We start from the raw sequence: 61,348 nt of genomic DNA, 5'->3' as shown, positions 1-61,348 counted from the left end.
CCTCTCCCCAGCCACTTCGTCCAGCTCTTCCTGTGGGACCCCGAGGCGTTCCCAGGCCAGCCGGGAGACATAGTCTTCCCAACGTGTCCTGGGTCTTCCCCGCGGCCTCCTACCGGTCGGACGTGCCCTAAACACCTCCCTAGGGAGGCGTTCGGGTGGCATCCTGACCAGATGCCCGAACCACCTCATCTGGCTCCTCTCGATGTGGAGGAGCAGTGGCTTTACTTTGAACTCCTCCCGGATGGCAGAGCTTCTCACCCTATCTCTAAGGGAGAGCCCCGCCATTCGGCGGAGGAAACTCATTTCGGCCGCTTGTACCCGTGATCTTGTCCTTTCGGTCATAACCCAAAGCTCATGACCATAGGTGAGGATGGGAACGTAGATCGACCGGTAAATTGAGAGCTTTGCCTTCCGGCTCAGCTCCTTCTTCACCACAACGGATCGATACAGCGTCCGCATTACTGAAGACGCCGCACCGATCCGCCTGTCGATCTCACCATCCACTCTTCCCTCACTCGTGAACAAGACTCCGAGGTACTTGAACTCCTCCACTTGGGGCAAAATCTCCTCTCCAACCCGAGTTAATAAACTGATTAAGAGCGCTGACTCCGTCCTAGGCTGCCCACTAGACAGCATTGAGGAGGTGGCTGACAAAAGAAAGCTGACATCCACAATGTCCAATCCCTCTCACCCTCCGGCACTGTGGAGGCCCTGAGTAACTCCTTCAGCATTAGACTGTCTGTTACAGTGCAAGAAGGAGCGCCATCGCAGCCATAAGACTTTACAACGCACTTATGTGATTACTGTGATGTTTTTTTTCATGGTGTGCAATAACAATGTTAATGTTTTTTTTGTTGTATTTGATCTTCTATCGATAGATTTTAGTTGTTCCAATGTTATGTTTGCTCAATATCAGGACCTAATTCAACAAGTTCTCAACGTTGCTTTAATCTCTTGTGCCTGCTGGGTATGTGTTGTCATCCCTCTTTTACTTATATCATTTTAACCTTAAAAAGTCATACCACTTTCTTTGATATGTTTATATGTGCTGTTTGAGCCAAATGGCCTTTAAGTCCCTGAGTCCTTGAATGTAGTAGTAACATTGACATCATTACTGCCTATTTCTGGAATCAGTCATGCTCTTTCACTATGACAGTTTGACCAAAACATGACAAAAACAGACTTCCATAATTTGTTTTCTATTTGGTTGAGTGCATTATAACACTGAACGCCTTATTCATACCCTTTCCCACGCAATCACAGCTCTAAACATGTTCTCAAATCCAAACAGGTATAACCGGTCATATCACAGTTTCACTCTCTGATCTTTTTTAATCCCTCACATTTTTTTAAAATCTCCTAACCCATTTGTATCATATCCAGTACAAATTATCTAGCCTAGCCAGGTAATGTTTAGGAATCTATAAGTCTAAATCATTGATTACATAAATATACTACCAGAATGTGCATGTTCCAAGCCCTGGAGCCCTTCTCAGCTGCATTCAGGCGGAAGGCGGCGTACACCCTGGACAAGTCACCACCTCATCGCAGGGCCAACACAGATAGACAGACAACATTCACTCTCACATTCACACACTAGGGCCAATTCAGTGTTGCCAATCAATTTATCCCCAGGTGCATGTCTTTGGAGGTGGGAGAAAGCCGAAGTACACGGAGGGAACCCACACATTGATTGATTGATTGAGACTTTTATTAGTAGGTTGCACAGTGAAGTACATATTCCGTACAATTGACCACTAAATGGTAACACCCAAATCATTTTTTCAACTTGTTTAAGTCGGGGTCCACTGATTCATGATTCAGATATATACTATATCTATACGCAGTCAACATGCAAACTCCACACAGAAAGATACCGAGCCCAGGATCGAACTCAGGACCTTTGTATTGTGAGGCACGCGCACTGACCCCTGTGCCATCGTGCTTCTACTGAAAATAATTGGAATGTCTTGCTGTTTGTTGTTTATCATTTCATCCAATGTAATTACATTTTGTCAATTTTGTACAACCCGGTTTAGAAAAAGAAAAACATCAGGTAAAATTACGAATTTTAGCAAAAATAATGTATTTTGATACGTATCCATCCATCCATTTTTCTACCACTTGTCCCTTTCAGGGTTTACGGGTGGTGCTGGAGCCTATCGCAGCTGCATTCAGGCAGAAGGCGGGGTACCCCCTGGATAAGTAGACAGACAACATTACCATACAGCCCTCTTTTCTAGTTTATACAATTATATACTGCTCAATGGCAGGGGCGCCGAAAAGGGGGGGTAAAGGAGACGGATTCTAGGGGCCCATGATGGAGGGGGGCCCAGAGAGGCCTCTAATGATGATGAAATTATAATACAGAAAAAATAATGACACTGTGTTGGGGGCCCTGTAAAGATTATTTTCATGGGGCCCAAAATCCCTAGCGGCGCCCCTGCTCAATGGGACCAACATGGCATAACAATAGTCAGGTGAAATAAAGCAATGTTCCATTGATGGTTATCAATGCTAGTGTGCCTTGATACAAACATTTTATTCAAGATGTCCCATTGGTGTGACCAATTTGATATCAGTATTTCTTTTATTGAATTATTTGACTTCCAACTGTCACTCTTGCTTTATGTTCTGATGCTTTGCCATGTTTCCTGTCACATTCGCTGTAAACGTCGCTATTAAAGAATGTCTCCTTGATAGTAAAAAAAACTTCTAAATATTTGTCAAAAAAAAGTAATAAAAGTGTCCAAAAAAGATTTTAAAAAATGAAATAAAATGAATAAAATAAAATAGAAAAAACATTACTATTTAAGCTTTATGAAGCCAGTTGATCGAAAGCGTCCTCGTGCTTCAACGAACACCATTGGCTCAAAGAGCGTCACGTGATCAACAGCCGATGACGTCACCTACACGTCACTGCTATTGCTGCGACTCCTCCCAATGATCGTCTCATAACTGTCGACAAGGAGGAACAGCTGAAGGGCTAGCAACCCGAGTAGCACATCTGCGACGTCGTGCATATTTGGTATGTCGGTCTAAACCTCTCACATATTCATTATTTAGTCATATATAAAGGTAGTTCAAAGCAACATTACCGTATGTGTCTCTAAACATTCGGTAAGTACCATTTTTCGGGAGTAGCGCGTGGCTATAGCTAGCTAGTCTTTTAGCTTCGTATGTGCGAGCAAAACAGGTACTGGCTTTAAACCTTTATTGCTACCGCATTAGCATGCATGTAAACCCCGCACTTGATGGAAATGGTGTGCGTTTTTTTCACGAACACGTAAAAGATATGAGCTATGTTTTGGTGCCGTATGAATGGTTGTAGGCCCCAGGGCCCGAATTGAGTAAGTGGTCGCCATTGATTGACTGAACCAAGCCTCTTGCTTAAAGTTGTCGATAAATATACTTACGAAATCTGCAATAGAGTTTACTATTTAAAATGACAACATTGCTGTACTCGTTGTAATATATGCTTATTTATAACGAGCCTAGGACATACCTCGGTTTCTCTTACAGTGGTGGTTCGTCCTGTGCCAATTCGATTACATTCTGAACGTTAGGGGCTCACATGTTTGATCTAGATTTGACCAATCTAAGTCTATGAGCACGAACAGACATGTTTGATCTAGATTTGACCAATCTAAGTCTATGAGCACGAACAGGTGGAGGCGAAACGTCTTTTAAGACAAACCAAACAGTCCAGTTGCATCGATTGGATGCCCTGAGATGACACTGACCTGAATGAATGAGAACATTCATTGACATTAACGTTAAGGCGTTTTAGACATTCATGTTTATTCATTTTGAGTTTGGTTTTAAATAAGGTTAAGGGCTGCACGATTTTGTGAGGAAAATGTTGTGCTACAATTTGACATATATATTATATATATATGTTTTATTTTATTTCAGATTGTATCCATTTAAAAGCTAAACATCTAACCTGCTCAGTGGCCTTGTGGTTAGTGTCCGCCCTGACATCGGTAGGTCGTGAGTTTAAAACCCTGGCCGAGTCATACCAAAGACTATAAAAATGGTGCGTGACACTCAGCATCAAGGGTTTTAATTGGGGGTTAAATCACCAAAATGATTCCTTGGTGTGCCCACCGTTGCTGCTCACTGCTCCCCTCACCTCCCAGGGGGTGAATAAGGGGATGGGTCAAATGCAGAGGTTAATTTCACCACACCTAGTGTGTGTGTGTTTGTGTGTGTGAGACAATCATTGGTACTTTAACTTTTTAAACTGATGAGTGAATAGTCATCTTACTTTGACTGCCTAGCAACATATTTTTAGGAGAGCATAATATAGACTTTATTCATCCTAGGATGGGGAAATTATGTGGTTGCAGTGCAGTAACAAAAAGTCTACAAAATTATGTATAAACCACAAGGAAACGTCAAATACGTAATGTTTTTTTTGTTGCTAGCTCCAGCGTACGGTTTGCCCCCAGGAGCTGACAACCCCCCCTACCCCACCCCCCTATTTTATTTAGCAACACACCGAGCAAAACATGGCTAATGCTAGCGAGAGCAAGGTGTTTACTCCAAAGAAAAGTCATCATTAGTTTGGTTTTGTAGCAACAGGCGTGGAACAAACGACTGCACGCTGCAAAGTTTAACAGGCAGCAGCACAACAAACGTATGCCCACTTATGAAACCAAGGCCTCCAGTTGAGTGCAGGAAATGCAATAATAATCTCAATGTAGGTGAATATTATTTATTTGCATGCAATGTACAATGCTACATTTTTGTTAACAGAAGTACTGTATGTTATTGAAGACATAAGTGTTGTTTCCCAAAGAAAGCGCCTAATTTAGTTATTTGAAAATGATTCCATAAAAAGTACATTGAAAACATTATTCATATTAGAATTTTGCTCAGAGCAGGGTTTCCCCTGCGTTGCAAAGATACCTGTGGTGGTGGCTTGTCATATCATTGTTTGCTATGATGCATATATTTTCTTTAAAAAGGCAAAAAAAAAAGTATACATGCATTTAAAAGAAATATGTTATTTATAGTATTAACATATTTTTTCTTACATATCGTTTTGCTCTATTTTTTAATCGTTGCTGCTTATTGTACAATGTACATTGTTGAGGTTTTTTTTCTAGAAATTTCCCCAATCCTTTGTCAATCTTTCTTTATTAAAAACGACTGGCATCAAATCTAGCATCTATTTCTGGTGTCAGTAGACTGTACTCGTGTTTAGAGACTCTTTACTAATGTCGCTCCATGCCTGCAACGAAAAACGAGCTGCAGATCAATTTAACTACTTGCTGGTGTTAATGTGTATGTTAGTGTTTTATGATAATTTTTCCTATGGTCTGTAAACATACTATCAGCGGAGAATGAGGAAGTGTTGTCTGTCTTGGAGGTAAGCACGGAGACGGACGTGTGTGCAAAGAGGAAATATTTGTTGGAATTGGGCCCGTTGTTAGTTTAAGATTAGCAATAAAAGCTAAAGAGTGTCGGACTGTGTGGTTTTTTTTTCTGGACACTACAATACATTATTTTGTTTTCACGTAAAAAAAACCCCATCATTTTTAAGGTGTGGGGGCTACTATATTGCCGTGGCGCACCGCCACAATCAAATACATTAAGGTGAAACCCTTTCCACTGTGGCTGTTTTCAGATTAGGTGTTGAAAGCTTTTGTTTTCTATTTTCAGAGCCAAACTGCAGGTGTTATTTTTGGTTAACATCGGGCTCCAAAGTAGGCCTGGGCCAATAACAAATTTGTATAATGACCTACAAATTATTGCAGATAAACAATGTTGCCTTTTTTGAGACCAAATTAACCACTGATGTAATGATAATTCATGATAATAGTGCAAGTATACCCTTTCACATGCAATAATCTTGTATTTCTCCTATATGTTAACATTGTAATTAAGATGTCAACTTTTAAATGCCAAGTTAAATAAAACAGACATCAATTATACTGTCCGTAAGCAACATTTTTCACTTGAATAAAAATCACAACCAAAACCAATAGGTTATGTCTCTGCCGATGAGGTGGTGGGGCACCCTTAAATATACACAACCAAAACAATAAATAAAATGGCCAAATAAAGTTAGTGTGGCCAAAATGATCACAGATATCCTTATTAGTGCGGTATTGTTAATGTGCTCAAAAAGTAATTATACACACGCCAAAATCTTTCAACCAACTTGTATAACATCAAATTTAGTTCTGGCTTCATAAAAGCCATACTTTTTATTTTTATTTTTGTTTAAATGTTTATCTTCCATTTCAATTTGTTGACATTTTAGAATGTGTTTAATTAATGTAAATTGGGTGATCACTTGTTTCACTTCGGTTTATTTGACTTCACGTGAGTTCACTTTGTGTTGAACAGAGACCGTGTAATCTGTTTTAACTTGACACACCCAAAACAACACATACACATGACGATTTTTGAGGATGGCAAACTTACCGACTTCATTTTCATTCATCCTCAGGTTAATTGACTTATCAAATATCGGCCCAGTTCTACCAAAGGCAGATTGCGAACCATTTATATGGTGAAGTAAGAAAAGGCTTTAACTCAAGTACATTCCAACATGACTTGTTTTTTGTTGTAAATTGTTTGAGTTTCATTGGATACTAGTTTGACCTAGGTTTGATGTTTTTTTTTATTAGTACAGTTCTAATTTGGTGTACATTTTACTTTATTGTAATAGGTAGGTAAATCTGACACAACAAAAGATGGTGCGACCACATTTTGGACCTCCACGCATAAAGCCCAGGTAATGTCTATTGCACAGTTTAAACTGGAAGCAGATGCTTTGGTGTTTATATACTTGAGATTAAGAACTTGTTTGGTTTTAATTCCCCTTGTCCTTTTTCAGACCTTATGGAGATGGCCATGGCAGTGGACCCAGAGAAGGTAATTATTCCCCAAGCACAAAGACCAGAAGAGACCACCATGGCGGCCCAGGAAAGTCCCCTGTACACTGGAGAGAATCAAGGGGTGGAGGACGACCCCCATCTGACAGAAGAGGTCCGCCTATGGGAGAACAAAGAGAGCCACGTTTTAATAACTGGAGGTCCCACAATCAGGATTCCCATCAGTCATATGCTCCTAAAATGGAACCACACCACAGCCAGAGGAGGCCACCTTCATCCAGACTGAATCGCCCTCCTCAGGCCCAGCATCAGTCATCATCTCGCAGTCCACAGTCCCGAGGGTCCCCAGGTCAAAGGGGCCCTCCACCCCATGGCCACTCCTCAGGTCACAGGTCACCCTCACCAAGACATTTTCGTGGCCACCCAGCTGACAAAAGGCCAGGCTCTGCACCAGCCTATCAGGGTTCCTTCAGGGGTCCCAAAAGACAGCCAGATTTCCCTCACCAGGAGCAAAGACTCCGAGGCCCCCGTGGGGACTTCAGCCCAAGAGGAAGGCCCTTTGCGGACTCTGGTCATGGTATGAAGCGATGGAACAACAACAACAACGGAGCATTCGCTCATCCACACAATGGTGAACATGGGCCCTCCGGCTCTCAGAGGAGCCCAAGAGAGATGCAGGGAAGAGGCTCGTTTTCAGAGAGGTACAGGATGGAAGTTCCAGCTGGTTGAAATGATTAAAGAGAAGGCTGAAGCTGGTGCAGACCTCAGTCACATGGGTCATAATGAGTCCTATACCCAGCTCCACATTAAATAATTAGTGGGGTGTAGGGGTTTCACCTATACCATTGAGGAGTGTCTGTAATTGTTTAATTGGCACATTGAAAATAATTTTTACTCCTTCGAGTTTCATTCTATCATAGCTTTGAGATGTAAAACTCTCCGCCACCCACTTAACATGGCAGGACGATCTGTTATTGTAACAATTTCTCTATTGTCTGATGGATATGCAGGTGGTCATCACAGCAAGACTCCAGGAGGCAGCGTGGTCCAATGGAGAGGCAGGGCGGAAGACCCCACAGCTTTGAGAGCATAAAAGATGTCCCTCGCCTGCCCCTGCTCAGACCTCCGCCTTGGAAAGGAGGCCCCCCACCATCATCATCTTTCCAACGCAACCCCCAGGACAGGCAACTGACAGCCCCCCGTAAGCGGAGACTGTCAGACATCAGCTTGTCCTCATCAAGCCCTGCACAGGATCACAGTGGCCCTAAGTACCCCAGGAGAGAGAGAATTCCACTCCTCAGTATTCCCAGACCCTTTGGTGTTAAACCCTTATCACTTAGGGATAAAAGTTTCCTATTTAAAGGCAGACAAATGAGATTTGAGCCCTCCATGAGGCTTAGAATGCCTCCACCCTTCAGACCCAGGCCTCGCTTCGGAGATGCTCCCTACAGGGGACCTCCCAGCTCTATTCTTGCTATTAGGAAGAAGCGCTTCCAGTCGAATCCGGTTCCCTTGAAAAAGCTGGAACCGAGGGACACAAGACATCAACAGTCTCCTGACAGAGATGAAGGTGCAGCAAGCAGGTCCCCACGAGACTCTGATACCAGAAAAGAACAGGTGGAGTCTCGCCGGCCCTTGAATACACACAGGTACGGTATCTTCCTTCTTGCACTGTTCGCAGGGGCTTGATGATGATTGGGAGGTCAAGAAAGAATGTTTTGATGAGACAACGTTTGAAAAATGGAGACGAGATGAAGCACTAAATTGTGAGATTCCTCCTTCCCCAATGCCTCCCTTTCTGCAGTCTGCATATGAATCACAATGCCACAAAGAGAAGATATGTTTGTGCTCTCCCATCGTAAAAGCAAGCGCCCTACAAAGTCTGGCACTCGATGTATATCAGTGCTGTTGAAACTTGCCCTCCGTTCTATTGGTTGTCTATGTTGTAAATACTACAACCTCTTGCCTCACCTCAACCATTGGAAGAGACCTATGGAATGTGGCTTGTTGAAGGAGTATTCCAAAACTAAGCTAGTTCTACCATTTGGTGCTTTGTTTTACACTGAGATGGAAGACCTAATTGCCAGTCAAGAGGAGTTTATGACTAATGGACCGTTAATGCTGCCATCCAAGTATTGCTGGATTCCTGTTTACTCATCAGTTCATTGAGGCTTGACTCATAGTGGCTAAAGAATGCCTATGCAATTGATAAACAACACTCAAGCCAATTTTCACACGAGAGCAAAGGTTTCCAACATCTCCCTACATTGAGAAAATGCATTCGTAGCCAATTTGGACATACTAGGCCTTGTCACGCACAAAGGAAGAGGAAGAGTTTGTCAAAAGAATCAATTGATCCCAGAAGAGGACACTTCATATGGGAAGAAGGGGACAATGTTTAGGCACTGAACACAGCAACAAGCACTTAACCTTCACAAATGGTTTGTACATCAGATCTAAACCATATCCATGCTGGGGGAAAAATGTCTCAATTGTTTCTACACAGAAGGTGGCCATGTAAACATTCAGCAACCAAAGTTGTTACCTTATAGCACACAACTCTGCTTTAATTGCCAGTAATTCTGCAGCGACGTCCTACTTGCAGTCGTGCCGATGATACCCTAACCACACAATCGGTCACTTGACCTGACAGCAAGACTGAATTAATTTACCCTAATAAAAGCTCAAGATCAAGACTGACCAAGACTTGTTGCTGCATTGGAAGAGAATGTATGCAGTTTCATTATAGCACCTTGCTCTATTCTTGCCACTTAAATGCACTGTGGCTGATAAGCCGTGCAGTTCACGAGCACCCAACATATTAAAAAGGCTTTTAATGTACTTAAATTAGCCCTTAATGTTCTTGCCTGTGCATAAAGCCTGGACAGCCAAAGAGAAGATGCTATGCAAAGAAGAGGAGTCTGCTAGCCCCTTTTGTTCTTCTCACACCCTCTGATTTCTGTGACGAGCTGAGGTGTCTTGTAATGGTGGTCGCATACTCATGGAAAACCTGGACTCTGAAGTTGGATGCCCTTCCCCAAACTTCACAAGCATTTACCGTAGAAGACAATAGACGCCCCTCGGAAACCCTCACCCTAAACCTCTTGAAGGAGCAGCATGACGATAGAATGTGGATCAAAGGTTGATTGAAGATTTGTTGATGCGATATTTTAACATGCCCACCACAACGGCCGCTTTGCGTAAATGAAGAGAGCTCAGATTGATTCAGTGCAAAATAGGAGTAAAGAAGCATGGACATTCCATGGTTCTGTAAGTACCAACGTGTGATTTGTGGCTTTACATCTTCCATTTTCTTCCTTCATAGCTATGCTGTTCATTGACGATTTATGCTGGCACCTTTACCTTTTTTTGTGTGTTACTTAACTTAACCACTGGTCACTTCTGTTTAGAGCTTCTTCTCCGGTTGAGAAACGCGACCTTGTTGTCGTGTCCCACTGGGCAGCTGGGCAGAGCACTTCCAAGGAAGACTCTCCTGCCAAAGATAGTAGTCCAAAAATAAAGACTGGTAACTTTCTTTCTTCATCCTACATAATCTTGACCGTACATTAAAATAAGTCTTCAAATGACACGTTTGGTCATTTCTCTTTAGAACGTAATCCTGGCATGTCAAAAATACAATCAAGGTTGCCATCCCCTGATGACAGAAAACGGGGTTATTTGGACAAGAGAATATTCAGGTAAACATCTTAATAGTTGTAATGCTGCATAAAATGTTAAGACATGTCCTGTTTCTGAGGTTCCCATACTTATTTTTCAGGCATGGTGACTTAATGTCAGATTCGCGGCCCTACAGACGACCTGGACCCATGCAGGTGAGTAAGGAAATGCCATAAAGCAGGCCTATTCAACTGGGGGTCTGGGAATGACACCATCCCGGCCCCTGAGTTTAGGTAAAAACTTGGGGAGACAAACATTTTTGCAGCAAATTCCTAAAAACACAAGTGCTCCTGTTGTGTGAAATAACTTGGACTACTGTAAACGCATTTTAACCTTGCTAGCAAACAGAGAACATTGGGGTCGAAACTTGTTTTGCAGTGGATACGGAAAGCATTCAGACACCTTAAACTGTTTCATTCTTTCTTTGCAGCCATCTGCTAAAATCAAAAAAGTATATTTTATTTTTCCTTAATGTACTCCCAGTACTTAACAGAAATGTATATTTTTTTGCAAATGTATTAAAAATAAACTCAAATCACATGTACATATGTCTTCAGATCCTTTGCTCAATTGATGCACGTTTGGCAGCAATTACAGCCTCAAGTATTTTTAATATGATACCACAAGCTTGGCACACCTATCGTTGGGCTGTTTTACCCATTCCTCTTTGTAGCACTTCTCAAATTCCTTCAGATTGGATGGTGGGTTTTCATCCAGGACGAGAGAGATTCTGGATGAAAACCAAAGCTTCCCATTCAACCTGATTGAGCTTGAGAGGTGCTGCAAAGAGGAATAGACGAAACTGCCCAAAGATAGGTGTGCTGAGCTTGTGGCATCGTATTCAAAAATACCTGAGGCTGTAATTGCTGCCAAACGTGCATCAATTGAGCAAAGGATCTGAAGACATATGTAGATGTGATTTGAGTGTATTTTTAATACATTTGCAAAAAATTATATATTTCTGTTTTGTGTCCAGATGGGGTGCTGAGTGTACATTGAGAAATAAAATGAACGTTTTTGGTTTTAGCAAACGGCTGCAATAAAACAGAGTGAAAAATCTAAAGGGGTCTGAATACTTTCTGTACTCACTGTATATAACTGAGCCGTTCCATTAGGCACCCCTTTAAGTTCTCTCCTTCTTGGCTGATATTTTTTCTGAATGTGATTTATGTAACTAAGGTGTTGCTGTAGCTTCTTCTTCAGATGCAGTCAGTAGTCATTCGTTCAATTTCTGAAGTTACACTAGTGTTCAAGGTTTTATTTTAATTCCCCTCTTGTTATTTGGGCTATTCAACTGGTGGTGGCCTTGGAGTTTAGTTAAAACTTACGTGATACTCACATTTTTGCAGCAGATTCTTATAAACACTAGAGTGCTGTCATAGAGATGATCTGTGACCAGCTTTTTTGCAGAAGATCTTTAAAACAGCAGAGCACTTGTGAAACGTTGACAAAATTAATGGAGCAGAATCAAAAATCTACTCTAGAGTCCTGCTGGTCTATGATTTATACATAACCAAACTAATAGTGAAGGCAGAAGTCCGGCCCCTAGGTTCTTAGCTTTCTGAAGATGTCCCCTAAAACAATTTAGTTGAATATAAAGTGTCATAAAGTAAACAAGCTGTGCTGTTCTTTCATAGTTTTCATCCACACAGCGGTGAAAATTTATAGTGTATTGTCTTTACTGTGATGTTTGACAGCGACGGTTTTTTGGTCCAAGGAGGCCTGGCCCTGAACCATCTGGACATTTTAGGAGACCACTCATGGTATGCAAAATCTCACAGCTCCAAGCCTTCTTCTGGCGAACTCCCTATGCTAACTGATAGCATTCTTTTTTTTCTATCAAGGAGAGTCTAGTGCCACGCCCCTCTGCAAACCACAATCCCGTATTCCGAAAAAGTTACAGCATCATGTCCAAATACCGCAACATGAGAGTGATTCGACAACGTGCTCCTTACAACCGAGGACCCAACCAACAACGCTGGTGACCACTTCAGGTGTGCAGAGCTTTCTTTAACTACTCTCTCAACATTGTTGTTGATCACAAATGTGGTTCCTTGGACAAATCTTTTTTTTCTTTTTCTTTTTTTTTGCAGGGTCTATTATTGGAGACCTAGGAAAGGACAGCTAATATGATACATATTGTACATTATGTGTTTCTTACATTTGGTTTAAGCATTGAAACCCAACTTTAACAAAACCTTGTAGATTATGGTGCTGTTGAGTGGTATGTTTTGGGACTTCCTACACAAGACAAGGCTTTAATTCAAAGATTGGAATTGGATTTGCAACTTTTTTGTTTTTCATTACCTATTTCAGAAATGGCACCTTTTTTGTTGGATGCTACCTGTCAAGACACTCTGTTCCCTATTGTACATTTCGCTTGGTCTGTGTAAAGTCATCTTTTTGAGGTTTTAAATAAAATCTGGCGAAACTATCAGATTTGCAATCTTTATTCCACCAAAGTCATTTTATTGGCTTTCACACTCAGCAAAACCTGACATTTTTCGAATAATACCTGTTAGAAAATGAAGAGGTCAGTCATCAAGAAAGCTCCTTGAATCATACTTTTTTGTAACCCACTACTGGTGCGTGCCTAAAGCATAGCACTTGCCCTTCAATTGGAGACGCCCTTCACTCTGGCCTGGTGATATTTGTGAGCGGAGTGGCGCTCCTGTGCTAAACATAGCCCTCAGTGTTACACCCCTCATCAAAACAGCGCAGACCACGGCGATCTACAATGGCCGGTGTTGAGTTACATCCGATGCTGTTGTATCTCATTGGGGAGGCTCATTGAACACGGTAAGATGCCTTGTATATTACGTACAGTAACTAACAACTTGGAGTAGTGTGTCATGTAATGAGTGACATCTGTCTAATGTATGTGGACTTTGGAGTGCTGTGAAAAACTGAAGAGCAGATGCTTTCATCTTGTTCGAGACTAGTGTGCTCCTCTGACCTGTTCCAATGTTTCATTTTTATGATGTATTGGTGACAGAATAGGCTACAGGAAAGTGTCTGACGCTACGTCTTGTAATGTGTACCACGCAGTACAATAATACAAACTATACTATGTCAGGGAGGCATGATGGTTTGATTGACACTGTTAGACAGTGTCAATCAAAGCTGCACATCATGACTACCGTTTGTATGTAAAGGGACCATTGTTACCTCTTCTAATGGAAATCATTAGATGGTGTACTTAATAAAGTGGCCATGTCTGGTGAGTTTGCTGTACGCCGTAAAGCAGATGTCTTAAGAATGTCAGCTGTTTTTGTCCGTGGGATAAATTTAACCAACATGTAATGCAGGCAACCCTGTCTACTAGGAATCTTATCAATGTCTTAATTTGTAATATACATTTTAGCATATCATACTGAGCCAAATATATGCAGATTTTTCCATACAAAACAGCTAAAAAAGAATCATCTTACTGTTCTGGGTCTACAGATTTATGAATGCAAACAACTAGGTGGCGCCAAAAGATTTGTCAAGCAAACCAGAGCTTTTCTTCTTGTCACACACACTCACACAACAGTAACCTTTACTGATATTGGAAACAATTCATTTAGTCTTTTTTTGACCTAAGTAATTTTTTTTAAGCGGGCTTGTCTTATATCTGGCTGAATACATTACTTGTGACATAAGAAAACAAAGGTTTAAAAAAAAAAAGTTTTTTTAAAGGAAAAACTATTGTTAAATATTTTTCAAAGTTTCCTGCTTATTTCAGCAAGACAATGCCAAGCCACATTCTGCACGTGTTACATCGAGGCTTCGTAGTAAAAGAGTGCGGGTACTAGACTAGCCTGCCTGTAGTCCAGACCTGTCTCCCATTGAAAATGTGTGGCACATTATGAAGCGTGAAATATGACAACATAGACCCCAGACTGTTGAACAACTTAAGCTGTACATCAAGGAAGAATGGTAAAGAATTCCACATGAAAAGCTTAAAAAATTGGTGTCCTCAGTTCCCAAACGTTTACTGAGTGTTGTTAAAAGGAAAGGCCATGTAACACAGTGGTAAAAATGCCCCTGTGCCAACTTTTTTGCAATGTGTTGCTGCCATTAAATTCTAAGGTAATGATTATTTGCAAAAAAAAATAAGTTTCTCAGTTTGAACATTAAATATTTTGTCTTTGCAGTATATTCAATTGAATATAAGTTGAAAAGGATTTGCAAATCATTGTATTCTGTTTTTATTTACGATTTACACAACGTGCCAACTTCACTGGTTTTGGGTTTTGTATTTGTAATTTTATATCTATATTTCTATCTTTAATATATGTATATATTTTCATTCCATATGTATTATTTGATTAAAACATTTTTGTAAAATAAAAATAAATATGTGCCTCACAATACGAAGGTCCTGAGCAGGGGCGCCAAAAAGGGGGGGTAAAGGAGACGGATTCCAGGGGCCCATGATGGAGGGGGGCCCAGAGAGGCCCCTAATGATGATGAAATTATAATACAGAAAAAATAATGACACTGTGTTGGGGGCCCTGTAAAGATTCTTTTCATGGGGCCCAAAATCCCTAGCGGCGCCCCTGGTCCTGAGTAGTCCTGGGTTCAATCAGGATCTTTCTGTGTGGAGTTTGCATGTTCTCCCCGTGACTGCGTGGGTTCCCTCCAGGTACTCCGGCTTCCTCCCACCTCCAAAGACATGCACCTGGGGATAGGTTGATTGGCAACACTAAATTGGCCCTAGTGTGTGAATGTGAGTGTGAATGTTGTCTGTCTATCTGTGTTGGCCCTGTGATGAGATGGCGACTCGTCCATGGTGTACCCCGCCTTCCGCCCGAATGCAGCTGAGATAGGCTCCAGCACCCCCCGCGACCGCAAAAGGGACAAGCGGTAGAAAATGGATGGATGGATGAATAAAATATACATAAATATTTTATTTTATAATTGATATAATTTTAAAGCGTTGTTTGCACATTTTTTTGTATTGTATATTTTGATACGTGTGAATAATTTTTTTTATGTGTTATCGGAATTGCAGTCTCATGTTTTGGACATTCGGGTGAAGAAAGGGGCAGAGCTTTCAACCGGTCACCACCTGGTGGTGAGTCGGCTACGATGGTGGGGAAAGATGCCGGACAGACCTGGCAGGCCCAAACACATTGTAGGGGTCTGCTGGCAACGTCTGGCACAGTCTCCTGTCAAGAGAGAGTTTCAATTCCCACCTCCAGAAGAACTTCGAACATGTTACGAGGGAGGTGCTGGACAATTGGTCCGAGTGTACCATGTTCTATGCCTCTATTTTTTTGAGGCAGCCGATTGGAGCTGTGGCCGCAAGGTGGTTGGTGCCTGTCGTGGTGGTTATCCGAGAACCCGGGAGGCCGTCAAGCTGAAGGAGTCCTTTCGGGTCGTTTTGGCTCATGAAACTCCGGAGCCACCATCCTCCGCCTCAGGAGGATGGTACCTCAGTGCACTGTCAACACCGTGCAGCTGACCTCAACTTTTGTTGTGATCGGTGGAATGACTACTTCAAAGACCTCTTCAATCCCATTTACACGTCTTCCAATGAGGAAGCAGTGCCTGGGGACTGTGTGGTAGGCTCTCCTATTTCTGGGACCGAGGTCTCCGAGGTAGTTAAGAAGCTCCTGGGTGGCAGGGCCCTGAGGGTAAATAAGACCCGCCCAGAGTCTCTTAAGGCTCTGGATGCTGTTGGTTGACAAGACTCTGGATTGGCGGACTGGGGTGGTGATTCCTCTATTTAAGAAGGGGAACCAGAGGGTGTGTTCCAACTCTCATGGGATCACACTCCTCAGCCTTCCCGATAAGGTCTATTGGGGTGTACTGGAGAGGAGGCTATGCCGTAAAGTCGAACCTCGGATGCAGAAGGAGCAGTGTGGCTTTCGTCCTTATCGTGTAACTGTGGACCAGCTCTATACTCTCAGCAAGGTCCTTGAAGGTGCATGGGAGTTTGCCCAAACAGTCGACATGTGTTTTGTGGACTTGGAAAAGGCATTCGTACGTGTGCCTCGGGAAGTCCAGTAGGGAGTGTTCAGAGAGTATGGGGTATTGGACTGCCTGATTGTGGCGGTCAGCCCTGTGTACGATCAGTGTCAGAGCTTGGTCCACATTGCCGGCAGTAAATGGGACCTGTTTCTATTGTGGGTTGGACTCTGCCAAGGCTGCCATTTTCCCCCAATTCTGTTTTTAATTTTTATGGACAGAATTTCTAGGCGCAGTCAGGCATTTTGCGGATTGTCTGGTTCTGCTTGCTTTATCTGGCCAGGATCTCCAGCTCTAACTGGATCGGTCCGCAGCTGAGTGTGAAGTGACTGGGATGAAAATCAGCACTTCCAAGTCCGAGACTATGGTTCTTGCCCGGAAAAGGGTGGAGTGCCAACTCTGGTTGGGGACGAGTTCCTGCCCCAGGTGGAGGAGTTCAAGTACACGTGTGATGGAAGAGTGGATCGTGTGTGATCGACAGGCGGATCGGTGTGGCGTCTGGAGTCATGCGCACCCTGTATCGATCCCTCGCGGTGAAGAGGGAGCAGAGTCAGAAGGCAAAGCTCTCACTTTAGCGGTCGATCTACGTCCCTATCCTCACCTATGGTCATGAGCTTTGAGTTGTGACCGAAAGGACAAGATCACGGGTACTAGCGGCCGAAATGAGTTTCCTCCGGCGAGTGGTGGGGGTCCGCCTTAGAAATAGGGTGAGAAGCTCTGTCATTCGGGAGGAGCTCAGACTAAAGTTGTTGTTCCTCCACATCGAGAAGAGCCAGATCAGGTGGTTCAGGCATCTGGTCAGGATGCCTCCCTGGGGAGGTGCTTAGGCCATGTCTGACCAGTAAGAGACCACGGGGATAACCCAGGACATTGTTGGAGAGACTACGTCTCCCAGCTAGCCTGGGAACGCCTCAAAATTCCTCGGGAAGAGCAGGACGAAGTAGCTGGGGAGAGGGAAGTCTGGGCTTCTCTGCTTCGGCTGCTGCCCCCGTACCCCGACCTCAGATGAGGGGAAGAAAATGATTGGATGGATGGATAAACATTTTTAACAACGAACTATAAAGTACACAACTGAGACTGATTTTATCCCCCAAACATGCATTTAAAACAACAGTTTTAAGCAGTGAAATATAAAAAAGTATGTGTTTCAAATCAAGCAGGGCCTACGGAGTGTGTATACTTTGATGGAAAGAAAAGCGAACCAGAGCGAAGAGTTAAATTCTTCAGTGCCGCAAGAAAACTCTGATGAAAAAAGTCGCAATGGAGCTGTAAGTATATTAAAAAAACAGATTATATGACATGTAACACATACAAGAAAATTTGTACAAATGTTTTTTTTTCTCCAAAATGTTCTTTTGCTCCTCACAGGCAGATGAACCCAGAAATGTTCTCCCAAACTCTCCTCCTTCACTCTCCCCTCTGCTTCCCAAAGCCCTGTCGGCTGTTCTTCACGCTAGACAAACTTCTCCCGGCATGGAACCAGAACCTTCACCTAGAAGAAGAAGTCCACCAGAACACATGTCAGCACCCAAACTGGAGCGGCTGCAGTCTGAGCTGAGAGAGCTGAGGGAGCAGTTTGAACAGATGAAGAGTCAGCACAAGTAAGTAATACCTCTGCACGATATGAATACACATATTGCTCAACTCATAATCTTGTTTCCCAGTAAGGAAATCCAACTGCTGATGAACGAGCTAGATGAGGAGAAGAGAATTCGTCTGACTTTGCAGGTGCAAAGCATTTGTTTGTGGGATTTATTCATAGTTGTTCATGGGATGTTGTCCTTCTTTTCTGTGCTTTAGATGGAGATACAACGTATGAAGAAGCACATGTCCAAATGACAAAATCACCCTGATAAGGACAATCATTTCATTACTTCTATTCATTTTATTATGGTTGTAGTTTGCAATTGGTCCTCATACTGAAAGCTGATTTTAATCTTTTGTCGCTCCGATTGACAAAAACACGATACAGCTCAAGACTTTTTCCAGCCTTATTTTGGTCTTCATGGTGTTGGATTTCATAAGTTACTAAACAATGTAACCCTCCCAGGCTCCAAATGTTACCAGTTATTGAAAATATGAACTGCTCTCAGATAGCCGTTTGTTACAGTGAATGTATTGTATAAGAATTATGATGCATAATCGCCTCGCTATTTTACTACACAATTCCCTTTAGATTTGATTATTCCATTTTTTTCTTGTACAAATTGATGGATAACATACTTGCTTTTGAAATCATAAGTCAGGGGCACAAGTTGTTTGGAATACATGTTAATAATACACGGGCTGTCACAATTTTTTTCAAACAAAGTCAAAAGTATGCGGGCGCCATTTGGATATACATTTATGATGTCAAATAATGCTTTAAAAAAGACATTACATACTTTATTTTTAAAAGACAAAACCTAGGGTCAGCTTTGTGTTGTAGGTGAAAACATGTACTATTATTAATTATTAGAGGGTTAAAAAACAGTAAAAGTATATGATAAATTATATATATATATATATATATATATATATATATATATATATATATATTTATATATATATATATATATATATATATATATATATATATATATATACAGGTAAAAGCCAGTAAATTAGAATATTTTGAAAAACTTGATTTATTTCAGTAATTGCATTCAAAAGGTGTAACTTGTACATTATATTTATTCATTGCACACAGACTGATGCATTCAAATGTTTATTTCATTTAATTTTGATGATTTGAAGTGGCAACAAATGAAAATCCAAAATTCCGTGTGTCACAAAATTAGAATATTACTTAAGGCTAATACAAAAAAGGGATTTTTAGAAATGTTGGCCAACTGAAAAGTATGAAAATGAAAAATATGAGCATGTACAAAACTCAATACTTGGTTGGAGCTCCTTTTGCCTCAATTACTGCGTTAATGCAGCGTGGCATGGAGTCGATGAGTTTCTGGCACTGCTCAGGTGTTATGAGAGCCCAGGTTGCTCTGATAGTGGCCTTCAACTCTTCTGCGTTTTTGGGTCTGGCATTCTGCATCTTCCTTTTCACAATACCCCACAGATTTTCTATGGGGCTAAGGTCAGGGGAGTTGGCGGGCCAATTTAGAACAGAAATACCATGGTCCGTAAACCAGGCACGGGTAGATTTTGCGCTGTGTGCAGGCGCCAAGTCCTGTTGGAACTTGAAATCTCCATCTCCATAGAGCAGGTCAGCAGCAGGAAGCATGAAGTGCTCTAAAACTTGCTGGTAGACGGCTGCGTTGACCCTGGATCTCAGGAAACAGAGTGGACCGACACCAGCAGATGACATGGCACCCCAAACCATCACTGATGGTGGAAACTTTACACTAGACTTCAGGCAATGTGGATCCTGTGCCTCTCCTGTCTTCCTCCAGACTCTGGGACCTCGATTTCCAAAGGAAATGCAAAATTTGCATGGTTGGGTGATGGTTTGGGGTGCCATGTCATCTGCTGGTGTCGGTCCACTCTGTTTCCTGAGATCCAGGGTCAACGCAGCCGTCTACCAGCAAGTTTTAGAGCACTTCATGCTTCCTGCTGCTGACCTGCTCTATGGAGATGGAGATTTCAAGTTCCAACAGGACTTGGCGCCTGCACACAGCGCAAAATCTACCCGTGCCTGGTTTACGGACCATGGTATTTCTGTTCTAAATTGGCCCGCCAACTCCCCTGACCTTAGCCCCATAGAAAATCTGTGGGGTATTGTGAAAAGGAAGATGCAGAATGCCAGACCCAAAAACGCAGAAGAGTTGAAGGCCACTATCAGAGCAACCTGGGCTCTCATAACACCTGAGCAGTGCCAGAAACTCATCGACTCCATGCCACGCCGCAATAACGCAGTAATTGAGGCAAAAGGAGCTCCAACCAAGTATTGAGTATTGTGCATGCTCATGTTTTTCATTTTCATACTTTTCAGTTGGCCAACATTTCTAAAAATCCCTTTTTTGTATTAGCCTTAAGTAATATTCTAATTTTGTGACACACGGAATTTTGGATTTTCATTTGTTGCCACTTCAAATCATCAAAATTAAATGAAATAAACATTTGAATGCATCAGTCTGTGTGCAATGAATAAATATAATGTACAAGTTACACCTTTTGAATGCAATTACTGAAATAAATCAAGTTTTTCAAAATATTCAAATTTACTGGCTTTTACTGTATATATTTATATACAGGTAAAAGCCAGTAAATTCAAAATATATAAAAATATTCTAATTTACTGGCTTTTACCTGTGTGTGTATATATATATATATATACAGGTAAAAGCCAGTAAATTAGAATATTTTGAAAAACTTGATTTATTTCAGTAATTGCATTCAAAAGGTGTAACTTGTACATTATATTTATTCATTGCACACAGACTGATGCATTCAAATGTTTATTTCATTTAATTTTGATGATTTGAAGTGGCAACAAATGAAAATCCAAAATTCCGTGTGTCACAAAATTAGAATATTACTTAAGGCTAATACAAAAAAGGGATTTTTAGAAATGTTGGCCAACTGAAAAGTATGAAAATGAAAAATATGAGCATGTACAAAACTCAATACTTGGTTGGAGCTCCTTTTGCCTCAATTACTGCGTTAATGCGGCGTGGCATGGAGTCGATGAGTTTCTGGCACTGCTCAGGTGTTATGAGAGCCCAGGTTGCTCTGATAGTGGCCTTCAACTCTTCTGCGTTTTTGGGTCTGGCATTCTGCATCTTCCTTTTCACAATACCCCACAGATTTTCTATGGGGCTAAGGTCAGGGGAGTTGGCGGGCCAATTTAGAACAGAAATACCATGGTCCGTAAACCAGGCACGGGTAGATTTTGCGCTGACACCAGCAGATGACATGGCACCCCAAACCATCACCCAACCATGCAAATTTTGCATTTCCTTTGGAAATCGAGGTCCCAGAGTCTGGAGGAAGACAGGAGAGGCACAGGATCCACGTTGCCTGAAGTCTAGTGTAAAGTTTCCACCATCAGTGATGGTTTGGGGTGCCATGTCATCTGCTGGTGTCGGTCCACTCTGTTTCCTGAGATCCAGGGTCAACGCAGCCGTCTACCAGCAAGTTTTAGAGCACTTCATGCTTCCTGCTGCTGACCTGCTCTATGGAGATGGAGATTTCAAGTTCCAACAGGACTTGGCGCCTGCACACAGCGCAAAATCTACCCGTGCCTGGTTTACGGACCATGGTATTTCTGTTCTAAATTGGCCCGCCAACTCCCCTGACCTTAGCCCCATAGAAAATCTGTGGGGTATTGTGAAAAGGAAGATGCAGAATGCCAGACCCAAAAACGCAGAAGAGTTGAAGGCCACTATCAGAGCAACCTGGGCTCTCATAACACCTGAGCAGTGCCAGAAACTCATCGACTCCATGCCACGCCGCATTAACGCAGTAATTGAGGCAAAAGGAGCTCCAACCAAGTATTGAGTATTGTACATGCTCATATTTTTCATTTTCATACTTTTCAGTTGGCCAACATTTCTAAAAATCCCTTTTTTGTATTAGCCTTAAGTAATATTCTAATTTTGTGACACACGGAATTTTGGATTTTCATTTGTTGCCACTTCAAATCATCAAAATTAAATGAAATAAACATTTGAATGCATCAGTCTGTGTGCAATGAATAAATATAATGTACAAGTTACACCTTTTGAATGCAATTACTGAAATAAATCAAGTTTTTCAAAATATTCTAATTTACTGGCTTTTACCTGTGTGTGTGTGTGTGTGTATATATATATATATATATATATATATATATATATATATATATATATATATATATACCAATTGTGTTAGATGTAAATATAAACGGAATACAATGATTTGCAAATCCTTTTCAACCCATATTCAATTGAATGCAGTTCAAAGACAAGATATTTGATGTTTAAACTCATAAACTTAATTTTTTTTTTGCAAATAATAATGAACTTAGAATTTCATGGCTGCAACACGTGCCAAAGTAGTTGGGAAAGGGCATGTTCACCACTGTGTTACATGGTCTTTCCTTTTAACAACACTAAGTAAACGTTTGGGAACTGAGGAGACACATTTTTTAAGCTTCTCAGGTGGAATTCTTTCCCATTCTTGCTTGATGTACAGCTTAAGTTGTTCAACAGTCCGGGGGTCTCCGTTGTGGTATTTTAGGCTTCATAATGCGCCACACATTTTCAATGGTAACGTTGCTTGGATGGCAACATATGTTGCTCCAAAACCTGTATGTACCTTTCAGCATTAATGGCGCCTTCACAGATGTGTAAGTTACCCATGTCTTGGGCACTAATACACCCCCATACCATCACAGATGCTGGCTTTTACACTTTGCGCCTATAACAATCCGGATGGTTCTTTTCCTCTTTGGTCCGGAGGACACGACGTCCACAGTTTCCAAAAACAATTTGAAATGTGGACTCGTCAGACCAGAGAACACTTTTCCACTATGTATCTGTCCATCTTAGATGAGCTCAGGCCCAGCAAAGCCGACGGCGTTTCTGGGTGTTGTTGATAAACGGTTTTCGCCTTGCATAGGAGAGTTTTAACTTGCACTTACAGATGTAGCGACCAACTGTAGTTACTGACAGTGGGTTTCTGAAGTGTTCCTGAGCGCATGTGGTGATATCCTTTACACACTGATATCGCTTGTTGATGCAGTACAGCCTGAGGGATCGAAGGTCACGGGCTTAGCTGCTTACGTGCAGTGATTTCTCCAGATTCTCGGAACCCTTTGATGATATTACGGACCGTAGATGGTGAAATCCCTAAATTCCTTGCAATAGCTGCTTGAGAAAGGTTTTTCTTAAACTGTTCAACAATTTTGCTCACGCATTTGTTGACAAAGTGGTGACCCTCGCCCCATCCTTGTTTGTGAATGACTGAGCATTTCATGGAATCTACTTTTATACCCAATCATGGCACCCACCTGTCCCCAATTTGCCTGTTCACCTGTGGGATGTTCCAAATAAGTGTTTGATGAGCATTCCTCAACTTTATCAGTATTTATTGCCACCTTTCCCAACTTCTTTGTCACGTGTTGCTGGCATCAAATTCTAAAGTTAATGATTATTTGAAAAAAAAATGTTTTTTATCAGTTTGAACATCAAATGTGTTGTCTTTGTAGCATATTCAACTGAATATGGGTTGAAAATGATTTGCAAATCATTGTATTCCGATTATATTTACATCTAACACAATTTCCCAACTCATATGGAAACAGGGTTTGTATTATACACTATATATATATTATAGGAAGACAAAGCTGAAATTTTGATATTAATAACTAATAATAATAATACACTGTCGCTTATAACACAGAGCTGACTCTAAGTTGTGTCTTTAAATACTGTATATACTATTATGTCTCTTTTTATCTTTTTATTTAATTTTTTTAACAAAATAAAAAAACAATCAAAATGGCCCTTGAAAAGTTTGACTTTTCAGTATGTGACCTTGGGAGGTCTGCAAGAAGTTTGGACACACCTGAGTTATTAGTACAGTAGGTGTGTACACCGTATTTTTACCTCATTCCTGTGAGAATCCTGCATGTGACTGAAGCATTAGAGAGTGGGACTATCCAGGACTTGCAGCAGTGTGCTCAAACAACCACCAGGTACCAACTGTGAGCATGGCCAATGAATGTATGCAAAAAAAGTACATGAATTGTAGTTTAGTATTCTGATTTTTCTGATATTATCTAGTGAAACGGAAGACCAAGAAAAGCATTGTATCCCCTGGTGTTTGTGTGTGTGTGTATGTGTACTGTACATATTTGACAGGAAAAAATAGAAATCTGTGAAACGAAATCTGTGAAAACGTTTTTCTTTTTTATTAATAATCAATCACAAATCCATTCACACAAATAAATAAACACATTGATTATTTGTAGAACATAAGTGCAATGGAAGATATATGTAGATCTGCATTTACAGTCTATTTACATTCACTTAATGAACACAGGCAATACTGTCATGTTATTTTCTTAAAGTTTTTTGTCATGGAGAACAGAATGAGGTTTGTGAAAAATGATAAAGATGAAAAAAAAGACAGTACGTTGGATATTTGACGTTGATTGTATGCTGCAGCATGAACTTATTTTGCCTCAAAAGTTGGACTCTTGGCAGGGAAGAGGAGAGAAGGTGACCTCTTTGTCCTCTGCTAGGATGAGGTCATAGCGACATAGCGGCCTATAGGACACAGGTAAACAAAGGTATAATAATTGGAAAAAAATGTGGCTAAATATTTGAATAGTGTACCTGTCGTTACGTTCCAGATGTGTGAGGCGAACCCGGAGAACACGCAGTTTGTATTTGGGCTGGAAAACGTTCCCGGTGGAGAACATGAGAGACATCTTTTTGACTGACAGGAGGTCTGTGTCAAACGTGGCAAACAACGCAGTCTCGTTGTATTTCTTAAATTCGGATGCTTTGCTGAAAAAACAAAAAACAGACACACTCATGAAAGGAAAATGACAGATGAATTTATTATTAATATGACTTACTGGTCGATCTTTGCCACAGCATCTGTGCCATTGCCATGTAGTTTAACGGTAATGTATCCCCAGTGTACTTCCTCGTTCCATATTACCACATCCAGCCTGTAGTTTGTCACTGAGAGAAAAAAATATATAATTTTACACTCAATGACACTTCCTGGTTTTTCACCAACTAATTAAGGAGAACAAATAATTAAATGAATCAATATTTTCAATGTGGACTCCTGGCTTTCATTCATTCATTTGTCCACCAGATGGCAGGTCCTTTTCCCTTTCAAAGCATGCAGCAACATTTCAAACCCCCAACTGAGTTGTTTTTTCAAATTGTATTTTTCTTTTTCAATAACAGCTGTAAAGGTCTGTAAACATACATTGCAAATTATATGCCACTAGCCAAGATTTTTTTTCTAGACTTTTCAATATTTTTAAGAGCTATTTACTTATTCTTCGTCATTGACTAATCTTAATTTTAACATGCATAATTATATTTTTCTGTTCTTGTTTAAAAATGTTTAAATTGAGTAAGTAACTATTCAAATAAGATATTTTGGTTTTCCCCACATAGAAATGTTTAAAGATTACGCAACATCTCGAGGATGCTTAATTTAGGAAATTCCAAGTTTAATAATGCTTGTTTTCAGAATAAAATACTTATTTCTATCTTAAAAGCTATGCTAATTTCTAGATACACAAATCTAATTTAGGATGTCTTATCAAGTAAAATTATATGTCCATGCAGCTAGTTAATTTCACCAGTTTTGAGTATTTTTTCCTAAAATCTGGTTGATTTTTAAATATTTTGGCAGCTCTTTTTTTGCAGTGTGGGGTTAAAATTGCGACATATTAATAGTACTGCATTTAATATGTATATTTCAGGTTGAAGTAAAAATTGACCAGTTTAAAGTGGAACAGCATATAATTGATATTTTTACAAATACATATTATTTGTATATACTATTACAAACAGCTGCACACCACGACCTCCTCAGACTAGACTAAAGGGAAGACCTTCAACACAAAACAGGAAACAGAACAAAATACGCGCAAAGAACCCTAACTAATGGAAAACAACACAAAAAGTAAACCCTATCATGACAGATAGAAGCTGTGAGTGTCAGCACTTTAATAAAGAAGGTGAGACGCTCAAAGCTACAATTTCTTTCTTCAATTCAATAGTGTTTCTCACCTTATTCATCAAAGTGCTGATACTTTTGTTATATTTAAGAATGCTTGGACAATGACTATGTGCTCACAAAATGTATAATAAGATGTATAATTCATATTTTTACAGCAGTTTTTGGGACAATGACTATGTGCTCACACAATGTATAATAAGATGTATAATTTATATTTTTACGGCAGTTTTGGGGACTCTGACATTTTATGTAATTACTACCTTTAGTGGTGTTGTTGTTTTTTAATCTGGCACTGTAGAAAAACGAAGGCAATATTACTAACAATTATTGACTCATCCCAGAGCCAATAATAATAGTGTATTTTATAGAATTTATTTTTCAATAAAAAACTGTACACATATGTAAATAATTAAAATCCCCCGAAATATATTTGATAAGAATATTTAAAGTTGATGTAGTCTCAAATGTTTGAATGGCTTAAAGTGGAAAACATATTAACATATACCGTAACAGTGTGTTTATAACAATGTTTGTGCTGTTTAAAAAAAGCATTATCTGACATTGTTGAAACACTACTGCAAAGTTGTTGTCAATTGTTAACCTATCCAATCCAGTCCCCTTTATTTATATAGTACTATTAACAAGAGAACTGTTTCCAGAGTGTTGTACATAAAAAAAAAACATGAAAAGTAATTAAATTACAAGCATTTAAAATAAAACAAGTAAAAAAAACTAAGCAATACAATTAAATAAACCAATAAAAGACAAATCAATAAAATACAATAAATCATTAAAAGACACAGAGGACCACAAGACTCACGCCGATTTAAAAGCCAGAGAATAAAAGTGGAGTTTAAGACAATATTTAAAACGATCAACTATGGGGGCCATTCCTACGTTTAGGGCCAACAACAGAGAAGGCCGTGTCTCCCCTAGTCTTAAACCTCGTTTTAGGCCCCAGCAGTTGAAACTGGCCCTTAGAGCATACATTTGGTTGAGGTCTATGATGTACTTTGGGGCCAGTCCATTCAAAGCTTTAAAAACAAAGAGTAACAATTTTAATTCAATTCTAAAACAAACAGGAAGCCACTGCTCACTGTACATATCCTACGAAGTCAGACCTACACTGTTTTAATGTCTATTTCTCAGATGATATTGTTGTTGATGACTGAAGTATGCTGATATCAACCAAACCTAACTCCCCTGCCCCAACACCCTCCACATCCCATCCCCCGGATTGTAAATAATGTAAATAATTCAATGCATATACTCTGATGATGATTAACTTGTGTGATGACTGTATTATACTGATAGTATATATTTATACCATGAATTGATTAACGTGGACCCCGACTTAAACAAGTTGAAAAACTTATTCGGGTGTTACCATTTAGTGGTCAATTGTACGGAATATGTACTGTACTGTGCAATCTACTAATAAAAGTCTCAATCAATCAATCAAAAGCGGCAGAGAAGTGAGAATCAGGGTGATGTGCTCCTTTTTTTGGTTCCCAGTAAAAGTTGTGCCGCAGAGTTCTGGACTAACTGTAAGCATGAAAGTGCATTTTGATTTATTCCAGTCTAAAGTGCATTACAGTAGTCAAGACGTGATGAAATAAAAGCGTGCAATGATAGTTATTACAATAATAAGCATATGTATACACTATAAATAATAGTAATTTTGCAGAGTACTGACTTTTAAGTGTTAAAAGCATTGAGAATACAAGTAATATTTGGTATATACTGTATATATGTTATGTTGAATAAGTGGGATATTTCTACAGCAATCTATTTTTTGTGATTGGGTACAAATAAATGAGGATATTCAGAACCCAAGAGAATGTACACAATGTATTTTTGTTCCATACCTTTTATGTTTCTTAACTATATGATGAGATATTAACATCTTACTTACTGCAGAATGGAGACTTTCTATTGGTGAAGAAGAATGTTTTTGTTTGGCCCATCCTCACCAAGACATCTTTCCATTTGTCAATGTCATAACCTGGATTGGGATGAAACCACAGATTATATCAATAGTGTGTTTCAAAATATGAGAAACAGCTCTCAGTATGATGCAGTGCTGCTGTAAAATATTCTTCAATTAAATGTGAGTGTGAATGTTGTCTGTGTTGGCCCTGCAATGAGGTGGCGACTTGTCCAGGGTGTACCCCGCCTTCAGCCTGGATGCAGCTGGGATAGGCACCCCTGCAACCCCGAGAGGTACAAGCGGTAGAAAATGGATGGATAAATACCTCTTTGACAGAGGCAGCTTTTTAAAGATGTGGGGGCCATTAAGTGCATGTGTTGCTTATTCTAACAATCGTGATATCACAGTACCAAAAACAGGGCATCCGGCGTCGCCAAAGCGGTCACAGCTCATGCAGTTGCCGTCCAGGAAGTCCCTGTAGGAGGCGCATGGGAAGGCTCTGCTGCTGCAAGTGTGTTTCAAGGACTCAAAGAAAAGGTACACTGATCTCTGGTGGTCACATTTAAAGTAGGCACTTCCTACACAAAGATTTAAACTGTACGTTATTAAAAAGACAGCAAATCAGCAATTTTTATTTTGACGTAATTTAATACCTGAAAGGATGGTTTTGGGGCAGCCAGGCTGATCTGTTCCTCCATTGGCGTAAAAATCAATGTGACCTACAGCTTCTCTGTAGCCCAGAGCTGGAACAAAACATCACCAGGTTTAAGCAATATTGCATGATATCATTATTGTAATTTATTTTACCGTCTATGTCTGTGTGCAGAGCATCCACAAACAGGGCGTCTGTGGGGTCCAAGCGGTCCTCTGGGGGGGCTCCAGTGAACTGAGGTCCAGCCGGATCCAAAGCTGTGAATAAGCAGTAAGTGTCATAAAATGTGGCTCGTTGGTCGAGGCAGGGTTATGATTCTCTCTTAGGGTGTGAGAGGTCCCAGGTTCACATGCCGGACGAGCCCCCAATTAGAAGAGGGTCATCATTTACTCCAGTGTTTCTTGGGCCGCGAGCACCACAAAGAGGGCCGCCAAAAAATATTCTCAGATGTGGTCCGTACAGGCCGCAGCGGCGCTCACTTGTAGTACACTTTTCCACCATTTGTGGCAGTAATGACAATATCAAACAAACAGAATAAGTTTGGCCCTAAAGTAGAGAAGTTTCTTCAGCGCAAAAATGATGACTAAATTGGTTAAGCTGTATTTTCATTTGCACTTTAATTTAACTGACAGTTTATTTAAGAATCATATATCATGATTAGTATTAATGTTTACTATTATTTAGTTAGAATTTATTTATTTTAGCACAACATAGTTTGTAAATTGTAATAAATAGTTTAAACAAATTTTAATAAATATGTACGTTTATTTTTCATCAGTTTTTACGAGTCTATATGATGACGTTTATTTGAGAGACTTAGAAAAGCGCTATACAAGTATGACCCATTTATTTATTTATTTATTATATATATATATATATATATATATATATATACATATATATATATATATATATATATTAATATTTATCATTAATTTAGTTGTAATTTATTCATTTTAGCACTGCGTAATTGTATATAAATGTATTTTTCATCAGTTTGTATAGATCCTTTCTTTTGCAGTATTTTTGATTATTTGGTGTGAATGAATGATGGATTCTACATGTAAAGCGACTTTGGGTACTTAGAAAAGCGCTATATAAATCCCAGTTATTATTATTATTTATTTATTATTATTATATTTATTTTGTAATCAGCCTGACCTAAGCCCTAACATTAATATTTGTGATTAATACAGTGGCTTCATATCATTCGACAAGGTTGTAAACTGTGAAGTAGGTTAGATATAATTATTGAATATGATTAAAATCAAGAGTTGGATTAATAATTCAGTGTTAATATTTGAATGGGCTCTGGGTTCAACGTGTGGCAACCTAGGAAGGCACACAGTCAACAACACGTGATCTGATTGGCTATCGCAACTGTCTATCAACTGTATGTGCCCAATTTGCCTACACTGCACAGACCACCGCGTTGTTGATTCGGAAGGCCTGAGGCAGAATTACACACAGCGTTGGCAAAAAGCTAGCTGAATTCTGATTGGGTAAAAGCTGTAATGTAAAAACAGCAAGACTGGAGCCTAATAGGACATGAAGAGAATACTTCTATATATTTAGAGAAAATAAAATCATGATTTATGTTAAGCCAGAAGAGAAAGGCCTTGCTGCCCCTGATGGCTCACCACTAGTATATTAGGTACATCAATCTGTTCTGGCAAAACAATCATACTGTACAGTCCATCCATACTACATGATACCTGGCAGAACAAAAAATTACTGACTAGCTTTCTTGGAGCAAGCAAATTAAATTTATTTCATTAAGGTGTCAGTGCAGGACCAGTCTCTCTACAAAACTACAGAAGCCAGCTTTAAGTGCCATTTTTACTCATGACTGTTTGGCTAGCAGTGTGGTGAGTTCAGTGACACTCTGGAAACACGGACTCTACGGCTCTCGTTGACTTTGACTATTACTGTAACTTTATGTGGGCCCATGGTGAATTATTTTGCTGAACTCAATATAAAATAAAGTGTAGAGACTGAGTCACAAATATGCCTTTAATTGTACTATAATCAGGACATTTTTGGTGAGACTTCAACTAAAACTGAATCATATTAAAACTTGGATGTATGAAAACTGAGGCACCACTGTATCACTGCAAGAACCTCTTGTCATTTTAAAATAATAATAATAAAAAGATGACCCCTTTGAAAAAGGACAATTGCAACTTCCATCCATCCATTTTCTACCGCTTGTCCCTTTTGGGGTCACGGGGGGTGCTGGAGCCTATCTCAGCTGCATTCAAGAGGGAAGGCGGGGTACACCCTAGACAAGTCGCCACCTCATCACAGGGCCAACACAGATAGACAGACAATATTCACACTCACATTCACACACTAGGGCCAATTTAGTGTTGCCAATCAAGCTATCCCCAGGTGCATGTTTTTGGAGGTGGGAGGAAGCCGGAGTACCCGGAGGGAACCCACGCAGTCACGGGGAGAACATGCAAACTCCACACAGAAAGATCCCGAGCCCGGGATTGAACCCAGGACTACTCAGGACCTTTGTATTGTGAGGCACATGCACTAACTCCAAAAAAAAAAAAGTATTCTCATCAAGTGCAACTTCTCAACTTTTCTGATAATATTAGTTTTTCTTCTATCAGGCTTGGCTGTGGAAATTAAACGCAATTTTGTTGTTAATGAGCTGATATATAAAGAAAGATTTTTCCACATTAGGTCAAATAGGGTTGATTAGTTTTTATAGATTCAATTAAATAACGGCAATCAAAGTGCTTACCTGTAATTCTTCCAATAGCCCCATCCAGGTTAGCCCCCACAAAACCAGAAATGTGAGCACCGAGACTGACTCCAATCATGTGAATGTCGTTTAGAGAGGCACCGTGCTCCTGCAAAAATCCCCAATTAGACACAAAAAATGTCTATACTGTCCTTAATAAATTAGATCATAGTATGGATTATAGAGTAGAACTAGGGATGGGTATCTTTCACATTGGAACTGACAGGGTACCTGAGAATCGATATTGTTACTCAATGGTTTTCTGTACTTTTGTGTACGGTTCATGTGGTAATAAATGTTAATTGTTTGGTAAAAAAAATATCTAAATTCTCATCTGCAAGTATGCATTTATTTCAGTTTGTCCTCGGTGTGTTGTTGTTGTCCGAAAGTAGTCTTTGCCATTAAAGAGTTCCTATTATGCAAAAACACTTTTTTTTAACGTGATGGTACCTGCATGTGTGTATTTGGGGTCTACATAAGTCCCCAAAATTTCAAATCAAACCGTGGAAGCAATGCAGACATATTTATAAAACAATCTTGCCTTCCTTTATACCTCCTCCAAATGATCCGTTTGGAATTTACTCCTTTTGTGACGTTTTTGCCATTTGTGACGTCAACCGATTATCCATATATGGTAGACATGTACCCAAACATCCTTGCGTGACTCAGCTTATTTTAATTTATGTAAAACCGGCTGTGCTGCAACATCATGTGAACTATTAAAGAATGCTCTGTTGTTTGTTTGCTTAAACCAGAACAAGTCACTACACTAATTTTCAGTCTCATCTGAAGTAAAAAGTGCCTTACTCAACCACAGACTTTTACAAAAAAATGGATAAAAAAAACAAACTTTTAAAGGCAGGCTCGGTGACTACTCTTTATGGCAATGGAAGAGACGATGAAACGGTAAGTGTGAAGTGAAGTGAATTATATTTATATAACGCTTTTTCTCTAGTGACTCAAAGCGCTTTACATAGTGAAACCCAATATCTAAGTTACATTTAAACCAGTGTGGGTGGCACTGGGAGCAGATGGGTAAAGTGCCTTGCCCAAGGACACAACGGCAGTGACTAGCATGGCAGAAGCGGGGATCGAACCTGCAACCCTCAAGTTGCTGGCACGGCCACTCTACCAACCGAGCTATACCGCCCACAAGTAATAACAGTAGGTTAGAAATGTGTGAACGATAGGTTAGCAATGTTAGCTTGAGTTGTTGTGTAGCTAGCTTAGCCTTCTACTGTGACAATAGCTTTCACCGTTTACCGGCAAAATAACGAATGATCTTCCTAAAAACTTCTTTAAATTGGATGAGTGCCTAATGTGTTTGGCAATGAACCGGTTCGTACTGTAATCGATTATCACGTTCGCGAGTCTTGTGAACGATTATGTAGCCTGTTGCATTGATAACTGCATTAGCTGGCTCGGGCCTCTATTGTTTACAAGGATTCATAGCAGTAGTGCAGTTAAAGTATTGTAGTGGCCCTTTTATGCAAAACATAAATTTGTATTGAAAATAGATCTGTAAAACACAATCTATGCAAATTTTTCACCAAAGATCCACCATCACTTGTTATGTAGACCATAATGAAGTGTTTTAAATGTAAACGAAATGACCTCCTTAAAGGGGAACTGCACTTTTTTTTTTTGCCTATAATTATGAAAGACATGATGACGGATGTATTTTTTTAATTTGCATTCTTACTCGTAAATAAAAGTCCGCTAACAGCAGAGCCATTGGGAGGTCCTCTATTCAGCCATAAAACCCAATAAAAACATCCAACAAGTGCCAACAATACTCCCTTTACATTTCGTGATTTGAATATTAACCAAGTATCAGTGATATTGTTATTATAAGCGCTAACACGTACAAACTATTTTGAGCGCCGCCGTGATCACGAGCTTGTGTGCCAAAGTTGACATGATCGACTGATAAGCAACTTCCTTGTTTCTTTGCTCGTCAAACTTTATTGTCGATCATAAATAATGCCTCTCACCAGGATAGTATAAGGACGAGGACGTATTCCGACAAGTTGGTACACTTTGACAGCCAATTTAGACCCGGGATGGCGAGAACAACACGAAAAGACACTTGTTCTACTCCCTTTTTCTTTGCGAGGATTATGAGTCAATCTTCATTTAAATGGTAATATATGAACATCTTAGCAGTTGGCATCCTAATGACAGTAGACCGTGTACAGTAAGTGATGTTTTATTGTGTTTGTTGTGCTCTCATGGTGTCTGCATGAGTAATAATCAGTGATGGTGTTTGAACGTTGGGATGCGTTTTTGAAATGAATGCACTGTGTATGCTTAAAATGAGCAAAATATGTAAATATTAAGTGTTTTTATAAATGTGCCTGTTACTATATATTTACATCATGTACTGTACATAAAACCCTAAAGGAGGTATTTAGATGTTATTTTAAGGGCTTTATAGGCAGAATAGAGCAGCTCCCATAGGCTCAATTGTAAGCAAACTTTTTATCACATTTATTTACGATTTAGAATGCATAAAAAAAATACATTCGTCGTCATGTCTTTCACAATGATTGTGAACCATAGTCAAAATTGCGAAAAAAAGTCCAGTTTTTCTTTAAGTTCAATGTGCCAATCTTGTCTTATGTTGAACCCTACAAAGTGTTTATCCTGTAAATATTGTGTTTATTACGCACTTTGATTGTAACCCGCATCTCAGTTGTATTTTTGACTACCAAAGTAAAATAGTAAGTAAAATGGCTAATACTAATCAGTACCAGGTATATGGCATATCCAATGTAAATTAGCATCAAGCTAGCGCATTTTGAAAAGTGGAGCCTTACTTTGAGCGCAACCGGTCATGACGTCACGAGCAACAAAAGTATTGAAATATGGTACCTACTGTTTCATTTTACGTGAATCGGTACCCGGTAGTACCGACGGAATTCGGTCGGTACCGATAAAAGTAGTGAATTTGGTACCCATCCCTAAGTGGGACATGCTAATAGTTACCTGCATCTTTTTAACAAAGGCAGTGAGGTTGTGTGCTGCCTTGTGTGTGTTCTCCACCACCTTGAAATAATTTAAATTAGCAGCTCCGTAATTCCAGTCCACATATATTACATTGAGGTCTTTCCTGGCCAGAAGCAGCTCTGTGAACTGGTCAGCCCAATTGGGGGGAGAACCCGTGGGCCGATACCCATGGATGACAAAGGTGGTGGGCCTTGACAGGTTGAAGTTAGGGTCGGCTGACAGGTTGCTGTGAGACAGGAGTGAGCTGCAATGAATAGTGTCCCTTGTGAACAGCAACAACTTCATCCTCAGAGTGGTGCCGATGATCGCGTGACCCAGCCGTAAATCCACCCGGTGATCACATTTCTCAGCTGAAAGTAAGAAGAGAGTATTTTTCAATTCGGAGAGGTCAAAAACAAATCAGCATAAAGTTACTGACTAGCTCCAACGACATTTAGTTAGCCTACATTCGCAGAAATAATGGCAATATTATAAATTGCACTGACAACGCCAATTAAAATATCGACCCTGCAAGTCATATCCTTTTTTTTTTGTTAAAAATGTTGTTGAGCTAAATTGAGCTTTTTCAATTTAAAAGTCAACTGAGCAATAACAATAAAACATTATATACGATTTCATATTTCTTAGCTACCTGACAGTTGACATTCTTTTCAGCGGATATCCCCAACTTAAAAGTATTTTGAGATAAGAGCTGTCTCTCGGATATTTGTTATGATTTAAGTTGCAAGCAAAACAATGGAGTTACAAGCATCCCCGCCATTAGTTGTTGTAACAAATGTCACCGCGTAAGATCTGCCCAGAACATCTGCTCTTAATTCCTAGCATTAGCTTACAGCTAAAGATGGACATAACTTTGTTTTTCCAACCATGAGAAGGAAGAAAGTGAGTGTGATGGACAATACTGAGAAGAAGAATTGGATGATATTTATTGAATTAAAGAAAAAAATCTCCAAAAACATAACAAAGGACATATCGTATTTTTCGGACTATAAGTCGCAGTTTTTTTCATAGTTTGGCCGGGCTCCAGTGCGACTTACATATGTTTTTTTCCTTCTTTATTATGCATTTTCGGCAGGTGCGACTTATACTCCGGTGCGACTTATACTCCGAAAAATACGGTAGTCGCAGTTTGCGTGTATCACTGCTAGACTGCACCATACTGAAGCAGAAAGAGCTAAGAATGTTAAGATAATATCTATCCAGCCATCCATCCATTTTCTACCGCTTGTCCCTCTCGGGGTCGCGGGGGTGGCTGGAGCATATCCCAGCTGCATTCAGGCAGAAGGCGGGGTACACCCAGGAACACTGATAGACAGACAACATTCACACTCACATTCACACACGAGGGCCAATATAGTGTTGCCAATCAACCTATCCCCAAGTGCATGTCTTTGGAGGTGGGAGGAAGCCGGAGTACCCGGAGGGAACCCACGCAATCACATGCAAACTCCACACAGAAAGACCCCGAGCTCAGGGATCGAACCCAGGACCTTCCTATTGTGAGGCACACACACTAACCCCTGTGAAGCGGCTGATGGTGTATTTGATGGAGAAGCAGCTGGAAGGAGCTACTTTGGGAGTCTGCTCTCCAAGGTAAATGCACTACATTATTATTACATGACATCATTAAACTACTGCAGTTGTTAGTAGTTTGTTCTGTTGCATTGTGTTGATACAATAGTTCTAATCTAAAAGGTTTTTAAAGATATGTTACATGTTAAAATCACTGTTTGAATTCATTTCGATTCATCTCAAGGGGTGACATTGATTTGAGATACAAGTGTTTTGACTTAAGAGCGTCGTCACAGAACCAATTGAGATAAATTGAGGTGCTATTGTAATGACATCCAAGCCGCATTGTCATTATCAAAACAATAATAAGCGTTTGAATTTACAAGTGAGCAGTCTAAGATCACAGGATTTTGTTTTTTATTTAAAGGGACAGTGCACATTAATGAACACAATAATACATAATACATTGTGCAAATATACCGGATTATAGCAATGATGCTATTTTCTAAATACAAAACCCCCCCCCAAAAAAACAGTGTAATAAATTAAAAATAGATAAAAACACCAGCAAACAGTTTTGAAATATGTTAAAAATAGTTGCATGTTTGGTTTGTTCTTATTGGTAAACCACCACAACACAGTGGAATCAGATGATAATTATCATGTGGACATGTATGGGACTCTACATCATGCATAATGTTATGTCGAAGGAAACCACATTATTGTACAATTTCTGTCATGTTCGCATGAGACTGCATTTTTCCAAAGTAAGCAGTTGCATAGTGCTAATATTACTGTAACTGTACACCATACGCTACTAATATTATTCCAGGAATTAGACAAGTTTACGCAAAAAGGCTATTTCAACATTTTACGGTTGGTTTCCCTTTTTCTCTTTAAACGACTTACAGTCATTTACATCCCAACTGCCTTTGTTGGACACAACATTATCTGTGAGCACTTGTAAAAGGAAACTTTGATTTTAAGTGTTGGCACGTGCTTCCCTATGCGGCCATGTAAGAGGAGCCCGGTCACTCATTGTGCCAACTGTCAAAAAGTTACTCTTTGACTTGTATCACAATTTTGTTCATGTGTCAGATGATGCATTCAGAGGCGGACAGATCAGTTACAGTATTGTTCTGCTGTAAAGTGGAAGCAGAAGATTGCGATGATGTATGTATAAATATATAGTATGTGAACATTAAAGCAATTAGTTGTACAAATCCTGTACAACAGGGCTATTCAACCGGCGGCCAGAGGGCCAAAATCGGCCTGGAACTGACTTGTGAAACAAACATTTTTGTACCAAATTTCAAACTGATGTTTTTTATAGTTACTTGGACAACTCTGTAAACACATCGGCAGATGCTTCCCAGCAGGCACAAGACATTAAAATAACGTTGAGAACTTGTTGAATTAAGTCCTGATGTTGAGCAACTCAAACCTATCGTTAGAACATGCTTTTTGACAACGTTTAATCAATGTTGGGTTCGGACATTGACTTGGCCATTGAATTTTGGTCATTTCCCAACCAATATTTTACAACACAAATACAACGTTGAAACAACATGCTTTTTGACATTTATTCAATGTCAGGACGTGACGTTGATTTGACCATTAAAATTTGGTCATTTCCCAACGTTAGACATCAACGTTGTGTCAATTTACAAACACAACTATTTTGCAACTTTGTTTAGAAGTCAGTTTTAAAAGACATACAGTATATGTATAATAGACGTATCAATATCTTGTGCCTGCTGGGTTGCATGGACACTATAACCTTAGAACACTGGGGTCCTTACTTGTGATTTACCTAACCGAGGCGTTCTTCAAGACACCGCCTTATTGGCAGTTACACATTTTAATGTATGTTAATGTGATTTATGTAACTAAGGTACATGTCTCAAACACCCCCGGGCAATTGGGCCCGCGACATCATTTGTGGCCCGCAAAAGCGTGGAAATCTTGTGCGGCAATAAAGTACCTTCTTTTATTACTAAATGCATTCTTTCTTTCCAGTTTGACAGATAAGAATACATGTACTGCATGTAGATGCATATCTTTTAAACTTAAATGTCGTCTAATAATGCCACAAATATTATACGTCATACATTCCAAATGTATTAAAATGAAAATAAATACCTAAATATTTGCTTGACCTATATATTATCCATCAAATTGTGCACTGTTAAAATGACAATAGATTTAACGGTTAAAAAAAACAAAATAGGTGTATGCTTTTACCATTCACAACTATATGCCGTAAAAAACATCTCAAATTTAACGTGACAAAATCTTGCTGGACTATAGGCCTACATTAAAAATATACAATAATAAAATACATAGGTAATTGTGTAAAGTGACTACTTATACTTTTGATTGATTGATTGAAACTTTTATTAGTAGATTGCACAGTTCAGTACATATTCCGTACAATTGACCACTAAATGGTAACACCCGAATAAGTTTTTCAACTTGTTTAAATTGATTCATGGTAATTCATTTATATATCATTCACAGGGCAGCCATAACTGCGATGTGGCCCTCAATGAAAATGAGTGTGACACCCGTGAACTAAGGCGTTGCTGTAACTTGTTTACTTCAGATGCAGTCAGTGGTCATTTGTTCAACTTCTTTGGTGCTCCTTAAGGTTCCATTTTATGTCCTCTCTCTTTCGTCATATGGGTTATTCAACTGGTGGTCTGCGAGCTCAGTTAAAAAAAAACTTGTGAGAACCTCACATTTTTGCAGCAGATTCTTAAAAACACTAGTAGGTCCCTGCACTCCTGTCACTCTAACAAAATAAATAGACCAAAATAAAACGTCCACTGTGGAGGACACTGGTTCTCAGGGATATACACACTATAAAACTAATAGTGAAGGGAGAAATCCTTAGCTTTCTGAAAATGTGGGCCCCAAAACAATGGCGTTGAGTATCCCTGCATGCTGTCCAACATGACTGCTATGTGTACAGATACCCGCTCAGGATCTATTGCTCAACAGAAACTACTTGATGCCACAATGTTGTTAAAGTCATCTGAGGTGTGATAATGGAGGGGAACTGAGGGTTTTCTTGATAACCACATTAAAGTGTCTCAACATGACGCATTCTGTATGCATAACAGTTTACAGTACTACTGTTAAGTGAGATATGTATTCACTGTGGCCTTACCTTTGCATATGTAAACAGCTGTGGCCAAGAGAAGCGTCAGGTATCGCCACAGGGACATGCTTTATTACTCTACAGTAGGAAAAACACAAATGAAATAAAAGTCTCAGTCAATAAATGCATGCCGATGAGGATAATAGGTCTAAATGTTCACTTTTAAAAGTTGTAAACACTTCTGTCCTGGAAGCAGACTGACTTGGTTACTTATCTACTGACTCTGCCATGTAAGCCCGTAGGACACAACGCCATTTAAATGTGACACTGATTACATGAGTATGTGTTTTTACTATCAAACAGTGACTTTGATTAAAATCTAATTCATCTGTGACTGGTTTTCTCAGATTAAACATTTGCACATCTGTAGAACAGTAATGGCATTCCTGCGTTGACTCAAATAATGTAAATGGACTGTGTTAAAATGGTCAGATATTACCTTGGTCGTAGGGGAGGCTTCCCTCCCTTGTTGTGTCCAAGGATTCGCAATCTGAACGGTTACCCTGTGTTTGTAGCTACATGTTGAGGCACTGCTCACTTCAGGAAGTCTAAGGAGTTACTAAGTAGGTCCTGTCCGCCTGCCTTGCTCTTACTAGGATGGCCACACCCCTAGGCTCCAGGTCATTGCGCTCACAGGTAAAGCATTCTTGTCACTCCTGCTTTCTGTGCATTGTAAAGTGCTCTCGGCAGTTGCATTGAATTCAGTGTCACATCGTTGTCTTCAACTGAACATGAAAGAAAGCATGCTGGTACATATCACAGCATATCATAGCAACCCCAAAACACTATAAAATATATCCTGTGGGGTCTATAAAATATATCGACAATTAATCAATAACGCTTCCGAAAACTTGTATATTTAGTTTTTTGGCAGCCGAGAAGTCAATTTAGTAAAAGAACGTATGAGGAAATGAAACTGAAACTTGGATTGTGTTTCCATTTTATTCACATCGTCAAAATGCAATATTTAACTGGGATGAACTGTCGCTCGCCGCGCTTTTTTCTGTATTTAGTGCTTCTTTCCATCAAGAGTTGGAATTGGGGGTTAAATCACCAAAAAATATTCCCGGGCGCAGCCACTGCTGCTGCTCACTGCTCCTCTCACCTCCCAGGAGGTGATCAAGGATGATGGGTCAAATGCAGAGAATAATTTCGCCACACCTAGTGTGTGTATGACAATCATTGGTACTTTAACTTTAACTTACTTGAAATAAATAGCCTTTTTGTTATATAGTTAAAGTTGAGCACTTCCTGTCCTTTCCCTAACCCCTAGAGGGCAGCATATTACAGTCAACTTCTATGCAGGGCCGTCCCAGGCTAAATTAGGGACCTAAGACATTAGTCAGTTTTTGATTTTATGGCAAGGGATTTTTATACTTTTTTCATCAAAATGTTTATGTTATTTGATGCATTTTTGTACTAAAACAAGTTAATGGAAATAAATTCTTGATTTTTGAATAACATTTCGATGAATTGAAAATTTAAGTAACTTGATACCAAATTTTGAAATTCATGTTTGTAGTACAAAATAACAAATTTAACATAAAGTAATCATGTCTTGGCACATCTCTGACTGGTATTTGATCACTCTATGCCTAATTATTAGGGGCACTCCTAAAAAATGGTTCCGTTTCTAATTCGCTTCATAATTTTCAAAAATCTATAAAAAAAATATACATATATATTTTTTTTTTTTAAAGAATAATTTACTAAGAAAATATGTTTTTAAGCCATTGCTCGCTGCATGTATACGTCATCCGTCAGCAGCCAAGAGACGTTTCTGTATCCTCTAACCCAGGGGTCCCCAAACTATGGCCCGCCAGTGTCCAAAATCCGGCCCAGGGGATGTCCCAAGTTAAGAAAATGTTCTTTATTTTTTTTATTTTTTTTATTATTTAAAAAAAAAAATCTGTCCTTTATAATCCATTTTCTACCGCTTGTTACTCTTGGTGTCTCCTAGCCGCTCAGGCAAATCATATTGTCTAAAAATGCATTTTCCCATCGATTACATCGCGCTCACGCCACAGTGTCAGGCGAGCATGCGGCAAGTGCCCGCTCTTTCAGTCAATTAGTGCGCGAGAAATATACCTGTATATATATATATATATATATATATATATATATATATATATATATATATATATATATATATATATATACGGCCAAATTCTTTTAACCCAATGCGGCCCCGAGTCAAAAAGTTTGGGGACCCCTGCTCTTACCCACTGGTTCTTACACTTTTTCCCCAAATACCACCTCAAAAAACACTTGGCTCTCCAGGTAGGACTATAATGACCAACATTGAAATACAGTAGCATGGTAGGCCTAAACGTTAATAAAAAAACAAGGCATAGTTTTTTTTTTAACAAGTATACCTAATATTTTTAGTCATTGTAACATTACACACAGTTTGAACAGTAACACTGTCTTTGAATATTTAATTAAGTGATTCTTTGGCGTGCCCCTAGATGGAGCCCGCGTACTGTAACAGATTGAGAATCACTTTCTATGTTGTTAATTTTTTTTTAAATAATTTTATACCAAATAATATATTGCAGGAATCGGTTTGAATTGAAAACCATGTTGAATCAATTCTGAATCGAATCATCACCCCAAGAATCTGAAACAAAACCAATCGTGAGTCGGTCTGAGGTTCACAATTTTACCAATTATCATGCTGGCATTAACCCTGTGCACCACGGGACACATTAAGAGTGTTTAGTGAAATTAGCCATTATATTCTGAGCAATAACAGAGCAGGAAGGGGCTAGAAATAAGTTTGCATAAAATTTTAGATGATGCATCTTGTCCTTGGCACGGTGCAAGTTTTGCCTATGGGCAGGGGCAGCCCTGCTTCTATGGGACAAAATAAGAATTGAATGCGAACATATTAGCAACACTTCCAGCCGCATTAGAAAAAACCACTGTAAGACACCAGTAGCCCCCTAAATACAGCCATAAGCGACATGCTAGTGTAACAATAACTTCCAGTTAGCTTAGCATTGTAGCATATTAACATTGAAAGATAGTGCAAGCTTTTTGGGGGTTTAATTTGTTACACCTCAAGGGTGGTGATTCTTAAACTGTCACGATCGGCTTACCCCAAAGCAGAGCAAAAAATAAACAACAATAATAACAAAAAGTTACGAATAAGTGCGGCCCAGGGGACATTTGCAGACCAAGACTTGTTTTGTTGTTGACTCATCATGGCACATTATAAAAATAAAATATGTAATGTAAACATTTTTTAAAGATAGAGCTAAATGACACAATGCAAAGAGAAAATGCTGACTTGTTGATGATAATAACTAATAATAACAAGAGGCTTTGTGTTTAAATATTTATATGAAAGTTTTTTCCTTCTTTTTACAAAATTTAAAATAAATAGAAAATTTTTCAGTGTGCGGCCACTCGATGGAAAAACTGCACTGTACCAAAGCCAAAGTGTATGCTAAACAGAAATGACATAACAACAAGCACACACAGCTCTGCTGTGTTTGCTTCCAAAGGCTGACAATGCTCAACTTCACTTACAGTTGGTGTGAACAGATATTATCAACCCTCTCTTACAAATGTTACTTTTTTTTAAACTATTCAGCTGGACATTTATTTATAGCTTTCTCTAAGTTTTGATCTTACTCAGCATTCATGCATGGAGAACAGGGAAGTGAAGTGACAGATAGCGCGCTCTATATTCCTGCGACTTGAACTTTGCTCACTACATTTTATCGTCATCAGGGTCGGGCGATAGTATGTATGCTTAGAAGTCCACAGAAATCCTCTGCAGAGAGCCACGGGTTTACTAGGAAGACTTTACTAGAAAAGGATGGCTGGAAGGAGACGCAACAGGGGCGGCAACAACCAGCAACTTGCCCCCCGGCCACCAAGAGGGCGCTCACGAAGGGTAAAGTACACAAATATCTCTCTTGAGTTTATTGTCATGACTTTTTGTCCCACTTCTTGTACTTAAACTCTAATATGGACTTTTTATTGACTTGCACGTAAGGAGTTAACTCATAAGATGGGTGGGACAGGATGACATGACTCATGACCACGCCATTTGGTATATCTGCAATATGTTAATAAAATGTACTGTACATGGAGGTGTTTTAATAATGTTACCATTAAAAATAAAAATGCATAGTTGTACAGTATAAAATAAATATATAAAGTACTGGTCAAAAGTTTGGTGATACTTTTTTTTACAATAAAATGCAAAATTATCTCTACGCTATATTAGGATTAGGATTCAATTTGTCGTCATTACACATGCATAAAAGAATACATGGTAACAAAATGTGGTGTGACATCAAATCCATGAGTGTGAATTGTCAATAGCAAATAATTAGGATTTTAATGAGACTTTGCCAGCATGAAAAACTACTGCTACTACTATTACTACTACTTTACATTCCTTTGTATTGTATATTTGTACCAGTCTCGGACAATTTTCGTGAAAAATTAAATGATTGCCATTTCTGATTAATGCCTTTTATTGCTGATCACAAACCAGATCCCCTCTGGCTGACACTGTATTTATTTTTAGTCCCCTGGTGGACAAGCAGCTTGCAGCTAATTATGTACAGCATCTCCATACACAGTGTGGAGCCGCTACCCTAAAATAATAATAACCACCCCCATTATTAAGCAAAGCAGCCAAACAAATCACTAATTTGATCCAGTTTGAGAAACTGTTCAAACTCAAAATGTTCACTAAAGGACGAAGAATCTTGATAAACATATTGAACTTTACTAAAAATTAGATCAACTTACTCATCTCATAAAATGAACTATAAATTATTTAACTATTTATTTATAGTATCTTTACTATTTAATAATTATTCACTTACTCATTTGATAACCACGTGCCTTCTCCATCGCTGCCCCCACCATCTGGAACTCTCTCCCCCTTTCCAATCGATTTTGTCATAAACTCACAATGTTCAAAGGATTATTGAAAACTCACCTTTTCAAAACTGCTTCTAGAACTGTACAAAACATCTCATAACATAATGTTATTTTTCATTTAGCCCAGGATCCCCAAACTTTTTGACCCGTGGGTCGCATTGGGTTAAAAAAATTGCCCTGGGGCCGGGCTGTGTGTGTGTGTGTATATATATATATATATATATATATATATATATATATATATATATATATATATTATATTCTGAGCGCGATGATGTCACGTTATCGATGGGAAAATGCATTTTTAGACAATATGATTTGCCTGAGCGGCTCAGAGACACCGAGAGTAACAAGCAGTAGAAAATGGATTAGAAAGGACAGATTTAAAAAAAAATAAAAAATAAAAATAAATATAATAATAAATCAATTTTTTTTTAAACATTTTTAACTTGGGACTTCCTGAGGGCCGGATTTTGGACGCTAATGGGCCGGATCCGGCCCGCGAGCCGTAGTTTGGGGACCCCTGATTTAGCCCATTTTACACTGGTTGTTTTATTATTATACTGTGTGTGCTTTTATGTTTATGAGCATGTTTTATTTTTGATTATGTGTAAGTGTCTGTGAGTGCCTTTTAAATGCGCTATATAAATAAAATGAATTATTATTGTTCACCATAAATAAATCGAAAAATCTACAGTAATACACATGATTGGTATCGGATGATCTCACTCATGGAAGATGGGTATCAAAACCAGCTGTATAAAACACTGATTGGAACATCTCTAGTATAGAGTATTTATATATGTATGTACTGAATAAATAATTTGGGTATTTAAAGAATATTAAAACTAGATGTGATTAGAGAGTAAAATATAGATATACACAAGCGATGGCATGAATTTGCGAACTCAATTATAGTACATAAATAGTCAGGAGTATACCTGTAACCAGGGGCGCCGAAAAGGGGAGGTAAAGGAGACGGATTCTAGGGGACCATGATGGAGGGGGGCCCAGAGAGGCCCCTAATGATGATGAAATTATAATACAGAAAAAATAATGACACTGTGTTGGGGGCCCTGTAAAGATTCTTTTCATGGGGCCCAAAATCCCTAGCGGCGCCCCTGCCTGTAACTGGTACACAATATTATGTTCCAAACATACAAATGGTGTGAATATAATGAATGGTGTTGATGACAATACTATATAATTATAACAATAATGATTATAGATTAAAATGAAAACAGTTTGGATTAGACATAACTTTATTGATCCCCTGTTCATGGAAATTAAGTTTCCAATAGCAACACCATATGGTGGACACCCATCCATCCATCCATCCATCTTCTTCCGCTTATCCGAGGTCGGGTCGCGGGGGCAGCAGCCTAAGCAGGGAAGCCCAGACTTCCCTCTCCCCAGCCACTTCGTCCAGCTCCTCCCGGGGGATCCCGAGGCGTTCCCAGGCCAGCCGGGAGACATAGTCTTCCCAACGTGTCCTGGGTCTTCCCCGTGGCCTCCTACCGGTCGGACATGCCCTAAACACCTCCTTAGGGAGGCGCTCGGGTGGCATCCTGACCAGATGCCCGAACCACCTCATCTGGCTCCTCTCGATGTGGAGGAGCAGCGGCTTTACTTTAAGCTCCCCCCGGATGACAGAGCTTCTCACCCTATCTCTAAGGGAGAGCCCCGCCACCCGGCGGAGGAAACTCATTTCGGCCGCTTGTACCCGTGATCTTGTCCTTTCGGTCATAACCCAAAGCTCATGACCATAGGTGAGGATGGGAACGTAGATCGACCGGTAAATTGAGAGCTTTGCCTTCCGGCTCAGCTCCTTCTTCACCACAACGGATCGATACAGCGTCCGCATTACTGAAGACGCCGCACCGATCCGCCTGTCGATCTCACGATCCACTCTTCCCTCACTCGTGAACAAGACTCCGAGGTACTTGAACTCCTCCACTTGGGGCAAGATCTCCTCCCCAACCCGGAGATGGCACTCCACCCTTTTCCGGGCGAGAACCATGGACTCGGACTTGGAGGTGCTGATTCTCATCCCAGTCGCTTCACACTCGGCTGCGAACCGATCCAGTGAGAGCTGAAGATCCTGGCCAGATGAAGCCATCAGGACCAAATCATCTGCAAAAAGCAGAGACCTAATCCTGCAGCCACCAAACCGGATCCCCTCAACGCCTTGACTGCGCCTAGAAATTCTGTCCATAAAAGTTATGAACAGAATCGGTGACAAAGGGCAGCCTTGGCGGAGTCCAACCCTCACCGGAAACGTGTCCGACTTACTGCCGGCAATGCGAACCAAGCTCTGACACTGATCATACAGGGAGCGGACCGCCACAATCAGACAGTCCGAAACCCCATACTCTCTGAGCACTCCCCACAGGACTTCCCGAGGGACACGGTCGAATGCCTTCTCCAAGTCCACGAAGCACATGTAGACTGGTTGGGCAAACTCCCATGCACCCTCAAGGACCCTGCCGAGAGTATAGAGCTGGTCCACAGTTCCACGACCAGGACGAAAACCACACTGTTCCTCCTGAATCCGAGGTTTGACTATCCGGCGTAGCCTCCTCTCCAGTACACCTGAATAGACCTTACCGGGAAGGCTGAGGAGTGTGATCCCACGATAGTTAGAACACACCCTCCGGTTCCCCTTTTTAAAGAGTGGAACCACCACCCCGGTCTGCCAATCCAGAGGTACTGCCCCCGATGTCCACGCGATGCTGCAGAGTCTTGTCAACCAAGACAGCCCTACAGCATCCAGAGCCTTAAGGAACTCCGGGCGGGTCTCATCCACCCCCGGGGCCTTGCCACCGAGGAGCTTTTTAACTACCTCAGCAACCTCAGCCCCAGAAATAGGAGAGCCCACCACAGATTCCCCAGGCACTGCTTCCTCATAGGAAGACGTGATGGTGGGATTGATGAGGTCTTCGAAGTATTCCCTCCACCGATCCACAACTTCCGCAGTCGAGGTCAGCAGAACACCATCCGCACCATACACGGTGTTGGTAGTGCACTGCTTCCCCTTCCTGAGGCGGCGGATGGTGGTCCAGAATCGCTTCGAAGCCGTCCGGAAGTTGTTTTCCATGGCTTCCCCGAACTCCTCCCATGTCCGAGTTTTTGCCTCCGCGACCGCTGAAGCCGCACACCGCTTGGCCTGTCGGTACCTGTCCGCTGCCTCAGGAGTCCCATGAGCCAAAAGAACCCGATAGGACTCCTTCTTCAGCTTGACGGCATCCCTCACCGCCGGTGTCCACCAACGGGTTCTAGGATTACCGCCACGACAGGCACCAACTACCTTGCGGCCACAGCTCCAATCAGCCGCCAGGGCAATAGAGGTGCGGAACATGGTCCACTCGGACTCAATGTCCAGCACCTCCCTCGTGACATGTTCAAAGTTCTTCCGGAGGTGGGAATTGAAACTCTCTCTGACAGGAGACTCTGCCAGACGTTCCCAGCAAACCCTCACAATGCGTTTGGGCCTGCCAGGTCTGTCCGGCATCCTCCCCCACCATCGCAGCCAACTCACCACCAGGTGGTGATCGGTAGAAAGCTCCGCCCCTCTCTTCACCCGAGTGTCCAAAACATGAGGCCGCAAATCCGATGACACAACTACAAAGTCGATCATAGAACTGCGGCCTAGGGTGTCCTGGTGCCAAGTGCACATATGGACACCCTTATGCTTGAACATGGTGTTCGTTATGGACAATCCGTGACGGGCACAAAAGTCCAATAACAAAACACCACTTGGGTTCAGATCCGGGCGGCCATTCTTCCCAATCACGCCTCTCCAGGTTTCACTGTCGTTGCCAATATGAGCGTTGAAGTCCCCCAGTAGAACGAGGGAATCACCCGGGGGAGCACTCTCAAGTACTCCCTCAAGTGAATCCAAAAAGGGTGGGTACTCTGAGCTGCTGTTTGGCGCGTAAGCGCAAACAACAGTCAGGACCCGTCCCCCCACCCGAAGGCGGAGGGAAGCTACCCTCTCGTCCACCGGGTTTAACTCCAACATGCAGGCTCTGAGCCGGGGGGCAACAAGAATTGCCACCCCAGCCCGTCGCCTCTCACTGCTGGCAACGCCAGAGTGGAAGAGAGTCCAGCCCCTCTCGAGAGAACTGCTTCCAGAGCTCTTGCTGTGCGTCGAGGTGAGTCCGACTATATCCAACCGGAACTTCTCTACCTCGTGCACTAGCTCAGGCTCCTTTCCCCCCAGCGAGGTGACGTTCCACGTCCCAAGAGCTAGCTTCTGTAGCCGAGGATCGGACCGCCAAGTGCCCTGCCTTCGGCTACCGCCCAGCTCACATTGCACCCGACCTCTATGGCCCCTGCTATGGGTGGTGAGCCCATTGGAGGGCGGACCCACGTTGCCTCTTCGGGCTGTGCCCGGCCGGGCCCCATGGGGACAGGCCCGGCCACCAGGCGCTCGCCATTGTGCCCCAACTCCGGGCCTGGCTCCGGAGGGGGGCCCCGGTGACCCGCGTCCGGGCGAGGGAAATCTGAGTCTCGGTTCTTGCATTTCCATAGAAGTCTTCGAGCTTGGAGCGTGGACACCCGTGGTTCTCAAACTTGTTTCACCAAGTACCACCTCAGAAAACACTTGGCTCTCCAAGTACCAAGTAATGACCAACATTGAAATGCAGTAGCCCAAGTATTCATCAAAAATAAGGCGACAGAGATTTTATTTAAGGAGTATATTTAATATTTTTGGCCACTGTACCATTGCACACAGTTTGAACAGTAACACTGTGTTTGAATATTTAATGAAGTGATTTTATGGCGTGCCACTAGATGGAGCCTGCATACCACAGTCTGAGAATCACTGCTGTCCACTGTAGAGTGTACAGAATACAGGACAGTGACAATAGCAGCACAGCACATTATAATCAGTAATCAGATCATAGTTAAATGGAGATTGACATATGAATTAAAAAAATATATGTATAATTCAAACCGAGGTCGAAGGTCAACTAAATGTGTTTTTTGTTTCTAAATAATTTCCATTACAGTTTTAATATGACAACAATGTGAAAGCGAAGGAGAGCTGAATACACAGCAACAGATGACATCAAGTAATAGATCGAACACAACCTAAAGTGAGGTTTATAGATTTTAGATAAAAGTTGGGTTCAAAGTATAGCTAACAGCACAGCAGATAAAGTCCATGTCCTGACCCCTATAGCCTGCTGGCATTATTAACAAATATGTCTGCTAAATGAGATGACATAATAGCTGCTGTAATTGCTCATTTATCCAATGACGTGATTATGTTTTTCAGCATGAGTCAGACATTTTGTTGCATACACTTTACCTAACGCCTGGTAACCTTTTGAAAGCCAAACTGGTTTCTTGCACGCTCCAAAAAACAAGCAAAAAAAACCAACCCAGCAGTCAGTGCACGTCCATACTTGTCCACTGTCATGATGCTTCCTGAGAGGACCAACTTCAGATAAATAAAAGTAGATGGACTTTTTTTAATGTTGTTTTCATTGCATTTACAGGCACTAAGGGAACCCGCTGCTTTCGCCAGGTCGACAGGTTATGAATCAGAAGTCCCCCATGAAAAGCTCACCATTGCCGAAGCCAAGAGAGGCACACCAGGTGGTCGTCGTCATTCATGGTTTTATTCTGCGTATGATTGACAAACTGTTGCCTTTAAAAGGCTGTTGTGAAGACACCAACAAAATGGTGTTGTACAATGGATGTTACGGTGGCTGAGATAGCATCTTTTTCAGTAATTGTACAACCAAACTTTAGATTGTTTTAATTCATGCAGATTAAGAAAACAGATGACGGATATTTCACCAAGAAGTTTTCTCTAAATCTGGCAGTCATTTCCTATAATACTAGATTAGGTTTTCAGTAATGGGTAGGTAATTAACTGGACTTGGAAAGCCCCTTTCTTTTGGCAGACTCATTATGCCGCACCTTGTTGATGTGACGTCGTCCACAAAACTGAGCCCATTTTCCCACAGAGACAGTGTGGATAAATGCATGTAAAACTATTATTTGATCACTTATTTGCATGTTTTTGTCGCCCTGGTCCATGATTACTTCAAACCTGATACGGTCAACATTATGAACAAAATAGAAATATTAAAGAATCCCCATTACAAGACTTCCCTGCTGTTTCCTCATGCACTTTCATCATTTCCTCAAGCATCTTGAAGAGAAGTAGAAGATGATGCAAAATAGAATACTTATCATCTTTTTCTCTAGTTTTTGAGCACCTGGTCTGCTCTTCATGTTTTTCTGCAAGTTCTGACTCAGTCTTTCTCCCCTCGCTAGTGCTCCTGATTTTCAAGATAGCATTTGGCTTGAGTCTTTTATGTTTTTTCCACCCAAACTCCAACCAAAACCTTTCTCCTCCAAAGTCAGAATTTATAAAATGATCTCTGCAAATGACACTCCTCTTGCTTGGTCCGACCCATTTCAATTCATATTCCTAATATTCCCATCATTTGGAAATGTATGCAGTCTGACCCCTTCTTGAGTTGTATTGCTACAACCTGCAACAATGCATCAGGCAGACAGATGTGATTATGCCTTCAAATTCTGTGTGAAAATAACGTGATTTGGGATGAAGATGCTACCAAAACAGATACACAATACAAAATGGCCTCCAGCCGTCTGTAGGTGACGACAGCAGGGTGATGTAGGTCCGCCCACATTTTGGAGCTATAAGTGGGCGTTGCAAAATGTGCTGAAATGTAAAAAAAAAAACAAGTCTAAATTTGTTACTGTGTCTATTTTTTGGGGAGAGGTGGATTTTACTTTTAGGCCCAGAATTATGAAATAAGTGCCATTGTTGTCAGCATTAGAGGGGCCCTTTCAGTCGGTGATCACCATATCTCATTTTTTGTCAGTGCCGCTCTATTAATTTATCACGGAAATGAGGCACCAATATCTACTTGTCTGTTTCCTACTGTTCACGTCGGTCTTTTATGGCACCAAGTTTCTGTATGCATCTCTACAAGTGAGTAGAAAATGTTAGAGTTCTTGGAGTTCAATGAACCACATCTCTCCTGTGCCAGCAGCACTCATGTAGCCCCCACACCATGAATAACCACCATTGGCTTCAGGCAAGACACATCTTGATACTCACTTGCATTGCCAGCTATTTAAGCAATCAATTAATCAATCAATCAAAGGCGGGGCGGTATAGCTCGGTTGGTAGAGTGGATGTGCCAGCAACTTGAGGGTTGCAGGTTCGATCCCCACTTCCGCCATCCTAGTCACTGCCGTTGTGTCCTTGGGCAAGACACTTTACCCACCTGTTCCCAGTGCCACCCACACTGGTTTAAATGTAACTTAGATATTGGGTTTCACTATGTAAAGCGCTTTGAGTCACTAGAGAAAAAGCGCTATATAAATATAATTCACTTCACTTCACTTCACTTACTTATATAGCCCTAAATCACGAGTGTCTCAAAAAGCTGCACAAGCTCAGATCCCACATCAGTGCAAGAAAAAACTCAACCCAATGGGATGACAATGAGAAACCAGGTGACCGGTGCAATGGACGCCGAGTGGATCTCGCAGAATAATGTGAGAGTCCAGTCCTTAGTGGATCTAACATAATAGTGTGTTGATTAATTTTCAGTTGCACAGGCTGTACACTGACTACTCTAAAGTACATCTGAGTTTTATTCCTACAGTATTATCCCATTAAAAAAACATTTTTTAATATATATATTTTCTTATGTTGTAGCTTATAGACCAGTGAGAGTCTATGCTGATGGAATATTTGATCTTTTTCACTCTGGACACGCCCGGGCACTGATGCAAGCCAAAAATGTCTTCCCCAACACGCATCTGATAGTGGGAGGTACATGATGACTCTTTCATGGCATTCATATTAATGAACGGAGAACGTGTATTTAATCCGTGGCGACGTGTTTGTGTGTGCAGTGTGCAGTGACGAGCTGACCCATAAGTTTAAGGGCTACACGGTGATGACAGAGGACGAGCGCTACGAAGCCCTGAGGCACTGTCGATATGTGGATGAGGTGGTGCGGGACGCTCCTTGGACCCTCTCTACAGAGTTCCTCAAGAAACATAAGGTTAAAAGTCACGCAGTCAGAAAACAAGCGACTTCTGGGCTGTCTCGGATGGTGTCTGACCACCTTGTGGCACTTTCAGATTGATTTTGTGGCTCATGATGACATCCCTTACACTTCTGCTGGCTCCGAGGATGTTTATAAGCACATCAAGGAAGCTGGTAAGGATTCACATACCTCGCAATCATGTGTCGGGTTTATGTCGTTCAGTCCGTGTTGTCATGTGCGTCAGGGATGTTCGTGGCCACCCAGAGGACAGAAGGCATCTCCACATCCGATCTGATCACCCGCATCGTGCGCGACTACGACATCTACGTGCGACGCAACTTGCAGAGAGGCTACACGGCCAGAGAGCTCAATGTTGGATTCATCAACGTGAGCCAGAAGCTGTTCCACTATCAATACTTTCTTCTAAATCAGTACAATCGAGCTATCAATTTTTTTATACCAGGAAAAAAATTCCTGGTTTTCCATAACACTTATTCTCAATTTAAAAAAGCGTTGCCACATCAACATTTCTCAACCAATTAAAAACATTTCCGTAACATTTTTTTATATGAAAAAGTGTTACTAATTCCACATTTCTCAACTGATTTTAACTGTACCAAAGTCAAAATGATCCTTGCTAATGATAGCTACATGCTAGCATGCTAACATTAACATGGTAACTTTTTTTAAACAAATTTTGCAGGTGTACGCCTCAGAGTCATGTAACTTCATACTTGACTTATGCTAATTGGTAACATGATAGCTTTTTAAGCTAATTATTTAGAAACACACCTCAGATTCATATACCTTGGTACTTGAATCATGTTAAATGTTAGCATGCTAATGTTAGCATGCAACTTTTTTAACCAAATTTTGCACTCCTTAGAGCAGGAGTGCCCACACTTTTACCTCAGGCGAGCTACTTTTCAAATGACCAAGTTGAGTTGATCTACCTCAACTTCATATATATATATATATATATATATATATATATATATATATATATATATATATATATATATATATATATATATATATATATATATATATGTGTAATACTGTATATATATATTTATGTATATATATATATATATATATATATATATATATATATATATATATATATATATATATATATATATATACAGTATTACATATATATATAATATATATATATATATATATACATATATATATATATATGTATAAATACAGTATTACATACATATATATATATATATATATATATATATATATATATATATATATATATATATATATATATATATATTTACTTATTTATGAAACAGACGTTTTTTGTCAACATTTTAAAGGTGTTTACTAAAAATGCAAGCATGAATAACAGAAATCTTCCCTTCTTTCATGACGACAAGAATATACGTTGGTGTATTACCTGATTCTGATGAATTGCATTGATTGGAATCAGACAGGATTCACAGTAGTGCCGATAACTTCCACATTTTCAATTTTACATTGTGGAGGATAAAAAAAAAAAAAGAGTCCTCCTTTCTGTCCGATACCACATGAAAGTGGTTGGGTTTTATGCAAACATTAGCATCTTAGTTTTCTTTAGGTAATTTTGCTGGCTAGAGTTTCAGGTCTTGTTCATTGACGCTATGTTGTCAGCGCGCTGCCGGTTAGCATTTCAGTTCGGCTTCAGCTTTTCAGCATTCACACGCAAAATTGCATATTATAGTTATTAGTAGACTCCTGAAGGGCCCCCACCGCATCCAAAACATAACGTCACTGCCCCACATACAGTACACACATACTTGGTATGTTTACACGCACTAAAAACTAATTATTGACTTAATTTGGTTGAAACTAACTTTTTTAAACACATGTAAAAACTTTAATTATAATTGTCATGCAGCTTTTATACTTGAATAAGGTTTTTTATTTTTTAAAGCCCCACTAAAGAACTTTCAGTTTTTGGTTGATTTTGGCGGCGCCTGTGGACCAAAGGTGGTAGTGTTTTGACAGAGGGAAAACCACATTCCCCATCAGGACTAGTGCATACAGCATCAAACTGACACGATAATACCACAATGATTCAGTATTACTGATTGTGGAGGTTGCCCTCCCGTGGGTCCTCCAGACCACCAAGCATAGCCATGAGAGCCCGGATCAGGGTTACAACAGAGTCTTTATTTTTAATTGTGTCCTCACGTTGCTTTCCAGCAATTGTCTGTGTGTCTTCCTTTCCCTATGAGTCCGTGCTCTCGCTCTCGCTCGCGCTCTTGCTCCAGCTCCAACAACATCTCTCCTCCTGGCTGCTGCTTATACAGGGCGACAGGTGATTATATAACAAGGCCCATCTGGGCCATCTACGCACCTGTCGCTGACTTTGAGGCCGGTCCTGGCACACCCCGTTCCGCTGCAGGCCCGCAGGCCACGCCCCCCTCCACACTGATCTTTCCACAGTAGGAATCTACATAGTTTACTCGAACTTTATATTTGCGCTTTGCAGTCATTGCATTGCTATTTTTTATTCAGTACTGTTGCGTGGCTGGTCGTGTTAGTGTTGAACTGCAAACTATCAAGCCGGTGGCTATTTATTGCAATCACGCAAATTTCCGATAACTAACATTAGCATTAGCATTTTGATTTGAGCATCGAAAGTCACTTATTAGTTTAACAGGAATAGCGCCAAGGCAGCATCGGTCTAAAATCCCTCCTCGTCTTTGAGCTCACGTCAGTGAGTGAAAGCCCGGCCAATGTTGATCCTTGATTGTCCTTATATCCGGATATCGCCTTGCTTTTTCTTTTTTTTTGTTTCCTCGGACAAAACTTTTCGTTTCTTTGGTTGTTTTGTAGCTTCTGCTATGATAGCAGTAATTACACGTAAGGGTTTTTCTTCCTCTTCTCTTAGTTTTCTGGCGGCACGTTCGCATCTACTTCCGTCTTTTTAACGAATGGGAAAAGGGTGAAGTGACGTATGCCGTAAAGCAATCTGCAAATTTGTATTTTTTTGTGTGGTACGGCTCCTGCCACTCTCCTCAAAGTTGCATAGTGCAATGGAAAGCGATACAGACCTCCTCAGGTCATGACAGGGGTGTCATTCAATTAGTTGTAAGTCAACGTATCATGCCAAACGTTATGAAAGCATTTTATGAGGGTTGGTAAATTACTCAGTGCTGCTTTAAAGGATGGGATTAATATAGACACATCAAGACACATACACGTCTAGATTATTTGATTGCAAACCAGTTCCATCTTGCATGTATACATTCCCATCCACCTATCATTGTATCAGGCTTTTTGCGCACGTGCCGGTCTTAACGTGTTAACCCGGAAGCACATGTCGCATTCCATGATAAAAAAAAACCACAATGCTTATCAAGCATTCAAAGTAGTTAAGTCATTAAGCCTTTTTATGGGAGCTAAACGCTCCCATAAATTCTTCAAACCCTCCTAAATGATTTATGGGGTGGCATGGCGTAGTGGGTAGAGCAACCATCCCAGAAACCTGAGGGTTGCAGGTTCGCTCCCCGCCTCTTACCATCCAAAAATCACTGCCGTTGTGTCATTGGGCGGGACACTTCACCCTTTGCCCCCGGTGCCACTCACACCGGTGAATTGAATGATGAATGATAGGTGGTGGTCGGAGGGGCCGTTGGCGCAAATTGCAGCCACGCTTCTGTCAGTCTACCCCAGGGCAGCTGTGGCTATGAAAGTAGCTTACCACCACCAGGTGTGAATGAATGATGGGTTCTACATGTAATGCGACTTTGGGTACTTAGAAAAGCGCTATGTAAATCCCAGGTATTATTATTATTGTTTTATTTTTTTAAAGTTTTTTTTTTGTTTTTTTTTCCTTTACAAAATAGTGTCAACAAATGTAATATAAAGTGGCAAGACTGTGAGTTTTAATAATCATACAACCAGTCATTATTCACTTAAATATGATTATAAACGTGTCAAGTTTTCTTTTACGTCATAGTGTAAGGAAGAGATTAGCGGATTCATGTAGAATTATCATTAGTGGATAATAACAATCATAATAATACAATCAATATTATAATGATAACATTTATTATTGCACCTGGTGGGGCTACATGGTCAGGGTCATGGCTTTTAAAGTTTATTCATAAAAGTTACGAAAAAAAAACAATACTGTCAAAGTTCAATGATAAAGTTGATTGATAAAATACAAAATCATTCCTTCTGGTAGTGGCAAGCCCAGCATGGAACACTTCACTGTTTACACGACACAGACGTCATAACATCATCAAAGTTCACATTTATGCATTCACACACAGCACGAACAATTGGGAAACAGGACAAGGTAACAGAAAAAGGGTAATTTATTTAATATGAAATACAAATCTATTTGTGGTAGCTTCAGATCGTTTCACTTTTTTCATTTTATAGCACACAATTGTGGTGCGTTCTAGGAACCTTGATTAAAGTTCGAAACAGAGGCATACAACTACGCAGTGCTAAAATAAATACTAAAATAATAAAATATGTATGTTTCTTAAATAAAACTGTCAATACTATTTAAGTGCAAATGAAATAACAGCTTCACCACTTTAGTCATAATTTTTGCACTTGAGAAATGTATCTATAACGTTAGCTATAGACTTCTTCTGTTTGTTTGATATTGTCAGAAGTGGTGGATAAGTGTATTGCAACTGAGTTTGCTGCCCTTTTTTTGGCAGCCTTCAAAGAAACCCTGGGTTACGCCTTTTCAAAAATACAGTATTAACAGTGCCCTTCTAAGTTGACTTGAACATGGTCAGAGGCCTTTATGTGGCCTACCCTTAAACAACCACGTAGAGGAGGGGTGTCAAACATACGGCCCGCGGGCCGGATCAGGCCCGCGAACAGGTTTTATCCGGCCCGCGGGATGAGTTTGCAAAGTATAAAAATGAGCTGAAATTTTTGAATGAAAGAAACTGCTGTTCTAAATGTGTCCACTAGATGTTGCAATAGCAATTCTTTGTATCTTTGTAGATTATGCTACACATGTAAAAAAAACACAAAAAAAAACAGTGCACCAGTCAAGGAAAATGAGAAAACTACATAAATAACATCCTTTAATTTGATTTTAATATTATTTTTTTTATCTTGATAGATTGAAAATTAACACCAATGAGTTGACTGATTATCACATAATTTGTTCAGAAACTATAAATAATGACAAATAAAGATAGAATACTATTAACCGCAACATATAAGTGTAAAAAAAAAACCTCAACAACATTAGGATTTCTACATTTTTAGAATCTTTTTGTTCGATTTTTAAACAAAGAAAACAATCTGAAGTAGTCTTTATTTTTAAGTTATCGTGCTGTGATTTTACCAGTGCGGCCCACTTGGGAGTAGGTCTTTCTCCATGTGGTCCCCGATCCAAAATGAGTTTGACACCCCTGCCGTAGAGTGTTTGGGCCAGAAGACGGCCCTGCTGTGCAAAAATGAAACACAAGTCTTTTGCTGATACAGGATAAGAAGTACCGTCTTCAGAACCAGGTGGACAAGATGAAAGAGACAGTCCGCACTGTGGAGGAGAAGTCCAAACACTTTGTGTACCGGGTGGAGGAGAAGAGCCAGGACCTAATACACAAGTGGGAAGAGAAATCACGGGAATTCATAAGCAACTTCTTGGAGCTTTTTGGACCTGATGGAGCTTGGGCATGTTAACCTTTGCATGAATCCTTAAAACCACATAACAAAAGCTACTACCATTAAAAAAACAAATACAATATACACTATAACATAATATAACAAACTCCAACTCTCTGTTGTCTTTTTGCAGCATGCTATTCAGGAGCGCAGCGGACGAATGCTCCAGGCCCTGTCGCCTTACCCGTCCCCACGTGGCTCCCCCAGTAGCAGTCCCACCAGATTGCGCTCACGTTCTCCTGACTCCTCCCCAGTCGCCTCGGCCAGCACCTCTCCCTCCTCCACATCACCTCCTGCCTCTCCATCCTTTCGCCGCCACACCTGAAAAATGGAACACTCTCCTCTCTCCAGACTACCTCTGCACAAACACAATTTTTTTATCTTTATGTGGGATTCACATAATCGCTGAGAAAAATTAATAGAATGAGGAATTTATTACAGTACTCCCACTGGAATGTAACAGTAAAGGCAAAACATTAGGATTTGATTGTGAGTGTGAATGATGTCTGTCTATCTGTGTTTGCCCTGTGACGAGGTGGCGACTAGAAAATGGATGGATGGATGAATTTTATTCCTGTAACACAATGCATGATTCATACTTTACTTTTTGTTTCTCCTTCATGCTTTTAAGTCCTTTCTTGTTGATAAAAATGCACTCCAATGAGTTCAAAATTAAAACAACTTTTTGTGAACCATTACAAGCAGAATAGGAGGAGACTGACTCCACAGTCATTTGGCCTTAAATACAATCAAACCTGTCTATAGTGACCACTCAAGGGGAGGATAGCAAAAGTGTTGACATTGATGCTGGATTGGAGTGGTGATTTGTTGATAGGAGAGAGATCTGCTTGCTGATTCGTTAAAAATTTAAGATCAAATAACGGATAGTGCTCGTTAGCGTGCGATAATATGACTTGTATGAGTTGTAACAATTCAAAATGTGTGGTTTCCAATACGATTCAGGGACAATATTATTGTTTTAGAACTATACGGTCAAAATCGAGTGGGTAACTTTTTAGCAAAAAAATTAACCAGTGTAACTGTGAAATTATTCTGAATACTAGACACTGCAGGTACAGTTTCCGATGTTCCTGCTATTTCTTGTAAGGGAATAACGTATAAATGAATTATGCAAACAACAATTAATGGCCAATGCATTCACATATTTTTAAATAAAGTGCAACCAACACTTTGGTTTGAATTAACAAGGGGAATCTTTTCCTGCTCTCAATTTCAATATTCAAGACATTTTCAATAAAAGTACGGTAACTGTCGATTTACCGGCTACTTTTGCTTTTGTTTTTCCAATATGAAATAATACAATATCAAAAATGAAGTGCAACCAAAATCTCCTCAGGTTGAATTAACAGTGGATGTATCTGCTAATTTTACTTTAGTTTTTTTGACAAATAAAGTTAAAGTTAAAGTTAAAGTACCAATGATTGTCACACACACACTTGGTGTGGTGAAATTTGTCCTCTGCATTTGACCCATCCCCTTGATCACCCCCTGGGAGGTGAGGGGAGCAGTGGGCAGCAGCGGTGCCGCGCCCGGGAATCATTTTTGGTGATTTAACCCCCAATTCCAACCCTTGATGCTGAGTGCCAAGCAGGGAGGTAATTGGTCCCATTTTTATAGTCTTTGGTATGACTCGGCCGGGGTTTGAACCCACAACCTACCGATCTCAGGGCGGACACTCTAAATAATAGAAATACAAATGTACAAAATAAATCAATACAAAAAATTAAGTGCAACCAAATCTCAATGTTGTGCAGTGGTTTGCCAAACTTCTTATAAACTCTGCCGTTTTTAAATCAAATGTTTTCTTTTTTCTAGTTTCGATAAAATCGATCGTTTGACTTAAAATCGGGTAAGATCGATACCTATCTTCTGGAAGGCAAACTTGCCATGCACAGATCGATGTACATTAGGAAAATCTAAGGAATTTGAATTGTCATATCGATTAATTGTTTCACCCCTAATGAGAATGTATAAGTTTACTACGTATGGCACCACCCACCCCATATATGCGAACAGCCGTAGTAGGTTTAAGTCAAGCGCAATTGAGTGTCATTGTTAATTGCCGTTATTTAATAAGTGATCAAACTTAAACATTATGGAAGAAAACACAAAACAATTCAAATCGTAAGAAGCTCATCCTAAAAGGAGTAAATGCAATAATCAAATCAGAAGTTTCCAAACTATTTCCACCAACTATAGATATTGAAAATAGCTTGGTAATGAGGTTTTACAACTCATGTGATTAATCACAAAAAAATCCTCATTAATCATGTATACACGCAGATTAATCACTCAGTTTATTTTTGATCATGCATGCACCTTTACCTTAACCGCGGATGGTTACCTGAGAGGCTGAGGTTACCTTTACAGTCAGTGATCAGATCTTTGCGTACGTCAGTGCAAAGGTGAGTGATCACTGCCACATTTCACTTCAAAATAATCCATGACTGGACTTTTGACAAAACTGAACTAATGAATCACATGCTTTCAAGTAGAACATTTAGAAAATGTTCAGACAATGAGATTGCATTTGTGTCCAAATATTTGGCTCTTTTTTAAGTTATTTTGAATCATGCAAGCAAGTAATAATCTGTGATTAATCATGATTAATCCAAATTCAGAAGTGTGATCAGATGCAAAAAATAATCATGTGACAGCACTAATTCAAAGACAAAACTTTGTGTTGTAGGCAACACAGCTTATCATTTTTACTTTGTCGTGATAAAAATTTGAATTTTTGTTATTACATTACATATCTGTGGTCATTTTACAATTATGTTTTTGTTTGATTCTATTTTCAGAATATACTGCAGGCCAACAAAACTTGAGCTATGGGCCACAAATGGCCCCCGGGCTGCACTTTGGACGCATCTTTGTTCAATAATAACAACAACTTGCAGAAATGTAGTACAGATAAGGGACATATAGGACACCTTAACAAAATAAATATGTTTGATTGTATAATAATAGGTTATTTACTTATGTTAAAAAACAAAAATTCAGGAAAAAAAGACACACGCAGCAAAACAATGCAAATGCATCCATCCATTTTCTACCGCTTATTCCCTTCGGGGTCGCGGGGGGCGCTGGAGCCTATCCCAGCTACAATCGGGCGGAAGGCGGGGTACACCCTGGACAAGTCGCCACCTCATCGCAGGGCCAACACAGATAGACGGACAACATTCACACTCATATTCACACACTAGGGCCAATTTAGTGTTGCCAATCAACCTATCCCCAGGTGCATGTCTTTGGAGGTGGGAGGAAGCCGGAGTACCCGGAGGGAACCCACGCAGTCACGGGGAGAACATGCAAACTCCACACAGAAAGATCCCGAGCCTGGGATTGAACCCCAGACTACTCAGCACCTTTGTATTGTGAGGCAGACGCATTAACCCCTCTGCCATCGTGCTGCTGTGTTAAAAAACAAAAATTCAGGAAAAAAAGAGACACGCAGCAAAACAATGCAAACGCACTCGGTGAAATTTAGGAGACGCAATTGATCAACACAGGCATCATTGCAGCTAATTTGAATAAAATAGTGGCCTCTAAAAACTGTTCCGGGATGAAAAATA

At 40.3% G+C, this 61,348-nt stretch overlaps 4 protein-coding genes across 6 annotated transcripts; 3 read left to right on the top strand and 1 right to left on the bottom strand.

Moving 5' to 3' along the window:
• Positions 1-2,874: 2,874 nt before the first annotated feature.
• Positions 2,875-12,963, top strand: LOC133607609 (uncharacterized). Of its 2 annotated transcripts, XM_061962407.1 has the most exons (11): positions 2,939-3,028; positions 6,464-6,531; positions 6,686-6,751; positions 6,854-7,552; positions 7,862-8,500; positions 10,262-10,377; positions 10,462-10,549; positions 10,630-10,684; positions 12,227-12,292; positions 12,374-12,523; positions 12,623-12,963. In XM_061962407.1, exons 3-10 carry the CDS (start codon positions 6,711-6,713, stop codon positions 12,512-12,514), a joined length of 1,845 nt encoding a protein of 614 aa, XP_061818391.1. In that variant the 5' UTR covers positions 2,939-3,028; positions 6,464-6,531; positions 6,686-6,710; the 3' UTR covers positions 12,515-12,523; positions 12,623-12,963. The 2 variants fall into 2 exon arrangements, with proteins under 2 accessions (XP_061818389.1, XP_061818391.1); XM_061962405.2 differs by lacking the exon at positions 6,464-6,531 and having other exon boundaries at positions 2,875-3,028.
• A 274-nt stretch (positions 12,964-13,237) lies between these two features.
• LOC133607130 (SH3 domain-containing kinase-binding protein 1) lies at positions 13,238-18,936 on the top strand. Its single transcript, XM_061961593.2, has 5 exons — positions 13,238-13,328; positions 17,648-17,755; positions 17,856-18,088; positions 18,152-18,215; positions 18,288-18,936. Exons 2-5 carry the CDS (start codon positions 17,672-17,674, stop codon positions 18,324-18,326), a joined length of 420 nt encoding a protein of 139 aa, XP_061817577.1. The 5' UTR covers positions 13,238-13,328; positions 17,648-17,671; the 3' UTR covers positions 18,327-18,936.
• A 5,430-nt stretch (positions 18,937-24,366) lies between these two features.
• Positions 24,367-39,736, bottom strand: lipia (lipase, member Ia). 2 transcript variants are annotated; one of them, XM_061962409.2, is made up of 11 exons: positions 39,581-39,736; positions 39,151-39,219; positions 34,446-34,816; positions 31,458-31,566; positions 28,858-28,959; positions 28,704-28,793; positions 28,461-28,628; positions 28,036-28,125; positions 24,991-25,099; positions 24,746-24,919; positions 24,372-24,676 (listed from the first exon to the last, which is right to left on the bottom strand). In XM_061962409.2, the coding sequence occupies exons 2-11, from the start codon at positions 39,206-39,208 to the stop codon at positions 24,592-24,594; spliced, it is 1,356 nt and encodes a 451-aa protein (XP_061818393.1). In that variant the 5' UTR covers positions 39,209-39,219; positions 39,581-39,736; the 3' UTR covers positions 24,372-24,591. The 2 variants fall into 2 exon arrangements, with proteins under 2 accessions (XP_061818392.1, XP_061818393.1); XM_061962408.2 differs by having other exon boundaries at positions 24,367-24,919.
• Positions 39,737-42,617: 2,881 nt separating this feature from the next.
• LOC133607611 (choline-phosphate cytidylyltransferase B-like) lies at positions 42,618-58,749 on the top strand. The gene is made up of 8 exons (XM_061962411.1): positions 42,618-43,045; positions 49,557-49,656; positions 51,767-51,883; positions 51,967-52,118; positions 52,198-52,276; positions 52,348-52,490; positions 57,573-57,761; positions 57,886-58,749. Exons 1-8 carry the CDS (start codon positions 42,968-42,970, stop codon positions 58,075-58,077), a joined length of 1,050 nt encoding a protein of 349 aa, XP_061818395.1. The 5' UTR covers positions 42,618-42,967; the 3' UTR covers positions 58,078-58,749.
• The last annotated feature ends 2,599 nt before the right edge of the window (positions 58,750-61,348 follow it).

This window comes from Nerophis lumbriciformis, linkage group LG09 (genome assembly GCF_033978685.3).
Source record: "Nerophis lumbriciformis linkage group LG09, RoL_Nlum_v2.1, whole genome shotgun sequence".
Classification (NCBI taxonomy): Eukaryota; Metazoa; Chordata; class Actinopteri; order Syngnathiformes; family Syngnathidae; genus Nerophis; species Nerophis lumbriciformis.
This window is presented reverse-complemented; position numbering and strand designations above follow the sequence as displayed.

Excerpts from the sequence above, each read along its gene's own strand:
- LOC133607609 (XM_061962405.2), top strand. The coding sequence starts at position 6,711 with ATGGTGCGACCACATTTTGGACCTCCACGCATAAAGCCCAG. Across the intron at positions 8,501-10,261 it reads CGGCCCTTGAATACACACAG|AGCTTCTTCTCCGGTTGAGA; the intron begins GTACGGTATCTT and ends ACTTCTGTTTAG. Across the intron at positions 10,550-10,629 it reads TTGGACAAGAGAATATTCAG|GCATGGTGACTTAATGTCAG; the intron begins GTAAACATCTTA and ends CTTATTTTTCAG.
- lipia (XM_061962408.2), bottom strand. The coding sequence starts at position 39,208 with ATGTCCCTGTGGCGATACCTGACGCTTCTCTTGGCCACAGCTGTTTAC. Across the intron at positions 28,794-28,857 it reads TCTGCACACAGACATAGACG|CTCTGGGCTACAGAGAAGCT; the intron begins GTAAAATAAATT and ends GTTTTGTTCCAG. Across the intron at positions 28,629-28,703 it reads CCCCAAAACCATCCTTTCAG|GAAGTGCCTACTTTAAATGT; the intron begins GTATTAAATTAC and ends ATCTTTGTGTAG.
- LOC133607611 (XM_061962411.1), top strand. The coding sequence starts at position 42,968 with ATGGCTGGAAGGAGACGCAACAGGGGCGGCAACAACCAGCAACTTGCC. Across the intron at positions 43,046-49,556 it reads CAAGAGGGCGCTCACGAAGG|GCACTAAGGGAACCCGCTGC; the intron begins GTAAAGTACACA and ends TTGCATTTACAG. Across the intron at positions 51,884-51,966 it reads CACGCATCTGATAGTGGGAG|TGTGCAGTGACGAGCTGACC; the intron begins GTACATGATGAC and ends TTGTGTGTGCAG.
- LOC133607130 (XM_061961593.2), top strand. The coding sequence starts at position 17,672 with ATGGAAAGAAAAGCGAACCAGAGCGAAGAGTTAAATTCTTCAGTGCCG. Across the intron at positions 17,756-17,855 it reads AAAAAAGTCGCAATGGAGCT|GCAGATGAACCCAGAAATGT; the intron begins GTAAGTATATTA and ends TGCTCCTCACAG. Across the intron at positions 18,216-18,287 it reads GAATTCGTCTGACTTTGCAG|ATGGAGATACAACGTATGAA; the intron begins GTGCAAAGCATT and ends TCTGTGCTTTAG.